At 44.7% G+C, this 72089-nt stretch overlaps 3 protein-coding genes across 3 annotated transcripts; all 3 read right to left on the reverse strand.

Moving 5' to 3' along the window:
• Nucleotides 1-12985: 12985 nt before the first annotated feature.
• On the reverse strand, nt 12986-25896 carry LOC133885134 (uncharacterized). The gene is made up of 5 exons (XM_062324787.1): nt 25391-25896; nt 25243-25306; nt 24992-25152; nt 24517-24903; nt 12986-13476 (listed from the first exon to the last, which is right to left on the reverse strand). The coding sequence occupies exons 1-5, from the start codon at nt 25601-25603 to the stop codon at nt 13234-13236; spliced, it is 1068 nt and encodes a 355-aa protein (XP_062180771.1). The 5' UTR covers nt 25604-25896; the 3' UTR covers nt 12986-13233.
• A 21078-nt stretch (nt 25897-46974) lies between these two features.
• Nucleotides 46975-47893, reverse strand: LOC133885841 (pleckstrin homology domain-containing protein 1-like). The gene has a single exon (XM_062325603.1). The coding sequence runs from the start codon at nt 47764-47766 to the stop codon at nt 47281-47283; it is 486 nt and encodes a 161-aa protein (XP_062181587.1). The 5' UTR covers nt 47767-47893; the 3' UTR covers nt 46975-47280.
• A 14041-nt stretch (nt 47894-61934) lies between these two features.
• LOC133885641 (auxin transporter-like protein 2) lies at nt 61935-66631 on the reverse strand. Its single transcript, XM_062325375.1, has 7 exons — nt 66239-66631; nt 65939-66124; nt 65395-65507; nt 65116-65299; nt 64873-64970; nt 63106-63571; nt 61935-62466 (listed from the first exon to the last, which is right to left on the reverse strand). Exons 1-7 carry the CDS (start codon nt 66425-66427, stop codon nt 62227-62229), a joined length of 1476 nt encoding a protein of 491 aa, XP_062181359.1. The 5' UTR covers nt 66428-66631; the 3' UTR covers nt 61935-62226.
• Nucleotides 66632-72089: the final 5458 nt, after the last annotated feature.

The raw sequence follows: 72089 nt of genomic DNA on the forward strand, positions 1-72089 counted from the left end.
GCCAAACAAAAAACTAAGTCCTTATCTCTCCCACCCCGAACTCTCTCTCTCTCTCTCTCTCACCCTTATCCTTTCTCTCCGCTACACACAACGCTCTCCCTTATCCTTTCTCTCTACCAACCTCTCCTCTCCGTCCTCCCTCACATTGTCCCCAAGTGCTGGAGCGGCGCTCGGCTCTCGACAGCCAGGCAATGGTGGGGGCCTTCGACGGCACCCAAGCGACAGCGGCGGGTGATGTGCTCGGGTACAGTGGGAGCATGAATCGCCTCAGCGGAGGGTGGGTGAGGGCCACGACAACGATGGGATCTCGAGCGAGTGGGCCACGATAGCGGTGGCAGCGGGATCCGCAGGAGTGAGGACTGTGGCGGCGGTGGGATCCCGGATGAGCAGGCCATGACAGTGGTGGCAGAAGGGAACTCAACCCTTGGCCTGCAACGATCTGGCTGGGGGATGGGTGGTTTCTTCGGCATCATCAACGATCTCTTCTTGTGTTCTTGTTATACTTATTATACTAGTTCTTGGATTGTGGTGGAGATTCTTGATAGGCATAGAGGAGTAGCGTCGATTACATGAAGCTGGTGTTTGTTTATTTCTTGTGAGTCGGTAGTGAGAAGAGAGTGGAATTAATTATTACAGGTTGATTCGTTCTTCATGGTGGTATCTAAGAGATCTCTGAAGACCATGGATTATAAGTTTGTCGGGGTGTTTCTATGTTGTGGCGGTGGCCTTCGTGCCATCGTGTTTCTGTGTGCAGAGCGTTGCGGTGGTGGAATCCACGGCAGCGAGCATGGCGAGGTCCTAGACGCCACGGTGACGGGATCAGGAGCAGCATGGCGAGATCTGGTGGTAGACAGCGAGATGATTTCTCTTCTTTTTCTTTTTCTTTTGTTGCTGAAAAAAGCTTCACTGCCGGTCTAAAAGACCAGCAATTATGTCAATTGGACTTTCACTACTCAAAACTCACTGCTAGTTTCAAAACCAGTAGTTATGAGAGATTTAGAACCGACAGTGATAGATGATTCTGTAGTAGTGCCGAAACATTATATTTTATTTTTTAGGAAGAGACATTATTTTCAATTATTTGTATGTGTAAATTTTTACATGTCTCAACAGCGTTGCCCGACGGGCATAGGTTTTTAGCCCCCAGACAAACTAGGCTTTTTGCCGTACCAGCTTGAATTTGGCTTGACCTGCAAAACGCTCAGGTCTCTACATGTCATGCGTGGTAAATTGGAGCCAAAAAAAAACATCTTCTTCTTCCTCCATGATGTTCATCAGTGTGTGTTGACTGTTTCTTTTACAGAGGCAACCTGAATATGAGGGTGTTGAGTGCTCTTGGGTGGGTTTGGTTTGCGATCAACTTTTGTCAATGCCTACCTACCAAAATTTGGTAGCGTTGATCAAATTCGACTAGCATTTGGTCTGCTACGATTCTCTTCTTCTATTTAACGGACCGGGCACCTTCGGAGCAGGGGCATGTGAAGTTCTATCTCGCTCCGTCCTAAGTACATGTTACATGCACATTTAGTGAATTTATTAATAATTTTATTATCTTTTTATAATAAATTTTTTATAAACTAATATATATATATAACTATTATTATATTATATTAGATTTTGTGAATCTTAGATACAATTTTTTATTAATTTATATGTTATAGTAACTATTATTTTCTAATTAATTTTGATCTAAAACTTTTAACAATTTAACTGAAACAGCGCAAGACAGATTGGATCAAAATCGAGCTCATATGACAAGACGGGACAGAAAAAATTTCACATGATCTCAAATCGGAACCAGACGAGACAGAGGGATATATGGACTGGGGCGAGTAAAGACAAAACCGATCTCTACAAGCGGGTCGCCGAGGACCGCGGGGCCCGGTCCGTTGGCGGGCAGTTGGTGCCCGCGCGCCCCTCGATAACGGCCCTTCAGGGGTCTCCGTTAGGCGTTAGCCGCCGTTTCCCCGCGCGCCAAACGGGAGAAGGGAACAACCCCACATTCCCCGACGCGCTGGCCCTCCCCATCCGACCGAGGCCCACTGTCCGTCCGATAAGCTGGCGAGCCTCTCCGTCGCTGGCGTCTCGTCGCCGGTCCCGAAGCAGGTCACGCAAGGCGACACCCATCTGCCATTCCCCAGTCAGTCCACCGCTTCTTCTGGAGGTTAGTGCATCATAATTGCGTCCTATTACTACTGGTGCCACTGTCCTTCAGCATCTCTTTCCCTTCCATCTCTCCCCAGTCCCCACCTACTCAGAATAGAACGGCACCATCTGTGATTTGTTCCATCCAGTCCTGGCGTGTGAACAGCTCTCTGACGCGTGGGCCTGATGGTGCGATAAGATTGACAGGTCATGGGCGTGCCTTGGTTCCCGACCCGAGGAGGCCCGAGGTACCGCTGAACGTGAATTCACTGACAAAGCGAGAATCTTCACGTACCGCATCAACTTCAGAAAGGTGACTAGTCTAGTACAGTACTACTAGTACTAGACTGGTACGTATATTTCACACGCTTCTGCAAAGTTGTTGACACGTGCTGCCTCGCATTTGTAGATTGCACAAATACGGCAAAAGCATCGCCTTCTATACGACAGGTCGCCAGCGAAGTGTGCTGCCTTCCCGGACTTGCGTCTGTTCACCGCACGGTGATGCCCTTCTGGGCTTTCGCTGACCGCCTGATCTGGAGCAATTTCACTGAGGCGTCGCCGACCGATCCTAATCGTGTAGCCATTACTTTGCCAAACAAGAGTCATACAGCAAACGGGCTTGCGTAGGTGACACCGGCGGACTGTAGAAGAAGTCTCTAGTTTGCACGCTGATCATGCCACGTTCCCGTCCGCGCGGTCACCGCGGTAGGCCACCAGCTGCCTTGGGCTGCCGTTTCCCCGGCCAGGGGGCACGGGGCCACGACACGAGGCATCTCGTCCTGGACTCGTGGCCAATTCACAAGCGCAACAGCGGCGGCGGCTTCTGCGTGACCGCGCGGCGGTGGCACCGCGGCAACGGCCGATGATGAACGGACCTGAAGAGTTGTCCCTGTAACACGACGCATGCAAGTTCAACAGAGGAGCCTTTCCTGCAACGTTGACGTGCCTGCTCGATTGCCGTTACAGCGCATTGAAGTGTCATTTTGAGTTTTTGATCTCAACTTCTACTGCATGGCCAAAGTAGTAGAATTACACTACAGTTGGACATCGTAGATGTCAGATTTCAGTGACAATTTTATCTTCGGTTCCACGGGTTGAAGTCCCGAGTGGCGCACTTTACTCTTCAGCGTAACCCATGGTAATCAGAAAAGAGAAGATTTTAATGACAAAAAAAAAGACTCGACCAGATAATTTGCCATGTCAGCCTCCATTCTGAGCTCTTCGGATCTTTACAACAAATCGACGAGCATAGACATGCAACAGCACCAGAGTTCAAGCTTTCGTTTGGATGAACAAGAGTTTAGCTTTCATGTGCACCTTTCATGATAGAATTGCTCCCTCGGACACAGTTGCATATCAAGTAAGGGAATAGACCATTCCATCAGATAGCTCCTTCCCTACAGCTTTGACGTATCTGCTCAATTGCCCTTCAAGTGCATTGACGTGTCTCCTCACGATTGGCCCAAACACTTGTTGAAGATCCTGAAAGGCAAAATAGGACCAATCTTTTTTAATCTAAACAACAGTAAAAAATGCCACAGATTAATGCACCCCCGAAGAATAACTTCACAGATCGGACGTATACCAACAGTGGAGCAAACGGTTTTAATCATTACGGATCATAAATAATTGCAAATTTAGGAACTAGAAAAGAGAGAGTTTTAAATACAAGTTCTATAGAATAGCCTTACGAAAAGATAGATGATTTTATAACAGAAAAGACTGATAATTTCCAAATGGATACTAAAAGGCAAAATTAATGTCTGCCTAATGATATGCCCCCATTTCAGTGCACAGATAATCTGGGATAGTATCATCCTTTAGATTGGATGTCGAATTTGAGTATATACCTTATATTTAACTCGAGAACCATTCAGGTCTAGGATGATATTTTCAATGTCACTTCTGTTGGAACTATCCTCAGTTGTATCAGCCTTTTCTGAATGAACTCTCTCTTCATCAACCATCATATCTGATTCATAGTCATTGAAATCTTCATCATCCTCATCAGTTGGAGACTCAAAGTGGTAAATTTTGGCTGAAGAGTCATTCGAAGGACCACAAATCTGTGGCTGAGGAATTTCATCTTGTACTCTAGCAAAATCTGATAGAACGGAATATAAACTCTTATCTAGTAGAGGTTTGGCTAAATCCTAGCGAACCCACCTGCAATGGTAAGAGTTAAACGTTAGAGAACTATGAAAAATTTGCAGACAATAATAACTCCTTTTGCCAGATTCCTTCAAGAAAATAGTATAGTAGCCCAATATTCTACACCTGGTGAACCTCAGCAAAACAGGGTAGCTGAGCGACGTAACCGCACGCTTATGGACATGGTGCGAAGTATGCTCAACTATTCTAGTTTACCAGTTGGACTGTGGATGGAGGCACTTAAGACAGCCACACACATTCTTAATCGGGTTCCCAGTAAATCAGTTCCAAAAACACCATATGAATTATGGACTGGAAGAAAACCCTCTTTAAAGTATTTACGCGTGTGGGGCTGTGCAGCTGAAGCTAAAGTCTTTAATCCACATATTGGGAAATTAGATCCTAAGACAGTTAGTTGTCACTTTATCGGATATCCAGAAAGATCAAAGGGATATCGTTTTTACTGTCCAGATAGGATCACTAAGTTCGTAGAAACAAGACATGCTGTGTTTCTTGAAAACGGGGATATGGAGGCAAGGGAAGTTGATCTTGAAGAAAAACGGGTTTATGTTCCTGCTCCGCTGATACAAGAGTCACACATCCCTATGCCTCAGGTGGTTGCACCTTCAGTAAAAACTAACGTCACTTCACCCCCTGTTGAGGTCTCTAAAATTCCTAATGATATACCTAACGATGAGCCTCAGCAGTCCCCTGCAGTACCCAGTCCTTGTCCTGCAGTGCATAATGAACCGATCAGGAGATCACAGCGTGACATGAGACCTGCCATCTCGAATGATTATGTTGTTTATATGAATGAGGATGTTAATGACATAGGGAAGACAGAAGATCCCAACTCATATAAAGAAGCCATGATGAGTAAGCATTCGTCTGAGTGGCTTAATGCCATGAATGACGAATTAAAATCTATGAGCAATAATGATATATGGGACCTAGTAGAAATTCCTGACGGAGCCAAAACAGTAGGCTGTAAATGGGTCTACAAAACAAAACATGACTCTAATGGGAACATCGAAAGGTTCAAAGCAAGGCTCGTAGCTAAAGGCTTCTCGCAAAGAGAAGGAATCGATTATAATGAAACTTTCTCTCCTGTATCAAGTAAAGATTCTTTCAGAATAATTATGGCGCTCACAGCACATTATGATTTAGAGCTGCATCAAATGGATGTAAAAACGGCATTCCTTAATGGTGACTTGGAAGAAAATGTTTACATGGCTCAGCCAGAAGGTTTTGTCATGAAAGACAACGAACATTTGGGATGTCGCCTTAAGAAATCAATTTATGGTCTAAAACAAACGTCTAGACAGTGGTATCTCAAGTTTGACAAAGTCATCAGAAATTTTGGCTTTAAAGAAAATGAAGTTGATAACTGCATTTATATAAAGTTTAAAGGGGGAAAATTCACCATCTTAGTTCTTTATGTGGATGATATCTTATTGGCCAGCAGTGATAAGAATATGCTGTTTGAGACCAAGAGATTTATTTCCTCTAATTTTGATATGAAGGATCTCGGTGAAGCCTCTTATGTTCTTGGCATTGAAATTCATTGAGATCAGTCCAAAGGAGCATTAGGTTTGTCTCAAAAGGCATACATTGACAGAGTACTAAAGAAATACAATATGCATAAGTGCTCTGCCACGCCTGCTCCTATTGTTAAGGGCGATAAGTTTAGGACATATCAATGTCCAAGGAACCAATATGAAATTGATCAAATGAAGACGGTTCCTTATGCTTCAGCTGTCGGAAGCATTATGTATGCTCAAGTTTGTACACGTCCTGACTTAGCTTTCGTGACCGGGATGCTTGGCAGATATCAATCAAATCCAGGACCGGACCACTGGAAAGCTGTTAAGAAAGTCCTTCGCTATTTGCAAGGCACTAAGAACCACATGCTCACATTTAGAGAATCCGACAATCTTGAAGTCATTGGTTATTCAGATGCAGACTTTGCGGGGTGTGTAGACACTAAGAAATCCACATCAGGTTATATCTTCACCCTTGCTGGAGGAGCTATCTCGTGGAAAAGCTCCAAGCAGACACTTACAGCATCTTCAACGATGCAAGCTGAGTTTGTGGCATGTTATGAGGCTACCGGGCAGGCTGTATGGCTAAAGAACTTTATCCCGGGACTAAGAGTGGTCGACAGCATTGCAAAACCACTTACATTATACTGCGATAATCAACCCGCAGTTTTCTATACGAGTAACAACAAGTCGAGTGGTGCTGCTAAACACATCGACATTAAGTATCACGTTGTGAAAGATAAAATCCAGGATCAAACAATAAGTGTCAAGCAAGCACATAAGCACTAAGTCAATGCTTGCGGATCCACTCACTAAAGGCTTACCACCTCATATTTTTTGTGATCATGTTGCCGGCATGGGGATATTAGAAAGTCTATGATTCTGGATTAAGAGGACCATTAAACAAACCAACTCCCATCAAGTATAACGAATTTCCATTTCGAGATGGAATGGTACACTATAGGTATTTGGGTTTCAGTGGCATTTTATTGACCACTGTAATACTTTGCCTTGGTATGCTGTTTCATTGAGAGTGGGCTTATGATATTAGCCTTACGATCAAGGGGAAGAATGTTGGTTTTGATCTCGGCTCCACTCTCCCTAACGTCTCCTAACTAACAAACGAAACGCATGGGAGCCGTTTCTCACATGCACCGTGATTGGGGGTGCATCCAACGTATTTGGTTGCGGTCCCACCTCGTGCAGCACTGCATATATAACAGATGTGAGGGGTTTCGGAAGACATGATCTAACTCACGAAGTCAGCCGCCTCTCCTCATATCTTAACCCTAATCCAATCCTTAGGGTGCTGTCAACGAGGTGAAGACCGCCGCTTCTTCATCTAATACGTGCTGGTGATCGACTACATCGGCCAAAGCCTCTTCATCACGCCGGCGACCACTTCACCATCATCAGATGGCGTCACCGAACTCAGGTAAACACCTCACGCTTCCGCACTTAGGGTGTTTGATCTTAGGTCTAGCTATTATGTTGATTAAGTGAAGCTTTAAGATCTAACAAACGTTTCGTAGGGTTTGCTTTGCACTGGGGACTTCCAGCCTGTGGATCAAGCTCGCCATCAAGGAACCTGCTGATGGATAAAGTGAACACACAACACAGGACATTTTTTGAGTAGTTGAGTAACTAGAAAATCAATATTATAAACTCAGTGTGACATATGTAAAAGTGGGGGAATAGACAAAATAAAAAAGGTACCTTTGCATCTTTTTAAGTACACGACCTTGCTCTTTGGAACAAATGAAATCATTTGCCTTCAAGCGTATTGTATAAGAGGGACAGCTTGTTCGTTCCATCTCAGGTTTGTAAACAAAATAGCCAGACCTCCTCCACCCACGATCAAGGAGAACTGTAAAGTTTCCATCATGGTCAAAAGTCAAAACCATGACAAAGTGCTTTTCCCTATATGAAAAAACAAGAAGCAAATATTGTAAGGAAGAGCCTAAACTAATTAAGGGATACTTATTCACCAATAAGTTAGCTAAATCCACCATGCTTTCACTGCCATTTCTATAAATTCTCTAGTTAAATAAATACTTCAGCAGCAAATGCACCCTTGTTCTGAATAAACTTGTTTTGCGGGATGCATTTTCTCCCATGTTGAAAAATGCTGCAATATAACAGGACACCTCTTTGTTTTTATAAATCTGATTTTACGTAACAGGCTGTTGTTTTACATTTTGTAGTCAGGGTACATTTGCCTTTTCCAGTAGGTGAATTGATAGTCGAAAATCAATGCAATACTTGGTTGTGCATGATTGCAGTTTACTAGTAAATCCAATTTCCTTCTACTGGGTGAATATTGTGTTGCAGGCTGCTGTGGCTTTGGATCCTGTACAGTGCAACAACCAAAACAGCAGCTCATCACATGTGTTCATCCTGCCTCCTCACACACATTCACATGTAGAGAACTTGCTTATGCATCTTCAACTAGCTACATGGCAGCCATTAGTGGACTAGATGGCAAGAACAAAACATGGTGGAACTTAGTGCTGCTTATGTTTGTATCACAGTTATCCTGACAAGATAGATTAACTTCATCTGTGAACATGCACAATCAAAGTAAATCAAATCTCAACTAAAGCATTTGCATACCTTAGATCCAGTATCAAGCAATAGCTTTGTATCCATACTCAGGTTTATAAATCCGAACTCAGAGGTATAAATCGCCCGAGAAAAGTTTGATAAAGTTGTACTATCCAATATCATTAAATTCCTTGAGCTTATCCAGGTTTCCAAATCCCAGCCCGGGAACCAGAAATCCCTGGTGGACACGAGTAGAATTATAGGCTTGTTGCACCCAGTGAGAGTATTCTATTCTGAGCTGTTTCTGGTTGTTTTGAACTCTGGGTGCAGTTAGAATTTGTTGGACACTGGAAGCTGTTGACTGTTTGAAAAAGAATGAGAGAAAAATGAAAAGATACCGGGATTGAACTGAGAACTGGCCGGTAACCACTCGGTTACCGGTTCTGGGCTAGGTCCGGCAGATCTTTTCAAACAAGTATTTTAAACCGAGCTTATCAAAGAAAACCAACTTTGTCTAAACATGCATTCCAACATCATCAATAGTCCCTTCCCCTGCCCCAATGCATACCGCCACAATGATGTTTACGAGGCTGTTTTAGGCTCCGTTTGGCACTATAGTCTATAGTAGCTTTTCAAAACTACCTATTTTCTCTAGGTTTGGATGTAACAGTTAGTTGAAACTTGAAAACAATATTTTTGAGCCATAACAGAAAAATATTACGAGGAATAGCAAATTTTCCTATAACTAACATTTGGCTATAACCAACTAAAATCTGCAGAGTAGCAAACAACCACAAATTGCCCTGAGAACACTCTACATTATGATTTATGATAGGAAACAAGGCGAGGACATGTGTCTCACTATTATTTTGAGCTACACAAGCTTTTGGTCACACTACATTACCTCATTTCCATCATACACTATAACGCAAGAAACAGATGACTACGTAACTATATCACCATTTATATTTTTAGATGCTTACAGAGAATCAATTTCCAGAACAATTTTAGCAATTACATTTATTATTTGGTGCCAAATAAGATTTCGAATACAAGAAGCATATAGGATATTTCATATTATAACCTTTATAACCCTGAACCATGTGTACATACAAAAGAAGCAGCAAACCTCAATTATCCAAATCCATGTATTATCTGATTTTACTGGAAGCGGGATAAAAAAAGTTTGGTTCCAAGTTACATACAAAAGGTAAAATTTTGAACTAAATATTTTTCTTTTGCACCTTGATAGTCATCAGCTTTCAAACTGTTGGCCCATAGACCGGCAAGATCATTAGGACAGAAGATAGCACATTAAACGATGTGATAAAGCCTTCTATAGACAAATATACGGACGACAGTTAGAATAAGAAGAGAACAAAGGTAACTAAGGAAGAAAGAAAAAAGAGTAAATTGTATAAAACTATAAGTATTGTGTATTTATAACACAAAACTACAAATATTGTAAATAGTAACACAAAACTACAAGTATTGTGTACTAATTTCATATAAAACCCGATTTTAATTAGATTTACCAAAAAATGGTCTTATATTTCTCCAAAAATCCTAGAACTTTTTGTACGTGCTCCATAATCCATGTGCAACTCATTTCAATTAAACTCATCCAAAATCCTATGTAGAATTTAAACTAAAATTCTCTAAGGCTACTTTTATAACTCCTAATAATTGTTAGAGCCTCAAATAAAATCCCAAAAATATGAGAAAATTCACTAATATTCTTCTTATATGATGGACTAATTTATAAAATTATTTTCATCACTACTTTATATGGTGAAAAAGTGAGTTACTTTATATATACTTACAAAGGAACTCACTTTTTTACCATATAAACTAGAGCTAGAAATAATTTTAGAAATCAGTACATCATATAAGAAGAATATTAGTGAATTTTCCCATATTTTGGGAGTTTATTTGAGGCCCTAATAATTGTTAGGAGTTATAAATGTAGCATTTTTGGATAATTTTAATTTAAATTCTACACAGAGTTTTTTGGTTGAATCCAATTAAAATTGGTTGCACATGAATTATAGAATTTATACAAAAAGTTATAGGATTTTTGAAGAAACATAAGACTATTTTTTGGGTGAATCTAATTAAAAAATCAGATTTTGTGTGAAACTAGTGTACAATACTTGTAGTTTTGTGTTACTAGGCACAATACTTGTAGTTTTATATTACAAATAGCATAATATTTGTAGTTTTGTGCAATTCACTCAAGAAAAAATAATGAATCTGAAGTAAATGTCAAAGAGATTCATATCTGCCTGCATCCCTTTCCATTGTAAGACTGACTAATTACATAAAATTGATTATACTCGATAACATCACTGCCAACATATATGATATCATCCACATTTATCCTTCCATTAAGAGTTAACAATAATACTAATTTGCTATTTTCCATTTCATTTTAGAGAGGTAAAACTGGATGGTTGTTGCTAGTATTACAAGCTAAGAGCAAAACTGAGGCATTCGAAGCATTCATACACTCACAAAATAGCAATCAGAAGTATGTTTGAGTTACAAAAGTAACCATTAACAGGTTCATAGACTATCTACACACCCCGCAGCTAGCAACCAGAAGCCATTTCCCTACTAGCATAAGCTGAAGCAACGACAATTCTCCATAATCCTAACTGCCAAACTATCGTGCTGTGGCACTGGCCCCTTTGGCAGCAACATTTACGCAAAAATCCTTAAATTCCATGGTGATCCGGAGCCAGACATCCTACACGTGACGCATCAACCCAAGATTATAGAACTACCAAGCGATTCCGCGTGCAACAAGGTCCGATCCAGGTCGAACCAAAGTGAATTAGTTTCATCAGAAGGGATTTCCGGAATGGTACCATGGGAGATGCTCATGTAGCTGGTGGATTGACAGTAGCCGCAGGCTGTGCGGCACTGGCCGTAGTCGATCACCACCGACTCGCCCCCGCTCCCGTGCCCACCGCTGCTGCTGGCGCCGCTAGCCATCACATCACCGGGGCGTTTCCTCGGCGCGCCGGGGTGAGGATGGGTTTGGATTTAGATGGCTCGGCGATGTGGTCAGGCGAATCAGCTGGGTCCCCGGATCCAGATCCGGGGTTAGCCACCTAGTTGTAAATATGATACGGTGTTTAGAGAAAATATTTAATTTACTGACTCAAGAAAAGTATATTTAGAATAGTTTGAGTTTTACATTGCTAAGTGTTGTGTTGCGCTCGCTCTTTAGAATAGTAATCTATCATAAAATATTTAATTTACTAATTCAATGAAGCTTTTTGAAGTTGTGATTTGAAGAAAAATCCGAACCCAACCCGCATTGAGCTGACCACGCAAGTGGTCACCTCCGTTTTCTTCTATGCATCCTGGTCTATCATTAGTCTATTATTCCTATTTGTCAATAAGTCTCGTACTACCACCTTATTTATATCTTGCTCACCACCTCTGTCTGATGGGCTCCACCAACACCACCCTCTGAATTGGTAATGTCACCATCTCCCAACCTTCTCTCACAATATGGTGTCCACCAACGTCACCATACCCTAAATTAACGATAGGTGACATAACCACCTCCCAACCTCCAGCTTTGATCTAACCTTAAATATCAAATCCTCAACCCTAAACCTAACCATGGTCATGTTTCTCACTAAGTCTTTTTGTCTTTTCAAAAGAAAAAACAAAGTTTTTTATCTAAAAGACGAAAGCAATGTTTTTGCACTCTTTTATAGTTGTAAAAAAAGCAACCCAAACGAAGCTTTTTTTTCTCTTTTCCTTTTGTTTTATTGTTACAGGTACAATAAAGATTGCAGTTGCCAACACGGCAGCACCAGCCGGAGAAGGCAAAGCAAGATTTCATTTCAACGCAAAAAGAATCCTCAGGTAGAAGCTTGGAAGCTTCTGAATAAACACTTGCCCTAAAAAAGATCTTCTGAATAAACACGTCAAGGGTGCCACAAGATCACCCCGCATGAGTCTGTACCATCTCCTGTCTTGGTCCAAATCGGCCTTGCCCTTGCCCAGGCTCTTCTATCACGGCCTAGCCGCCTAGCACCGGAAAATATACAGTAGTTGGGATCTTGCGATCAACTCAATGGCCGTCGTTAATCCGATGATGTGCGAGCTTGATATGCATTTGTGTTCCTCTTCAGATAAGAGACAGCTACAGGTATTAACGTTTAAAGCATGCTAAGCTGTTATCGGTAAGATATGTAATTCTGGACCTAACCTTGTTTAGATAGAGACCGGTTGGCCATCTTACATTTCTACTACTGTTGTGGAAGTTACGGAAGTTGAGAGCTACAATCTGGATGAGTTGGATGTTGAGAATTATTGCATGGTGGAAGTTAAGAAATATTTTATCATAATTTCACAAAGACCCACAAATATACCACGTTAGAAATTGTAGGCCAAAAAGTCAGAACTACGTCTTGGAAGCCGTGCCAATGTCCAAAACATTTGTTTGTGATTGGAGAGAATATTGCGTTCCAAAGGAAATTGGAACCAAGTTATCATACGAACCTTTCCACTTTTCTCAAAGACATCTCTCCGACCACAGGTATAGACAATGAGCAGACAACATTGCAGAGCATAACATATTCAGCGAGTTGATGGGATAAGTTTCCACAACAACTGATGCTCGATTATTGATAACTAGTTCTATCATCCAGCACTTCTGGAAAAAAGAATATATACATACAATACCAGTAGCTGCTAGAGTGCTAGCCTTTTCCATTACAGTCCAGAAAGGCAGTCTCCTCAGTGGTGAAATAGACGATCTTCCAAACAACACAGATGCATCCAAGCTGCAACACGCACATATATACAGCAGTAGGTTATGCTTCTTTCATGTAGCATCCATTTTGAAGCCCAGGCTCATCAGCAGCTGCTGCAGGGCTTTCCAACCCCAAAGCAAATTATGTTCGTAAGCACTGGTCAAACCATTCTCAACCCGAACACCATCCTCAGACAAGGTATTATCTTCTGTTTTTTCAGCATAACTCTCATCAGCACATGAAGCACTGCCGTGCTCGATATATTCTTTTTCATGAAGCTCGTCTAGAATTTTCAGTTCTTCATGGAGCATTGGCTGACCAAGAAGAAAAAAAGAAACATTATATGAGTACGATAATGACAGGAACATATCAAATGAGAAATAAGCCTTACAATGGATAACTGAACTACCAGCCATAACCAAACCCGACTTGTTGCACTTTACACTCCTTCCACCTTCTAATGAAATGAGTAAATTAAACTTGATAATTTAGTTTGTCGAATATCTAACTATAGGGTATTTACGCATAAGGTGTATAATATATATGAACAAGATATACCGTGTACATATATAACAACTTCAGATACTATGAAACTGAATCTATGATACCCGATACACCCGAAAATTTAGAAAATGTATACTAGGAAGGTTTCGATTAGTTGCTTAACTTGAGAACGACTAGTATCCAAATTGAATTCATCTGCTTTGTCGTGGTAGACAAGATGAAGAACTTTCTATCGACTACGGTTGGATAAGATACATCATATCAGCCCTATATAAAGTGGGGACCCAGACCCCAGGGAGGGAGAGGCATCTGCAACTTGACGCAAGCACCAAGACCATAGAAGATACTCGACCACATCTCCTTAGTTTAGCTTAGATCCAATCTATTCCCTGTAAGAGGTTTAGACACATTACTTATACTCGAGAGAATACATACACATCACCATCCATACATGACGTAGGATATTACTCCAACCGGGAACTCAAACCTGTCTAAATCACGTGTCTCAATTCGTGTTCAATTCGTGGTCTCAAAGGTGCCCCAGTCAATTACGGACATATTGTCAGGAACTAATCTTCAACAGTTGACACGCCAGGTGAGGGTCTTCTTCTGCTTTCCAGGATTGATCATGTCTCGAGTTTACATCCGCGCTGGTTTCTTTGATGACAGTTTCTATGACCACTTTAAGTTGGCAGAAGCCATCTACTCATCACCTCCTGTCGGATCTGAGATTCTCTTCGAAACTATGGTTTTCTGCTAGGACAATCAAGGTAGATTGATCCACACTGGTATTCTCGAGTCCAACCCATTGGAGGCATACCGTGAGATGGGACATCTCGACTAGGATCCCAAGGAGTCTAGCGTTCTCCAGTGCATAGACATTGGCAACGAGGAACTCGATCGACAGCTAGAGCAGCTGAACAAATCGATTCGTGTTCATGGCTTAAGGAGTCGGAACCCCACCTGACAACTGGATGGCGGTAGATCAAAACGCTGTAGAGAACAATGGCACCGGGATTCCTGTAGACCCAGCAGTGACAGCCGCCGCCCGCGGTACCGTCGTCATCGAAAATATACCGCCAGGAACATCTATGGCTATTGCCCAATTAGCTCCTAATACTATTGATCATCGACGGATCGCAGGAGGTTAGGTGCCCTTTGGTCTTCAACGACGACTTCAGTGGGTAACCCTCCACCATCACCAGTCCCGAGATCGAGAAACGGATACTCTCAAAACAACTGTCATGAGGCTTCATCGACTTAGCCGCAACCAAACCTTGGCAGCAGTGTCTGCAATACTCCATAGACTAACGTTCAGGGCGCTCATCTGATTCTAAGATCATTCCCCAAGTTGGATCCGGCGAATCCTTTAACCCCGATGCTCAATCAAGTGAAGACTTTACTTGATGCGGCTCAAATCCAGACTGCTCAAGTAAACAACCTTGGCAGTTCTAGACACCATAGTCGGTAAGGCGTCGGCTCGAGAAGCCACAGACGCGGACATCCCCGAGTAGAGGAATCGCAGATGGGAAGCTTGGACGGTTGGGCTATACCTATCATATTCATAGGCGCAAGAACCAGGAAGACCTGAGAAACCGCATCCCTCACGATCGACACGATCTACGGGTAGTGATATACAACTATCATGAGGAACGTTGTGAGGACGACCGACACTATAATGAGAGCAATCTTCAGGACTAGATGATCGACATGACTCCCCTATTCGAAGGAACAGGCGTGACAATCCTTCTCCTCCGCCTCCTGAAGAGTTTGATGGGGGGTTGCAAAGCCTTCACGTCTGAGCTCCGATCGATGCGATGACCTGAGAAGTTCAAAGCGGGTTCGATCCAAAAATACGATGAAAAGCTCAATCCTAATGAGTGGTTGCAGATCTATACCACTGTTATTCGAGCAACGGGCGGTGACAACAAGGTGATGGCCAACTATCTGTTGACTACGCTGGATGGGCCAACACGGTCCTGGCTGTTGAACTTGCCTCTTAACTCAATTCGATCGTGGGCTGAGCTGAAGCTCAGTTCATCACCAATTTCCAAGGCACGTTCGAGCGCCCAAGAACGGAGAACGATCTTCATCAACTGAACCAAGGCAAAGACGAATCTCTTCGAGATTTCATCCAGAGGTTCAGCGATAGGCACAACACGATCCCGGACATCTCCGACGAGTCAGTCATCATCGCCTTTAAGCGAGGTGTCAAGGACACAGATCTGGTCGGCAAGTTAGCCACTAGAAAGATCCAAACGGTCAAAGAGCTCTTCGAGTTGGCCGACAAGTCTGCAAAGCGTGCTGAGCTCAAACACATGTCAAAAATCCTCAGCCTGGCAAGGACAATCCCGAGTCTTCTAAGAACGAGGGGGGGGGGGGGGGAGGGGAAGAAAAATAAACCTGGTGACAAGCGCAAAGGTCCAGACACAACTGTAGCTGCGGTCGATAGGAGCAAGTCGCGCAACACCAGGGATAACAAAGGCCTAAGCTGAAATGGTGGAAAGTGGTGTCCCGTCCATCAGACCAACCAACATAACTTCGATGAATGTCACAACGTTAAAAAAAAGGTCGATGATAAGCTCAAGGCCGCTGTTGCTGATCATCATAGCAAACAAGCCAAGCCGGATGCTAAAGACGACGAACCCGAATTTCGCAGGGCCGATCAGAACTTGGCACACATCTTCGAAGGATTTGTCACGTATGAGTCCAAGAGATAGTACAAAGCGATCGAGAGAGAGAGACCAACCTGGCTCTAACAGGGCCTACTCGATACCTCAAGTGGTCAGAGGTCCCGATCAGCTTCAACCAAGTTCACCACCCAACTGCGGCTCCACACCTGGGTCGATATCTGGTCGTGGTCCATCCTACTATCCTTAACATCAAGATACATTGAATATTGGTTGGTGGGGGTAGTTCACTTAATCTCATCTTTGCCAAGATGTTAGACAAGATGGGAATTTTAAGGTTGGAGCTCAAGGCAGAAGCTGAGCCTTTTCATGGTACAACTCCAAATTCATCCAATATACCTCTTGGCCAGATCGAGCTACCAGTCACGTTCGGAGAGCCTAGCAACTTCCGTACAGAGAAGTTAACCTTTGATGTCGCTGACTTTGAGACAGCATACAATATGATTCTAGACCACCTAATGTTAGACAAGTTCATGACCGTAGTGTACTATGCGTATCAAACACTCAAGATCCCATGCCCCAAAGGGTTCATAACTGTCAAAGTGGATCAGCATGCAGCGGTCAAATGCGATAAGCAGAGCTTAGATATGGTCAAGCACTTCTGCCGAACGGCAACTACTTCAAAAGGTGTGGAGTCTAAGAGCCAGAAACATCACGCTGTTGTTGAGGTTGAGGATTCCAAGTTCGTAAGTCTTGCTAGCACTTTCATGTCCAACGAGGCCGCCAAAGGAGATTATAACGACGGTGTTAGGGACAAGAAGATCGATGGTGGTATATAAGGCAATACCCCTCGACTCATCTAAATCAGCCAAGACGATCAAGATAGGGGTTGACCTTAATCTCAAATAGGAACTCGTGCTCAACACTTTTCTCCGAACGAATCGAGATGTGCTTGCATAGCAACCGTCCGATAGCCTCGGATCCCTAGAGAGGTGATTGAACATCGACTAGCTGTCAAACCTGACACCAAACCTGTAGTGCAGAAACAACGAATGTTTGCAGATGATAGGAAGCAAGCTACCCAAGAGATCGTCAAACTTCTAAAAGCAGACTTCATTCGAGAGGTTTGTCATTCTATGTGGCTCGCAAATCCCGTCCTCATGAAGAAACCTAATGGCAGGTGGAGAATGTGTGTCGACTTTACTGACCTCAACAAAGCTTGTACCAAGGATCCTTTTCCTCTTCTTCGCATCGACCAGATCGCTGACTCTACGGCGGGTTGTGCCTCGTGTTCTCTAGATGGCTATTCGGGGTATCACCAAATTAGCATAGGGTGGAGGATGAAGAGAAAACTGATTTTGTTACTCTTTTTTTTGTGTATTTTGTTATGTTAAGATGTCTTTCAGTTTAAGAATACTGGTGCTACTTATCAACGGTGTATTTAAAACTGCTTATAGCCCTAGATCGTGCACAATGTTGAAGCTTATGTCAATAATATTATAGTTAAGTCTAGAACCAAAGACGTATTGATTAACGACCTCAAGGAGATATTCGACAACCTCAGGAAGTATCATATGATGCTTAATCCCGAGAATTGCTCGTTCGGCGTTTTGTCTGGCAAGCTTCTCGGCTTCCTAGTGTCAAGTCGAGGCATTAAGGCTAATCGGCGTAAAATCGAGGCACTCGACCAAATGGTCACCTCGAACATTGAAAAAAGTTCAAAAATTGACAGGATGCATAACAACCCTTAGTCAATTCATCTCCAAGATGGGCGAGCGAGAGATGTCATTCTTCAAGCTGTTAAAGAAAGACAACCAGTTCAAGTGGACAGAAGAAGCGGAGAATGTCTTCCACGATTTAAAAACGTATTTATCGTCTCCGTTAATTCTAACACTGCCTAACGAAAAAGATGAGCTATTTTTTACATTGCAGCAACCCCACAAGTTGTAACCACGGTTCTAGTGGCAAGTTGTAACCACGGTTCTAGTGGTCGAGCGGGAATGTCCCGAGAAAAAGGCCAAGGTCTAGAAACCTATGTACTACGTGAGCGAAGTCCTACACGACGCTAAGCTACGGTACCCGTAAGTGCAGAAATTGTTATATGCAGTTTTGATGTCCTTCTGGAAGCTACGACACTATTTCCAGGTGCACAAGTTCACTGTTGTGACAACGTATCCACTCAAGGATGTAATACACAACAAGGAGGCTACTGGACAAATTGCGCAATGGACGATCAAGCTCAATGAGTTTGGCGTACACTATGCACCACAAACAAGCGTTAAGTCGGAAATATTGGCGGAATTCATCGCCGAATGGACAAGCGTCGAAGAAACAAAGCCAAGTGTGGTCGAGAACCACTGGACGCAATTCTTCGATGGATCTCTCATGCTTCAGGGTTCGGGGGCTGACATTGTACTTTAATTTCCAACAGGTGACGAACTCAGGTACGTTGTTCAATTAAATTTAAAACTTCCAACAATTATGCAAAATACAAAGAACTAGTAAACAGGCTCCGCATAGCTTCATCACATGGAATTAGGCGACTTCTCGTGAAAGGGGACTCACAGCTAGTCGTAAACCAGGTGCAAAAGGAGTACCAGTGCTTGGACGACAACATTGCGGCTCTGAACGAGGTGCGAAAGCTTGAGGAAAAGTTTGAAAGATTAGAAGTAACGCATATCAGAAGGAGTGATAACTCTGGTGCGGATGAATTTGCTAGACTCGTTTCTTCTCGAGCACCAGTGCCCATGAGAGTCTTTGTTGAGAAACTCCTCAAACCATCTCTCCCGACAGTTCGACGAATGGATGCTACCCAACTTGATCAGCAGTCGGGTTAGGTCGGTGAGGCAGAACTTGCAGACACGGTAGATGCGCTACTCGAACGCGGGCCGACTTAGATGACCCCATTTTGACCCTATTTCGAAGGCCGAGAGGTCCCTGACAATGATGCATCTGCAGAGAAAATTGCTCGTAAGTCCAAGCAATACGTTTTGGTAGACGATAAGCTCTACCGAAAGGGAAGTAACAGAATCTTGATGAAGTGCATCACTCAGTAAGAGGGCAATAAAATATTACTTGATTTCCATGGAGGCACGTGTGGTAATCATGCTTACCGCACCTTGGTTGGAAAAGCTTTCCACCAGAAATTTTATTGGCCGACTGCCCTCCAAGATACTTCCAAACTGGTCAACAAGTGCGAAAGCTACCAATTTTTTGGAAGGCAGACCACTCGACCAGTCCAAGTTCTAAAAACAATCTCTTTCTTAGCCTTTCTCCGTCTGGGGCTTAGATATCCTGGGACCATTCACAAGGACCCAATGTGGTTACAAGTTACTATTCGTGGCTATTGACACGATTAATAAGTGGATTGAGGCCGAACCTATGGGGAAAATAACCACAAAAGCGGCTAAGAAGTTCATGAGAAGTATAATTACTCGATTCGGAATTCCACATCTGATAATTACACACAACGGTAACCAGTTCAAAAGCAAAACCTTTATCACGTTTTGTGAAGAATTTGGCATCAAAACTTGTTTCGCTTCAGTAACTCACCCTCAAAGTAATGGTCGGGTTGAGCGCGCCAATGGTATAGCCTTGCAGGGTATCAAAACTCAGGTTTTCAACGGACTAAATGCCTACTCGAAACGATGGATGAAAGAGTTTCCCTCGGTACTATGAGTCGTTTGCACTTCGACTAACAAGGTCACTAGTGAAACTCCTTTATTCTTAGTCTACGGAGTAGAAATAGTGCTTCCGACCGAGTTGAAGTATGGATCGCCTCAAGTGGAAAGTTACTCGAAAGAAGGGCAAGAGCAATCGCGAGCAAACAATGTCAAGTTACTTAAGGAGTATCGTGATCGAGCATCCATTCGAATAGCTAAGTATCAACAAGCGATGCATAGATATCATAGCCAAAAAGTCCAACCCAGAACACTCACAGCTGGAGACCTTGTTTTACAAAAAGTGCAGAAACAGGCTCAACGTCATAAATCATCACCTAAGTGGGAAGGGTGCTATATAGTAGTCGAAGTAACTAGACCTAGATTAGTACGGCTATCTACTCCAAACGTTGAGATACTCGAAAACTCGTGGCACATCGACCAACTCCAACAGTTCCATTCATAGATAAGGTAGGTCAAAGGTAAGTCAATTACATTTTGATTAGACTGACTATCCTATTACATATTGTTGACAAAAAGGATTTGCCTAGCCCTTGTAAATAGTAAAGATCTGCCACCTCCAAGAGTTCAGAAGTATGTGGACCCCTACTTACCTCAAACGAGTTGAGGAATCTCTTTCGTTCCTCCGCAGAGCTGCAACTGATCGTCCAAGGGATCAGCCGTCAACCAGCATAAGGGCCAGGCAAGGTGACCGAGACTAAGACCCTACTGGAGCTGCTGACCGGCGTTGACGATGCCGAGTGGCCCTCTGCAAGGTACGAAGGCGATCTATCTGTTGTCGACGGAGAAGACGACTGCACTTTCTTCACCACCAGAGGTTCGGGGGCTCCATCGCCTTGTTGGCAGCCAAGTTGATGATCTTGTTAAGATCACCACCATCTTCATTTCCCTCTTGCACAGCTCGCATCGCTAACTCATGTGTCGCTCGTTCCATGGCGTTTGTGTTGAGGAAATGCCGGAGGAGGCAAGTGAAGGGTCGATGACCTCCGATGGACATTCTATTCCTTCTCCTCTGAGGGCTTTCGATCGATTCCTCCTCATTAGTGGAAATGATGATGACACCGGGTGGAACCATGGCGAGAGGCCTTGGGGCTAGAGGTCCTACTCCTCTTGTTTCTGAATATGGCTCGGGAGATGTTGGAGTGGAAGCCATGGTTTCAAGCTATACAAGTTTCTACTGGGCGATGGGCAGGGAGAAAAGGAAGGAGACAGGGTGAAAATAGACAGCCTCGGATGTACCTATTTATAGCTGTGGAAACGGGTCATGTTGCGAAAACGGCGCTGTCAAGATCCGATAGCACCGGATGTGATGACGAGACCGCCTCGGTCACATAGCGTGTTAGGCGGAAGTAGATGCGCTGTTGAGGTGTTATGTCTTGTTTAATCTCTGCAAAGAGGGGTGTGGTGTTATTATTACACGTTAAAATCAAATGTTGTGGTGAAAACGAGCATGAGCGAGAGTGGACTTTTAATGCTCACCTACCTAATTGTTCGATTTACACTCGATGACCATAACATAATTGTTGTTGTACGCCCGGGGGCTTATACCCTCAAGCATGTGGTCGAGGAGAACAAGTCGATGCTTATGCTCTACTCTCTGATTATACTTCACTCTCTATTTAACTATCACGTTAACCAGAGACTCGGGAGTTACATTGTTTGATGACAAGGCTTATGCTCCACTTTCTACTCAAACTTAATTATTGAGCGAAAAGTTAGGGGCCACGTCAGGTATCTTATGATGCTATAGCTCTACTCTCTGTCTTGATTATCACATCAAATAGAGAGTCGGGGGCTACATCGTATACTTTCGATATTACGGTTTTACTCTCCACTGGAGTCAATCATCGAGCAGAAAGTTGAGGGCTACATCATGTATTTTCGATAGTACATGTATGTTCTTTCATACTATCTGATCGTAGAATCTTTTCCTCGACCAGAGACTCAGAGGCTACATAATAATATCATATTTACTCTGTAAGAACATACTTTTTGTAAAAGTTTGTCTGGCTTTGCGTCGACTGTTTTGGATAGAACCAGCAGAGGCATATGTTAGGTTGATAACAAACAATTACACCTAATAAAGCATAACGGTACAAGAGGTTGTCACACATCTCGTGCCTAACGGCTAACAAGGTTCTAAAATCCTAGTTGATTCTACGTGTGTCTCTATCAAGTTCATGTTCACGCAATGATCAAAACGCAAGCCGGTGAAAATTTGCAAAAGATTATCATGTTATTCTTGATTCTAGTTTTATACTAGTCTTTTTCTCGTTATTATGGTTGCTTCAAGTGGTTACTCGAAGGCCAACGCATCTAATTGTCTGTCTAGTTGAGTTTTCAGGCATTAATGGATATTCGATTAGCAAGTCTCGAGAATGGTCATAGCATGTATTAATCGACAGGCAAAATGCCAGCAACATTCTTACAACTATCAGACAAAAGATTATCAAGAAGCATAATACTCGAATAAGGGGAAAGCTTTGGTAAAATCCATCTACAAGAACGCCACTTAAAATTCTCCTCGAGGAATTTTATGGTTTTGAAATTTTCGTCATGGTAGGAAACAAGCACATCATAATCATCCCGATGAAAGCTAAGAATTCGATCTGGGTTGGTAACTCCGAGGACTGATGGTACAGCTTCAGATGTCATGCTCAACAGAATTGATGTTTCCTTCAGCCAAGGGGTAGCCTCCCATTCTAGTGGTTCCGAAATGTTATCACTGAATGCGTGAAGGGAAACCGGCATCAATGCATTGTGTTCAGTTGGATCGTTAATCTGGTCGCCAGTCTTCAAGAAAAACGCGCGAATCTCGACCAAAAGAAGTCGAGAACCCCCCAGACCAGGTTGCCAAATGTCGAACTCGGGCATCGACTGCTCCAATACTGCTATGGCTCCCGACATATCTCCTGAGACAATTCCACCCAGAAAATCCACAATGCGCCACCAGAACTTGTTACTAGAAATCTAAAACCACTGTGAAGGTCCATTGATGAGACAAACATGCACTCCCTTTATCATTTAAAGATGAAAGCACGGCATCCTTGAAACAACAATGGTGAGCAACTTCTCGTCCCTCTCTACCACACATCCTTCCAGATTTACCCAGAACACGTCATAGGAAAGCGGAGGAAGATCAGAGAACCATCCCGTGACTGGATTGATCATTCTGGCTGTAATTTGATGCCCTCTTTCAACAACGACCAAGAGTCCGCTCGAGGCCCCAATCATCTCCCAGTAGTCGCCAATTAAACCTCAAAAGCGAAGGTTGAAAACCACTTCATCCCCTAGGCGATGTACTTCCACCATACCATCCTCGTGCACGAACAGCCCTTTCAGAATCCAAGGTGCGAATTCCGCCGTCCTACGCACTTCACACCATGAAGTGCAGACGCAGCGAAAGAGGGCGAAATCCTTTAGATGCACCAGCTTGTTGGAGATGATGTCAAGCACCCCCAAAGGCAAAGTTGCCCAATCGGAAGTTTCCACCATGAGATTTAAGGGGAAGACGATGTTTTTCAAGTAGAACTCTAACAATGCCGTTGGAAGAAAGTCATGGTGGATAGATTCGAAGGGCAAGTTTACAGTGGAGGCAATGAGGACAGGACAATGGAGTTCTCCCCTCGGATGAATAAATAGGTCTTACCTCAAAATAAAGCTCAAAAATCGTTTCCACTTCGGATACAAATTGTGGTGCCTCGTTCGGCGTAAAAGACAGGATGATGGCATCACACGAATTTCTGCATGCCCATTCAAGAGCATTAAATGCACATATACCCAACGTTTCAAATTTCGGAAATATTTTTAACTCTACTCTTTAACGGATGTCAAGAAGTCGAATTGTCCAAACCTTTCTTGAGTCTCGAGTGCGGATGACAGCAGAGCGCTTAACCCAAAAGCGTTTCTACTCGACGCAAGCACTAAGACCATAGAAGATACTCGGCGACATCATCCTTAGTTTAGTTTAAATCCAATGTATTCCTTGTAATAGATTTAGACACGTTGCTTGTACTCGAGAGAATACATACACATCACCATCCATACAGGATATAGAGTATTACTCCAACCAGATGCCCGAACCTGTCTAAATCGTGTCTCATTTTGTGTTCAATCCTTATCTCGAAGGTACCCCAGTCAATTACGGATATATTGTCAGAAACTAATCTTCGACATAGTTCCTACTAATCCACTACTTTTTAAGGTTGGTTTCTATAAATTATCTTCCCTGATAATAGGAACTGGAAAACCTACCATGCTCGGGTAAATTAAACTAGAGCAGAATTGTTAATCCTTCTCATCTATAATTTACTTACAGGTTGCATCATTACTCTCTATGTCTTGAAGTTATCGAGCTATTATCTTCCTACCAGAATATAAAGTGATTAATGAGATCGAAAGAGGCCACAATTTAGACAGTATGATAGAATGTACACTGAACTACTTATTTGCAGCAAAACAGAACGACAGATATACAAACAAACTATGTTTACTGTATGCCATATGAAGAAGGTGATGATGAACTTCAGTAAATAGGTACCTCTTGTGGCTTAGCTTCATTTTCCTTCACCGATTCCCCTTGAACAAAAGCGTCTGTGGCAACGGCTGACTTCTCGTCATCCACGCCTACAATGGATTCATCTTCATTGACCACCTGATTATCATCCATTTGGAGCGCATCTTCTAAAACAATATCCTTTCTGCTTTCACTGTCATCTGAAATAACTGCTTCCTCCATCCCAATCAACGCCTCTCCCTCCTCTGCTATTTTCTGTTTCTTCACGTCACCCCAATCTTCATAGACGACCAATGTGTTTGCAGTCTCACTTGTTTGTAACCTTCTATTAGACCCATTCTGCCAGTGCAACTTTCCCGATGAATCTTGCAGCAAGAACTTGAACTCAATCAGCTTGTTGGCTGGCACATCCTAGTGAAAACAGGAAAATAAAAAAAGGCGACGAGATCACTTAAGAAGAAAGGAAGACATTAAACGATGCGCACAACCCGAGGCTCACTTTCTCTACGATCCAGTCGTGGCCATCCGCCCACTGCAAAGCAACCGCCTTTGAAGGATCCCAGAGGCCGAGCGCCGGGTCGTCGCCCACGAGGTGGAAGCTCTGGCCGAACGGACACTGCTTCTTTAGCACAAATCTGACACGCACTGTCTTACCAGCACCTGGGAGGAAGAACAGAAAAAAGCACGGTAAAAACGAAAGATCCATCACGATCAAACAGATTTAGCCATTTTTCGACATGGTGGACTTACCAACTTCGGGAGACGAGGTTTCAGTAGCAGCAGCCTCACCCCCATGGACCTCATCATCATCAGCCTGAAAAAAAAATCACTAAGCATCAGTCCATCACAGCGCGCCTAAAGGAACACCCGCACTCGATTTCGGTCTGACGCAACTCACCTGTGGCGCCCCTGCCACGGCGCCCTCCTGCGCGCGCGACAGGAGCGGCTCCGGTATCGAGGCCACGGCGACGAGCGCCCTCCGGCGGCCGGCCGCGGCGAGGCCAGCGCCCACGACGCCCTGCTGCCCCCGCGCCCTGTGACCAAGCGAGACCCGGGATCGCACGAGCGACCCGCCACGGACGGCCGCCGCCACCGCCGCGGCAGCTTCCATGGGTGGCGATCCCCTTCGCCCCTGCCTCAAACCCTGCGTCCCTACGTGCACCAGAGGACGGGCGGTGCTTCACGGGGCGAGGTACTCCGACGAATGACGGTGCGCGCGTTGGTGGTCCTGGCCGTGCTGCCTGGCTGCCTGCGATGCGAGGAGCGGATGGTGGTTTCGCTAGCCGGGTTGGGTTGGTCGGGTCCCGTGGCCGTGGGGCTTTGGTGCCCTTCGGCTGCCAGGGCCAGTGGGGCACGGCACGGGGGTCTCGTGGAGGGGAGAACCGGGGAAGGCGAGTGGCAACGAGAGAGAAGGGGACAAGTGCGGTGCAGAGCCTGTGAGCCGGGCGGGCCCTCGTCAGTCGCGCACCGTTGGATCTCGCGCGTCGGCAGGAGGGCGTTTCGCTTCTCGGGAGAGTTCCGCTCCTGCCGTTACGTCGCCCTCGCCGCACGGAACGCGCGAATTTTTTATTTTTATTTTTTAAATAGAAAATTGCAATGTCGCTCCTTGCAACAGCGAGACCTCACAAGTCTACATCTGCCATTTTATTGTTAGAAATTAACTGATCTTCACCTAACCGTCGGACAGTTGCTGACAGTTGATTGATCGACTATGTGTTTATTTAGAAAGGATGACTCTTACATGGACACCTTATCAACATATATATATATTTGTAACAATCATCAATGAAAGAAGGAGTTCTAACCATTTGCTCACTATCTGTTTTGCAATCCAAATCAACTTATAACACATTATGTTGGTGTAGGAAGTATAGTGGACTAGTGGTACTTTAAGTAAAAGGGTCCCCAAGGAATATAAGAACCAAAGATACGTATTTCCTAAAAGCTAGTTGGTCGCACGATCAGAGTAGGAAATTCCGCAACCAGTACGAGTCTTACGCGACCAGTCTCATTGGGACCTCCTCTGAACCCGCGACTAGCCCCACTGATCGTAGGACCGGACCTGACACAAACTGTCTAATCATATTTATTGATATCTACTCGAGTATTTTTTTCCTTCCACAAGTGCATTCCCCTACGAACAAAGTCATATATGATATAGAAGGGTAGCGTCTCATCCCATAACATTAAATTCTACAGGGTGGGGCAGTGCAGACCAGCACTGCGCCACACAACGAATGGAACGGTGCTAGCAGGCCGGTCAAGCAAGTTGATAACTCCACATACAAGCGGCAATCAGAGCACTCGAACGAGACGACATGACAACTAAAGATCTACGACGCACGACGAGGGGATGTATCAAACCCTTAGGGAAAGTGGGTACACTCTATCTTCTGTAATGATGGCTTAGGTTAGATATTAGGATGAGCAGGATTCCTCTGTTTGGACCCACGTATAAGTTCTCATCCTTCCTCCTATATAAAAGGATGAGGAGCTCGTTTGTAAAGCAGAAGAAAAAAGAAGTCTGGCAACCAGCTAGAACACCCTCTGTAACCCACTCAGATCCTCCATAAACACAACACACAGGACATAGGGTTATTATCCTTCGAGAGGCTCGAACCTGTATAACTCCTCGCGTCTCAGAGTTCGTCACAGACACAATTCATCATGTGCTTCATCGAACATCGACTCATCAACTCCCTATGTTCCCGAAACGATGTTCATGCACCCACTGTCCAACATACTCCGAAATCACTGTCAGGGATTCACCTTGACATTTGGCGCGCCAGGTAGGGGGTGCGTTTCGTCGTTTCAACAAGTTCAAATAAAATCAATCAGGCTACCCATGGCCGAATCCATGGCAACCGTAGAGTCCCGTTCTGAGGACCCTGGCCGCCGTGAGGTATTCATCATGGGGTACCATTCGGATGAACCCGGTGTGCTCCACGCATGGGACACTGAGCCAGAATCAGAGAGCTCCGAGACCCAACGCGAGATATGCATGGCGAAACATGCAGCAGGGGACGCCGGAGGCCCTTCTATCCCAAACGTCGGTGGTGAACCCCCGGCTATACGCCCAGAGGGAAACCAGCCCAGCGCCGGATAGGCAGGCTCCTCAGGACAGCCTCCTGCATCCCTAACACTGTCCTGAGGAATCCTGCATACCGGTACATGTATTGGAGGGCTCGTCGGTGGCTCCATGGCTGCGTGATTTTGCCCTCCTGGCCAAGACAAGGCCCATAGTGGTATAAATCCTTTGTTCCCTCAATCACTGGGAGTACTCAAGGACCATGCCTTGTCGGGACAGCAAACCCTCCGACTTGTGTGACTCCCTGCACCAACGTGACCTCCGTGGCGTGATCCGGAGCCAGATGGCCACTAGAAAGCAGGAGGACAGGGCTCGGCGGGAGCAGGAAAGGGACAAGCAGCCCTACCGCATGCCTTCCCTCAGTAGGGAGGCATCAGATGGCTCCACCTGACAACGCAGCCCGCCACCCAACAACGAGTGGCCCCCCACTACGGGACAGGGTGTAATGCCCTATCCGTCCAGTTACAAGAGGTACGCTAGCCAGACAAGTTCCTATCAGTCCTAGCCAAGAAGTACGATGGCTCGACCAACCCATAGGAGTTCCTGCAGATCTACACCACTATGGTGCAGGCTGCGGGAGGCCATGAGAAGGTCATGGCCAACTATTTCCCTACCGCCTTGACTGATTCAGCCCGGTCTTGACTGATGAACCTCCCCCGCAGGTCGGTTCACTCCTGGGAAGACCTGTGGGACTAGTTCGTCGCCAACTTCCAAGGGACATACGCCCGACCTGGGGTCAAGGACGATTTGTATCAAGTTCGACAACGACAAGGAGAGTTGCTGCGAGACTTTATCCGGTGTTTCACTGAGCATCGAAACACCATCCCAAGGATCACGGGAGAATCCATGATCATAGCGTTCAAACGAGGAGTCAAAGACCAGAAAATGGTCGAGAAGCTAGCCATCCAAGTATACAAAGCACCACCGAGCTCTTTGAGCTCACGGACAAGTGCGCACAGGCCGTCGAGGCCTGGGAGTGACAAATCAACATCAGGCCACGTCTTGCCTCCAACCAGCCCGCCTCTTCCAAAGGGGTCGACCGGAAGGACAAGAAAAGCAAGCGCAAGGCCAGACCACCCGAGGTCCTGGCGGTCGAGTAGACCGGCCCAACACGTTGTCGCTTCGAAAAGAAAGAAGGGAAAAAGGGTCGGGGCTACTGCTCGATCCATCGAACAGACGCCCACGACCTGACCGAGTGCAAGGTAGTGTGAGGCATCATCGACCAGGAGCTCGAGGAGCGCAAGCACAAGCGCGACAATGAGAATGAGGATGGGACCGCTCCTGACCAGTCGGCACTAGGCTACCAGCAAGCCGATCACATGGTCCGCCACATTTTTGGAGGCGCTGCAACATATTCCTCTAACAGTGAATATAAGTTGGTGGTCCGGGAGGTATGGATGACCGTATTAGACCCGAGCCCACGCCTAAGGTGGTCGGAGGTCCCGCTCACATTCATCCAGGCCGACCACCCCGTGTGCATCAGATGCCTTGGTCGCTACCCCATCATGGTCGAGACCACGGTGCAGAACATCCGGTTAGGCCGCGTACTAGTCGATGGTGGGAGCTCGATCAACCTCCTCTTCGCCGACGTGCTTGACACCCTACAAATTCCAAGGAGCTCGTTGAAGCCATCTCCACCTTTCTTCGGAATCACCCCAGGCTCCTCGGCTAAACTGCTAGGGCAAATCAAGCTTCCCGTCACTTTCAGCTCGCTAGATAACTTCAGAACCGAAAGGGTCCTATTTGATGTGGCTGACTTTGGGACCACGTACAATGCGATCCTCGGGCCCACGTACAATGCGATCCTCGGGCGACCAGTGATGGCCCAGTTCATGGCCATAGCCCACAACGCATACCAAGCGATGAAACTCCCTGGACCAGTAGGGGCCATCACCATTATGGGCAACGCAAAAACGGCCCTGTACTGCGACAAGAGGAGCCTTGACATGGTCGAGCTAACTCCCGGGTCGTAGCCTGTAACTACCGAACCCAGCGGGCGACCAATGAAGGTTCACGTAGTTGCCAGCCCAGATGATCGGTTCAAGGCGGTAAGCCTGGATGACACCGACCCGTCCAAGATGGTCCAGATTGGGGCCGTGCTGGACACCAAATAGGAACTTACGTTTATCGCCTTCCTCCGGGCAAACGCGGACGTTTTCTCATGGAATCCGTCCTATATGCCCAGAGTCCCCAGGGATGTGATTGAGCACAAATTGTCTATGCGACCAGATGTGTGACTAGTGAAGTCGACCGAAAGGAAGCACTTCATCAGGAGATCGACAAGCTCTTAGAAGCAGACTTCATTCGGGAGGTGCAGTACCCAGAGTGGCTGGCTAACCCAATCATGGTCCGGAAGCACAATGGTAGTGGAGAATGTGCATCAACTTCACCGACTTCAACAAGGCATGCCTGAAAGACCTTTTTCCTCTTCCGTGCATCGACTAGCTAGTTGACTCCACCGCCGGCAGCGACCTGTTATGTTTCTTAGATGCTCGATCGGGGTACCATCAAATTAGCATGTTTAGGGAAGATGAAGAAAAGACGGCTTTTGTTACCCCCTTTGGGGTCTTTTGCTATGTAAAAATGCCTTTTGGTTTAAAAAGCGTTGTTGCCACGTACCATCAATGTATTCAACTCGTTCTCCAACCACAACTCGAAAGAAATGTTGAGGCATACGTAGACGATGTGGTCGTCAAAAGTAGGACCGGGGCAGACCTGGTCGCAGACCTTCAAAAGACTTTCGACAACCTCTGGATGTACCGCATGAAGCTAAACTCGGAGAAGTGTACATTCGGGGTACAGTCAGGGAAGTTGCTCGAATTCCTCGTATCTCATCGAGGAATAGAAGCGAACCCTGGGAAGATCAGGGTCATCGACCAAATGAGATCCCCGACCAGGTTAAAAGAGGTTCAGAATCTAACAAGATGCATTGCTGCTTTGAGAAGGTCCATCTCGAGGCTAGGGGAGAAGGGACTGTCGCTCTTCAATCTCTTGAAGAAGAACGACCACTTCCAGTGGACGCTAGAGGTAGAGGTAGCATTTAAAGAGCTCAGAAGGTACCTCTCCTCCCCTCCCATACTAACCGTGCCTCGATCCAATGAGAAGCTTTTGCTATATATTTCTTCAACGCCACACGTCGCTAGCGTAGTACTGCTCATCGAGTGGGAAGGCCTCCAGCAACTAGTATATTACGTCAGTGAGGTCCTGCACGGCGTAAAGGCTCGATACCCATAGGCTCAGAAACTTCTATATGCCATCCTAATGGCCTCTCGCAAGCTCAGACACTACTTTCAGGCTCACAAATTAAGCTAATTTTCTCATTTCCAATTAGAGAAATTCTCCATAATAGAGATAAGACGGAAAGCACAGCAAAGTGGGCAGCAGAGCTCGGGGGATTCAATCTCCAATTCATCCCCCGAACGTCTATCAATTCCTAGGCACTGGCCGACTTTGTGGCCGAGTGGTCATCCTTCGAGCCCGAGCAGGTACAGCGACCAGAGGCAGGCGAGCACTAGACCATGCACTTCAACGGATTGTTCACACTAAAGGGAGCCACGGCTGGAGTGGTTCTGACCTCGCCTACCAGTGACATCCTCAGCTACATAGTTCAATTATATTTTCCAGCCACTAATAACACTGCTGAGTATGAGGGCCTCTTATCCGGAATGCAAGCAGCCTCCACACTTAGGATTAAACGACAACTGGTGATAGGGGACTCGCTACTAGTCGTGAACCAAGTGCAAAAGGAGTTTCAATGCTCTGACCCAACAATAGCGGTATACCTCGTGGAAGTGAGAAGACTAGAGCGATGCCTCATCTTGAGGTAAAACACATCCCTCGCAAGCACAACTTTCTAGTCGATGAGCTGGCCCGTCTAGCTTCTTCTCAAGAACCCGTGCCAGTCAGAATCTTTGAAGAAAGACTCTCTTGACCATCCACCATGACCTCGGGATGTTCCGCTCAGAAACAGAGTACCCGAGGCAACACCTTTTGAGGCAACGCCTCTTTCAGTGCTGTCGACCTCGGGTGGCCATCAAGTGGTCGCCCTGCTTGATTCGGGTACGACCTGGATGGATTAGATCTTGGATTACCTTTAGAATTGAGCAGTGCCTGATGATGATGCATCAGCAGAAAAGGTCTCGCGACAAGCCAGCAAATACTCCCTGATAGAGGGACGCCTCTACCGCCGAGGGAGCAATAGCCTTTTACTGAAATGCATTGCTCAGGAAGAGGGGAGAACAATGCTCTTTGATATCCACGAAGGCATATGTGGTAGCCACGCTTCATACCGCACCCTGGTCAAAAAAACGTTCCAGCAAGGATTCTATTGGCCTACTGCCCTCCAGGATGCTACAAGCTGGTGAAACGGTGCGAGTCGTGTCAGTACCACAGCCGAAACACCAACCTACCGGCCCAGGCATTGCAAACCATACCACTCTCTTGGCCTTTCGCTGTCTAGAGGCTTGATACCGTGGGAGCATTCCCAAAGGCCCCAGACGGTTTTGAATTCCTGTTCGTGGCGATCAACAAATTCACTAAGGGGATCGAGGCCGAGCCTGTTAGGAAGATCACCGCCACAGCAGCGATTAAGTTCATACGAGGGCTGGTAATCCAGTTTGGCAGCCCAAACAGCATAATCACGGACAACGAAACTCAATTCACCAGTAGTGCTTTCCAAGACTACTGCGAAGATAACGAGACCAAGGTTTGCTACGCCTTTGTGGCTCACCCACAAAGCATCGGACAAGTCGAAAGGGTGAATGGAATGATACTACAAGGGATCAAAACTCGGGTCTTCGACCAGCTTAAAAGCTATTTGGGACACTGGGTGGACGAACTACCCACAGTACTCTGCTCGCTATGAACGACCCCTAACCATGTCATGGTCGAAACCCCTTTCTTCCTGGTTTTTGGCATCAAAGCAATGCTCCCCTGCAAAATCGCCTTTCAGTTGCCCCGAGTCAGCAACTACTCAGACAACGACCAGGTGGCACGGCAGGAGGATAACATAAACCTGATTGAAGAGTTCTGTGATCGCGTTCTAATTCGATCCACCTGTTATTAGTAGAGCCTCGGACGCTACCACGACCAAAAGGTGTGGAAGCGAACATTGGTCGTAGGTGACCTCACCCTTACGGAAATCTAGAATAAGGCAAGCTGAAATAAGCTCTCTCCCAAATGAAGGGACCCTAGAAAGTGGTCGCCATTACTCGGCCTGGTGCGGTCAAGCTAGCCTTGGAGGATGACCATGAATTACACAACTCCTGGAACATCGCCCTGTTACGCATGTTCTATGTGTATGGTCGCTCGAAGATGGGCCTGTTTGTTTATTTTGCAGGACCTTCCGAACGAGCGTGGAATACAACTTGTAAGTTCTTAAAATTCAAGAAAGAAAAACCAGACTCTCTGTTTTGCAGGACCTCAAGACCAGCCATGGACTCCAAACATCTGGGTTCTTCGACCACAGCACGCGACCACGCTCGGCGACCACTATGGGGGTTGGCGACCAAGATGCTGAACAACCAAGTAGCCGAAGATAAAGACCGCAAAGCCACAAGTCCCCGCTAGGGCCGAGCGTGGCCCGCCCCTAATGAACTTGCTAAGTCGTGGCTTGTTCTACGCACTAAGAGCTCGACTAGCATGAGGAATACAACAAGAACAGGCGTCCAACCCCCCCCCCCCCCCACCACCACGCTTTTTTTCTTATTCATAAAAGTCAGTACAAAGTTGATGGAAAGGATCCACCAGACTCATGAAATAAGGGTGGATCCATCACCTTTAGAAACTCAAAAGCGTGTGATCCCCATTTACCCTAGAAAGAGTCAAGAAACCCAGAAGCAGCAGCTTACCACTCCGGGGATCGAGCGACGGCCGACGTAAGGACCCTGCTGGAGCTACTGACCAACACCAACGCACCTAGCAGACCCTCCTTCCACTTCATCTCCAATTTCTCCTCTTCGTCAACCTCTTCCTCCAGAAGGTCCCAATCGATCTTCCCCTCATCATCGGAGACTTCGATGACCTTGGCCGGGGGATCCGCTCGGACTGGAGACAAAAACGAACCAGCAGAATACAATCCACGATGAAAGAGCAAGAAATGATGGTCGCCAGATCCAACTTGGCAAGCACCATCTTCAACCTTGCAAGCATACCCGCAACGTCGATTGACTTTGGAGGCACCACGGCGAGCAAGACCAGCACCGGAGGCGACTTGGCCCTCACTAAGCCTTCCGAAGTCGTCAAGCTCTCCTGCGAAGAAGGAAAGGAGCACGCCATGACCCCAGGGCTTGCCAACACTACTAAGCAGAACGTGAGACGTGAAGGAAGATGTGAGGGCAGTCCAAAAGATCGTCAAACACTCCTTTTTTTTAAAAGATCCCCAGCAACACCCCAACAGGCGCAGCGGTCAAGCCACTCGAAATCCGAGGGGGCACACTACAGGAACCAAAGAGTCCTTTAGGGCCAGTAGGAATCAATGTCTCTCTCTCAGGACGATTAAAAGCTCCCCCTGTGACACAAAAACTCAGACTTAAACTCGGAAGACTAACGACGTCAAAACGACCACTCTCCAGACAGATTACGTTTGTTAGGGGCCTAAGTTGTACGACCAGGATAGACCACGATCATGGGGAAGTTTGGGGGCTACTGTCGATGTATGGAGTATAGGGGTACCCTGGCAAAAGGGTCCCCCAAGGAATATAAGAACCGGGGATGCGTATTTCCTAAAAGCTAGTCAGTCGCATGACCAGGGTAGGAAGTCCCGTGACCAGTACGAGGCTTACACGACCAACTTCATTGGGAACTCACCTGAACCCACTACCAGCCCCACTGGTCGTAGGGCCGGACCTAACATAAACTGTCTAATCACATTTATTGATATCTACTCAAGTATTTTTCCTTCCCCAGGCGTTTTCCCCTACGAACAAAGTCATGGGCAATGTAGAAGGGTAGCGTCCCATCCCATGGTATTAAATGCTATGAGGTGGGGCAGTGCAGACCAACATGGCGCCTCACAATGGATGGGACGATGTTAGTAGGCCGGTTAGGCAAGTTGATAACTCCACACACAAGCGGTGGGCAGAGCATCCGAACGAGATGACGTGACAGCCAAAGATCTACGACGCACGATGAGGGGATGTATCAAACCCTCAGGGCAAGTGGACACGCTCTGTCCTATGTAATGATGGCTTGGGTTAGATATTAGGATGAGCAGGAGTCCTCTGTTTGAACCCACGTGTAAGTTCTCTTCCTCCCTCCTATATAAAGGGATGAGGACCCCGTTTGTAAAGCAAAAGAAAAAAGAAGCCTAGCAACTAGCTAGAATACCCTCTATAACCCACTCAGATCCTCCATAAACACAACACAAAAGACGTAGAGTTATTATCCTCTAGGAGGCCCGAACCTGTATAACTCCATGCATCTCAGAGTTCGTCACACACAAAATTCATCTTGTGCTTCACTGAACGTCGGCTCATCAGCTCCCTATGTTCCCGAAACGTCGTTCACACACCCACTATCCAACATACTCCGGAATCAATGTCATTGATTAACCCTTGACACATTATTAGTCATGTGAATCTCCACTGAGCAATCAACACAAGAACAAGAGGCACGAAGGCTTCCATCGATCATAGAAGGTGAGAAATGCCATGGATAAAGTTATCTTCGATTGCCGCCATTCTTCTTCGTGTCTTACGCCAAGCAGGCCGTCATCGTCATGGTCTTCATCAAAATGATAGTTGACGTCGCCACCACGCCCCTATGGATCACGGCCACCATGGCCGCTGCTCCCACGGATGTGGTGGCCGTGACCCACACATGCCTCGTCGTCCTCCGGTGGTGAGGCACCACGCCGGCCCAAGCCACCCACCTCCAACCCCGACCGCGCTTGCGAACAATGCCCCTCTACGCACACAAGTCCATGCCTACTATCCCGTGCACGACTTCGCGCTGTTCACATACACGCTGAATCGACGCTCCCTTCCCTGAGACCTACATCGACCGCTTCGACGGCGCCTGGACTGAGCCGCCCTAGCCGACTTGCCGCCATAGCCGTGCGCTGCATTAGCAGCGGCGCACCTGCTTCGATGCGAGTCCCATCGGCGACCTGTGAAGTCACGCCAACACTCTTGGTTAACCTGGGTGACACTATGGCGGCTCGCCGTGGGTTACCCCCCTTCTTCAATGACCCGGTGACCGGATCCACCTTGGGCAGCTCCTCTCCTCCACATGGTGCAGGCCCCGTCCTCACCACTCCCGCAGGCGAAGGGACCTCGATGACACCCTATACTCTGGTTGGCCATGTCCTCCGTCGATTCACCCCTGCAATGATGAACTGTCGTCCCGGCTTACGCCCAGGCTCTTTGTCCCCAACGGCCACAGGCCTTCGCTTTGAGGCCCCACGTGGCGGCACGATAGGCTTCCTCTCCCCCTCGTCAGATGAGGAGTACACCCCACTCTAAAGCACATAGGTGCGACAGCGGCAGAGTAGGCGTGGTGGCAAAGTGGCACGACGACGACGACGCGTACGAGTGTTGGTGTCATGTCCAAGAACTATAATCATGTCATTAAGCATAATCATGCATCATAAGTATTATGTTTAATTGTTAAGTGCTTGTTAAATTCTTTTGATGGCTTAATTTTTGCGAAGTGTTGTGAAAATACCCAGTGTTAAAATTTTCTCCTTTTGTTTTATATCCATGTAAGCATTGTGATTCAATCCATTTTTAAATGAGTTCATCTCATTTTTCAATGTGGCACAAAAATTCGTAGAATTTTTGAGGCACTAGAATACCTTGTTTTGGGTTAGTAAAATGAGGAGAGAGAAAATATTTTGTAGCTAAAAATATCTTGTCTCTAGCATGTGGGCCACATGAGCTAGCCGGTCCCACCGCCTCATTGCCTCTCTTTTGGCTGTAGTAGCCCCATTCCCTGCTCCCTCTCCTCACGCCTCTCACTCTCACTCTCTCTTGCTCTCTCAACCAGCCAAAGAGAGACAACACCAACCATCTCCCTCTCTCTCAAGCTCTATCTCATTTCTTCCTCAAAATCCCACCTAAGGAGCAAGAAGCAAGGTTGCATATGTTACCATTGTTTTCCTCTCATCCCAAGTTCTCCATCCATCCTAGATTCAATTGCATGCATGAGGTTTTGAAGGATTTGCAATCCAATTTCATCACCGCCTTTGCACTAAAATTTTCAGCAAGCTTGGACCTCTTCTCTAAGCCCTTTTTCCTCTGATTTCTCCCCCAACCGAAGGTCACCAACCTCCATAAGGATGTGGGTATGTCTCCTAGGATTTTTTTTGGTGAGGATGCACGTTTTAGTTGGTTTTTTGATAGATCTTGGAGGTGTGTTTGCGAGGTTGCGTAGCACCATTTCATTCTTGATGAAATGGAGCTATTATGAGAAGTTTTGAAGAAATTAGAGCTAGTGATTTGAGCTTGTAAAGTGGGTAAATTAGGTCTAGAATCTATGCATTAGTGTCAAACATGTTTATCCTCGATTTAGAGAGACATGCAAGTTGAATTGGTCGAAAAAATGTCACAAAACATGTATTCTGCAGGAATCCAAAGATTCATGATCACAACCCAGAGGTTTCGGATGATCCTAACCAAAAATATCCGAGGACCCCCACCCGGAGGTTCACTTGGGACTCCGGAATCCGAAGGGTCCGAGTTCAACTCGGAGGTTTCAGATGATCCAAACAAAAATACCCAAGTACCCCACCCGGAGGTTCACCTGGAGACTCCAAAACCCGGAGGGTCTGAGTTCAACCCGAAGCATCCGGATTATACTGTTGATCAGGCGTCTTTTCTTTTTTTTTTTACTTTGCTGATAGCTTGTAAATTTCATAATTAATTCATACGAACTCCAAAAATCATTAAACCAGTTGCGTTAGCTACATATGAGTATAACTACATGTTAAAAATGTTAGAACTTAAATAAAAGACTTTTTGATAATTATTTAATTAATTAAATGTGTTTCAGCTTAATTAAATCAGGTTAATTAATAGCATATCCTAAAATTATAAAATCACTTGGACAATTCATGTTTTGATCAGTGCTATTTAGAAAAAAAATGTTGGTATGAAATTAAAGTATTGAAGTTCATTTAATCTTAATGTCTAGTTTAATTAGAGTCCTTTTTGATAGACCTTAAATAAATCATTTATACCATGAGCCTATGTGATTAAATTCTAATGTTTCTTGCTGCATTATATTTATTACCCAGTACCATATTCCCATTAAAATTTTATAGCATTTTCATAATATCTCTTTCATGCTCATCATTGCATACGTTCTTCTTAGTGACCGAGGACGATTTGGAAGTTATTTCCCTTGATTATGAAGCTGATTAGCAAGGCAAGAATCTAAGCATTTTTATCCAATTACTTTGAATCATATATTATGTCAATTGATAAGTTATGCTTTATGTATGTTTGTATGTCAACGAGTCTTATGTCGGATTTTGGGTTAGATCCTATTTATTGCATTACCCTCCCTTTATATTGTTTATCACTTGATCCTTTGTAACATGGGTTGTTCATGTTACATAATAGTCTAACGTAAAAAGAATGCATTATGCTTAGCATAGCATAGGTCCTAGGTAGAAGTCGAGCGGTGGTTTGATCATCGTTCGCGAGCTTAGTGCTTATTTTATATCATAAAGATAATAATGATGGAGGATGATGTAAGTTAATGAGGATGAGTCAAGATTTAGATGGGCAATAAGAATGGCTCGAGAAGGGAGTCTCGGATGCTATAGACCCGCTTGAATCGATTAAGCACCATCCGTTATTGCAGTTGGTTTTAGTACTTGTCTGTACTTACCATGTATCCATATATGGGACAGATGAGCCGAATACCTTATGTAGCTGTGATTTTTTGCGTGCTAGTCTCGGGTGTTGTCGGCATAATAGGCTTGGAAGGAGTATCTAGTTTGCTCTGAGTAGTAGTTCTAGATGACCCCCGCATGCCGAGGCGTATGTTCAAACGATTGAGCTTATTTGGGAAAGATTGACATGAGTACATGTCGGTGTATCAGGAACCAGGGGTCCCTGAGTCCCGAGACCGGGCCGGCCATCCGCCACGCGTCACCATCCCGCGAGGTCCGCCCTGCGAGATAAGAAGAGGCTAAGTCCCGGGAGAAGGTGCTCGGGGCCGCCGCCTCTGGTTCCCGAGCACCCCAGTTCCCCGATGATCCGCGGAGTCCAAGTACCGGGAAGGAAGTGCTCGGGAGAGAGTGCTCGGGGCTGCACGTGGCAGCCCCCGAGGACTCGGTTCCCCGAAGGTTTCCCCCAGTGCTCGGGAGAGAGTGCTCGGGGCTGCACGTGGCAGCCCCCGAGGACTCGGTTCCCCGAAAGTTTCCCCCAGTGCTCGGGAGAGAGTGCTCGGGGCTGCACGTGGCAGCCCCCGAGGACTCGGTTCCCCGAAGGTCTCACCGGAGTGCTCGGGAGAGGGTGCTCGGGGCTGCACGTGGCAGCCCCCGAGGACTCGGTTCCCCGAAGGTTCGCGCAAGATCGTTCGACGACCCAAAGGGTCCCCTTGCCGGGGTGTCAGCCAGTCAAAGACACGAATGCCGCATTTAATAGGCACGCGCGGCCTGACATCCTGACATCCTGACATTCTCAGCTGCCCACGCCCTAGTGTCAGACCCTGCCATGCTCTGGCAGGGGGGCGTGGGTCCATTAAATGCACGGGTCCCGTCCCGTTTCACCCTGGTGCCTCGGGATAATGTTGCCAGAATCGAAGCGCTCCGCCTGCCACCCTGCCCTGGCAGAAGGACAAGACAGGGTGGGCGCACCGGGCACCTCTGCGGCTGCCCGGTGGGCCCTCTTAATGGCGCCGAGGGACCTCCACAGTGGCGGGTGGTCGGATGCACGCCGCAATTTTCCACCGCCCCTGTCACTTCGCCAAGACGGAATGATGACGCCTTTCTCCGTGGCACCTTGGCACGTGCGCCCCCTCTTTCCCATTCAGGATAAGTCGAGGTTGGCGCGCCTATAAAAGGAAAGGATGGAGAATACACAGCCAACGCTCACAGCTCACAGCTCACGACACACAACACACGACTCACGACTCATCCTTGAAGAATTCCGCCTCAGATCCGGAAGCCCTCAAAAAAGACCCCGAAGCTCAGATCAAAAGACGAAGAACATCACAAACAAGCTCGAGCCAAGCTAGAACATGAGAGTCTCAAGCTCTCTGTAGACAGCTCACCCCTGTAACCAGATACATCCTTGAAGAATTCCCTTCAAGGAAAGGTATAGCACTCACACAGGAGTAGGGTGTTACGCCTCCGTGCGGCCCGAACCTGTCTAAACCCCGGTGCACCCATCTTTCTTGCACTAGGACGATCATCTCCCACCACCAGCCACTGCATTTATTTCCGCTCCCATCTATTTCCCAGACAAGCTCGTTCAGGATCATCCCCCCGGCCGAATCTTTAAAAAAGGGGTCTCTCGGGATCCCTGAGACAGGAGTTCATCCTCCGACAGTACCCCTTGTGTGGACCTGTGTGGTCACGCAAGCCGTATGGTCTTCAAATCGTATGGGTAATGGAGTACCCCTGCAGGGTAAAAAATCAATTCGAATTGCCGTGCTCTCGGTCATGAATATGTTTTTGTCTATTTACATCAATCGTAGAGTTCCGAATATGGTTGTGAGAGTATGATGGGAAGTGCATACAGATGGTGGTCGATGAGTTGAGATGTTTCAAGTTACAGACATGTTATGTTGATGATCTCAGTATAGAAAGGTATAATTGCTAGGTTGTAGCTGCTCACACTTGAGTTGAAATTGCTTTTGCATTACAAATTCATTTAACCTTTATGGTCGATTCCTTGATACGCATCCACAAATGCATTTTCCTTAGAGTCGGATTATTATATGTACCCACTATGGATTAAGTCTTACGAGTACCTTCATACTCACGCTGCTTGTTTTCTTTCCAGGTACAGATGGGTGTCGGCTGCTCGAATCCCACCAAGAGCTGTGTGATGGCGAGTAGTCGATATACAACTACTAACCCCAGCCGGTTGCCTTGTGGGTTAATGGCGTCATGGGCCTTCATTTTATTTCTAGATGTTTTTCTTCTGCTGTGATTTATGCTAGAAAACATTTGTCCTTGTTATTTCGTTCAGCTTGTAATCACTTGTAATCTTGTTTAACTTGATGTTGTGATATTCATATTGTAAAGGTATGTGTGGGTAGTATCTCTTGTACGAGTTACCAAAGCACACATATAGGGACTACTAGAGTTAGATTCGCTTTAGTCATTCATGGCTATGATTGTTGTGGTGAGATATGGGTTAGCACATGGTGTGTCAAGAGACGGATGTGGGCCAGCTCTCATCTTATTAAAATGATCGTCCTAATGGTTAACTCGAATTTAATTTAGACGGGTCCTCACAATGGCGGCCGGGCCTGGGGAATCCCTAACCCTAATCACCGGCCATCGCCCCTTTTATCAGCCGTCGTGTGAGCTCTCACCTGGGCCAGCCTAAAGACTGCCAAGGCCCAAGCCCAGGTCAAGTTGACCTGATCCTTCCCATGCCCGACCGCACGAGCCGAAAGGCCATTCAGGCTTCGGCCCATGTCGCTTAGCACCATGCGCCAGCCCAAGCAATAGAGGCCATAGGCCATTTTGCAAAAACCCTGGGTTTCTCACAAATTGCAAGATGATCCAACTGGTAGTACTGTGTATTAAGTACTTTTCATGTTTAAGCCCTCAGTGTTTACTATAATTACATTCAGTACTATTTACTGTTGTAATGTAACATTCTAGATCTTTTTTCTAGAATATTATGCACTGTCCAGTATGTTTGCTTCATGCAATCCCTATAACATGCAATGATGTTTACGACCACTTTAATTTTGCAATTGAGATTTATTTTTCTTGCAAGATTATACTATAATTCATCTCAGTTAAGCCCAAAGAGATTTTATGCCTAAAAGTGCTTAATTCAAGCAAAATTACAATGCAAAATCAAATTAAGTGATTACCGTGGTTTCATATTTGAGAAACACAAGATAATGAAGATATGAATCTACTGCATATTTACAGATTATCCATCATTTCTGTAAGATCTATATTTTGTCATCTTGATAAAATAACTACCTTTAATGTGCTCTTCTAAATATTATACTTAGCATAATACAAGACAATAGGAACATAGACATCTAGACATCTACTGACAATTGTCATATTATGCCTCCTACTATTACGAGATCTACATCATATTTTGTGATGATCTTCAACGTATTAGCTACATAATTTGAGATCTACACTATGTAATTCAAGTCTCAACTTGATTTTACATATTTTGCATCATTATTACAACAATATCATGATAATTTTTAATTTACCAATAGTAAATTAATCAAATCTATGGTTTAAATCCATGTAGGTTAAAATGACCAACAAAGAGTTCGATATACTCACACTCGATGGTCATAATTACCCGACATGAGCAATGGATGTCAATGTGAACTTTGCGTCATACGGAATGGTAGCAGCACTCCAACCTCTCCAAAAAGGGAGATCCACTGCTCACAAATCAAGTTAAATATGGTGCATTATACATAATAAGGTATCATATACATCTGGATTTTAAATCTGAGTATCTGATAGAAGAAAATCCGAAAACATTGTGGCTAGCTGTCAAAACAAGATATGAACAGTAAAAGACAATCATTCTGCCTGATTCAAGTTATAGATGAACACATGTCTAACTCTATAATTTCAAATCCGTCGAATATTACAATCATATTATTCATAAAATGTATTTTAAGTTATGTTTTTTGCGAAAAGAGCCTACTAAAGCGGAAAATATAGAGAAAATTTTATCTACTATGCTTCCCGCTGATAGGATCTTACAGCAACAATATCATGCAAGAGAATACCAAGTTTATTCTGACTTAATACATATTTTACTTCAGGCTTAAAAGCATAATAAACTCCTTCTAAGAAATCATCATCAACATCCAATAGATGCTACTCCTTTACTTAAAGTACATTCTAATATCCAAAATAACAATAAGTTTGATAGCTCTTCTAGAAGACAACCAACAAACTTTAAAGGTTAACACATACACAACAAGAAGCAAAAACCACGTGCACCAGAAAAAGGGAAAGGCATATCTAAACCTAAATTTTACAAATCTAATGTTTGCTGCAAGTGTAGCCGCTACAAGCACACTACTAAGAAATGTGGAACCTCGAGATATTTAATTTATCTCTACTTACAATCCATGGGTCGTACCCGACATGCTCAAGGACAAAGTTATGAAGCACACTTCAATCTTCAAACTAACACCACCAAGGAGGTTAGTTATTCACAACAAGTTCCATAAGAACCAAGTAAAAACCAAACTCTTCTGCTGCCAGAAGATCCCATGAGCATGAAAAATATGATCGTTGATTTTGCGTCGCATGACATGTTTGGAGACCTTATTTAGTTTTCCAATTCCGAAGATACTATGTTATCTACGTTTATTAGTTGTAAAAACAAGTTGTCATCATTATGTATTGTATGTCACAATATTATATCGGTACTTATGATACTAAATAAAATTTGTATCTATTCTATATATCTGATAAAAATATTTCATATTAAATTCTTCAATTCTATATATAGATTTCTACGGGAGTCAATCCAACGAAGGAGGAAATATACCTTGTGGAAAGTTGCACCATAAATTTTATACTTAGGAAAATAAAATATTTCCAAACTCTTACTAAAAGACAAGGAAATGTTTGATAATCATTGAACACGATGAAAAAATTGTTGACTTCGATCGTAACATAATTACTCTTCATATGGGTACTCAAGTTATAATCGAGAATGGTTTATTATATCCTAATTCAACTTGTACCTTACTAAGTTATAGAGATATCCGTCAGAATATTTTTCATATTGAAACTCATGATGACAAAAAAAAGAATGTCTCTTCTTAACGAAAAACAATGGATATAGCAAACAAATACTGGAGAAAATTCCCTCTTTATCATCTGGATTATACTACGCATACATCAAACCTATAGCAAATATTGTATACAAGGTAATTTTTCAAAATGTCAATACATTCCAAACTTGACATGATCGCCTTGGTCATCCCGGTATAAGGATGATGTGAAAAATTATCAGCAATTTTATTGGTCATGATTTAAATGATGCTAAATTTCCTCAATGTTCAGATTTTATGTGCATTGTATGCGCTACATGGAAGCTAATTCTAAGGCCATCTTACCTTAAAATTCAAGCAAAATCACTCAAATTCCTTGAGCATATTCAAGGTGATATCTGTGATCCTATCCAACCATTAACTGATTCATTCAGGTATTTCATGGTTCTAATAGATGCATCTACACAATGGTCTCACATGTCTCTTGTCCACACGAAACCATGCATTCACAAAAATAATGGTTCAAATTATTAAATTACGAGCACATTATCCTGAACATCGAATTCAATCAATTCGAATGGACAATATTGCATAATTCCCCTCACGTGCTTTCCATGACTATTGTCTAATCCCAGGAATTCAAGTTTAGCATTATGTCCCATATGTCGATACTCAAAATAGTTTAGCAAAATCCCTTATCAAAAAAATTAAGCTCATTGCATGACCCTTATTACAGAATTGCAACTTACTAGTTTCATATTAGGGTCATACAGTTTTACACGCCGATGACTTAATTTAATTGCCACCTACTGCATATCATAGTACTTCTCCTCTACAATTAGTACATGAAAATCCACTAAGTATTTCCTATCTATGTAAATTCGGTTGCGCTACATACATACCAATCTCACCACCACAGCGTATATCCATAGACCCACATAGGAAATTAGGGATCTACATGGGGTATCAATCCCCGTCGATCATTAAATACCTCGAGCCCCTCACATGTGACCTATTCACGACCTGGTATGCTAATTGTATATTCAATAAGGAACATTTCCCGGCATTAGAGAATTTCAAGTACCAAAAAGAATGCTAGAAAATCAGTTAGAATGTCCAAGGCATTTCCGCCTTCACGTACTTAAGAATCTGAACTTCAAGTTCAAAACATCATCAATTTGTAACATATTGCAAATAACTTGCTAAATGCATTTTACTGACTACTAAGGTATCACAAAATCCTGTAGTTCTGCCAAAAATGTGCCCGAAAGAGTAGAGGTACCAATAAAAACCACTCAACTTCCTGTTCAAAATAAAAGGGGGAGAAATACGGCTACAAAAGAGGATATAGCTTCTTGCAAGCGCTAAAGGAAACAGAGGAAGAAACCCTATGAAACAGTAAGTGGATGAGCAACATCTACAACCCAGCTCAATAGTACACTCAATTAAAGATACCGGGACATCAAAATACCTCGACTCAATCGTATTAGTAAATCACGAACAATCATCAAGGGTACAAGAGATTTTCACTAACTATCTAGATTTTAGAGAATCATATGACCAAAAGACTAGAATTATCGACATATACTTCTCTACTATAATTGCAAACAACCTCCAAAATAATCCAGATCCTAAGACCATGGCAGAGTGTAAACAATGCTCTGACTGGACTCCATGGAAGGATGTAATCCAAACATTGATAGTCTCGCTCACAAAAAGATAGGTATTCATAAAAATAATACCTACACCTCCAAATGTCTTCCCTGTGGGAATCAAATGGGTTTTCGTCCAAAAATGAAATGAGAACACCGAGGTGGTAAGATACAAAGTAAGGCTTATAGCACAAGAGTTCATGCAGAGACCCGATATTGATTTCAATGAAACATATTCTCCAGTCATGAGTGAAATCACATGCTGATATATTATCTCATTGGCAGTCCAAAATCATCTATCTATGCAGTTAATGAATGTAGTGACTGTATATCTATATGGATCACTTGATTCGGATAAATACAGGAAGGTCACTTGAAGCTAGGATCAACAGAAGGGTAAAAAATTTCTCCTTCGAAATATGAAAAGAAAAAAACAAGTAGCTTTGCTGCATCAAACATCACTAAAAAGCTAGGCACCTGAACATACTGCGGTCAAGATGAGCTGAACTAGGTCAAGTAGTTGAACTGAACTAGGTCAAGATGAGCATAAAAAAGAACCTGATACGTAACGCCAGTTGTACTAGCCATCTGATGTCTCAACTACTCGAGATTTCAGGTGCCATTACGAGAAAAAAAAATTAAATAGATTAGCATGACCTGCAGCTCTAAACTGTACATAACATAGATGTACTATACAATTTACAGGGACACAAACTGATTGAACCAGGGAAGAGTTTGCTATAAGGAGACAATCTGATTCCTATGTACTATACAAACTTTCCTCTTCACTCTTCAGATCACAACGTTTGGCATTTATATATGGTCGTTCGACTTGACCGCTAACAAACATACTGCTGCACACACATCAGTATTTCTACTTCCATTGGAGCTGTTCTCATTTCTCAGTTTCTCATAAATGTTAATAGCTTATATAGGACACAAAACTTCATAGGAACATAACAGGGGAGCTATCGTATTAGGAAAAGACCCAAGTTATGCCATAATATACAGCAAATAAAGCAGAGAAAATTCAGGCACAATCTTCTGGAACTCCATGCAAACACATTTAAATCTAACAAACTTTAAGAAAAAAACAAAGACAGAATTGGATGACTAAACTTTGCTGTCTTCTGAAATGTGAGTCAATAACTTCAAACAGTACAACCGCACAAAACTAACCTAATATCAACCAGTTGGTAAACTATGCTATTGCAAGGCCAATAGGTATAATAAAACAAGTTAACATCTATACACAAATGCCGAAGTTGTTATCATACAGCAACCATTAATATACATATAATCAAGAGACAGGAAAAAAAGGAGTGTGGCCACAAGTTCACAATCACGTGAAAATTGAAATACATAGACTACAATTGAGAGCCATATAGAGAGTCACAGGGATCACCACAATCTTACTGCAATCTTAGCATCAGATGGCATTTAAAAATAATTGACTAAGGATGGAGAATCCATCCTCTTACTGTAGTAACTAATAATACAGAATGTCCATGAGTGCAGAACAGAACAGAACACATTGGTGGTTAGGAAGTACTCCATACTCCAATGCGCTATACAAAACTTCCGCTTTAGAATTCAGATCATAGCATTAGGCATCTAGATATATAGTTGTTTTGACTTAATGATTAATAAACATACTGCTGCACATACATCAGTGTTTATACTTCTAGGGAACATACTTCAATGGGGGAAAGACTCTAGTTATGCCAAGTACCAAATAAAGTAGAGGTAATTTGCGAACAATCTTCTACGACTCAATACAAATGCATTTCAATCAAACAAGCCAAACTCGACAAAAGGAACAGGGGCATTGGATGGTTAAGATTAGTTGCAATTTCCGAAATTCGAGCCAATGACTTCAAACGTCATGACTGCAAAAAACTAACCAAATATCAACCAGTTGATAAATTATGCTGTTGCAAGACCAACACGCAACACGTAATATATTAAAAGAACTAGCTATACACAGAAATACCGAACTTATTACGAGACAGCAGTAATTAATATACATATAATCAAGAGACAAGAGGCAACGGAACATGGCCACAAGCTCACAACCACCTGGAAGTAAATATACTACAATTGAGAGCCATCGAGAGAGTCACAGGGATCACCGCGATCTTACGTTGACGGCTCGCTCGTGTCGCTCTCCTTGGGCTGCGGTGGGGCCTGGGGGCGGCTGTTGTAGTCGACAACTTCGGCGTCGGTGACAGATCGGGAGTGCTGGACGATGGACCGGCCTATGGAGTTGATCCACTCCTCTTTCTCCTTCTCGGAGTCGGCGATGAAGTACATGGTCTCGGCGGGAGTGGAAAGCTCGAAGGCGAACTGGCGGTTGAGCACGTCCTCGGCGCCCTTGACGGTGAGGCAGGAGGCGACGGGGATGACGCCGCGGGGCACCGAGGCCCGCGTCACGGCGGGGTCCTTAAACCAGAAGAGCCGCCCCTGCTTGAGCACGAACCACCGCCGCCGCCACGTCTTGATGTACTCGCCCTGCTTGTTCAGCCACCCCGTGCGCTCCGCCCCGTGCCAGAACTCGACGCCGCCAGGCGGCGACGAGGAGGAACCGCTCGTGCCCATGACGGCGCGCCACAGGCTGGCCGCCATCGCGCCGGGGGATTTGGGGATCGGGTGGGGGCTTGCGCCGGGGGCGGGGAATCAAAGTGGGTTCTCGCTGATGGATTCGCTCGGACGGGCGTGTGAGGCGTGATCAGATCGGAAAAGGGGAGGCATTTCCCAGATGGCCAAATCGCGTTGCTCATTCACCAGATGCCCACGAAATCCTAACGGTTCCTTTTTTTTTAACCCACATCTTACGGTGCTGTTTGGTTCATGTCTTTTGCTCTCTTCATTGTTGTTTATAGAAGGCTTGCAGTATGTTGTTAACTCTGTCTCCATATACCGGGATCACTTTAGCGGATTATTTTCATCATCATAAGTAAAGACACCAATTGTATTGCATCGGGAAGTCCACAAAACCTTAGACTGTTAGCAAACTCAACAGTGACCCTTGTGGCCTCCGATATGATATGGATGTTTGGTTTGTTGCACATATAACCCTGCTAAAATTTGGTAATACTAAAACACAGGTGTTACCAAAACATAGACAACAATATAACGTCTGGATTGCAACTTTGCCAATTCGTGAGCAATGCCAAAATACGAGAAGAAAATGTGGTGTTTGGATTACAACTATATCAAAATCTAATAAAATTGTAAGTATGGCATGTGGGACTTATATGTAATTAATTTTTTTCTTGTTAAAATATAGTCAATGTGGGTTTTTTTATAATAAAATCATAAGGAACACAGTAGTGAAAACGGATTGTAAACAGGACAAACGGTTTAGGAAATATTTTTGTTTAAGTTTGCTAACCCAAAAGTATTGGACTTCCTGCAACGTGTGGCCTGCTGCCAGTCTGCCACATCAGTGCTTGCTCTGTTGGCAGCGATGCGGTGGGTAGTTTACTGTTTGTTGGGTTGCCGAATTTTTATGGCCATGCTAAATGTTTGGTAGAGAACCCAAGGTAACCAAACTTGCGGGCATGTTAAAATTCGGTAAGGCTTTCGTAGGTAACAACTAAATAACCTCTAGTCTTCTAGATGTGGCATCCCAACATAGATATGAATATACTTAACCAACCTCACACATCTATCTGTAGTACAAAGCTTGCAAAAATTGAGTTGCATCCCGCATGACTTCAAATTCGGGGCATTGATGGCAACAACAACGAGGCTTGTGTTCTTAAAGCACAAGAACATTGCTTTCATACATGATGCATAGACTTTTTGCAGTACAAATCCACATATTTCACTCCATTGTGGTGACACACTTGATAAAGTTGCAAAATTTTAACACAACAAATCAAAGGGGAATTTCAAAAAATGAATTTGGTTTCGCCATTAAACCGTTCCTACATTTGACCCACTATGGACTAGGTTGAACCGCTCGATTTTGCGTAAAACCACTAAAAAACTAGCGTGGTCCAACCGGTGGGAAGGGCACCCCAGGGGCATAGGCGGAGCTATAGGGTAGTCCGGTCCAGACTACCTTGTAGTTCGAACTATTTTTTTAGTACCTCGCGGTCTAGCTTGATCGGCAGCCAAAAAAAGATCCACAAAAACACAGCCCGAGCAATCCCCATCCCCTGATCCAATGATCCCCATTCGGCCATCCGCATCATGACGCCGAGTCGCTGAACCCTCCGCCATGCCGGACTGCCGTGCCGACCCTCCATTGCACTGGACTAGCGCACCGACCACCGCGCGGGCATCCGCGCTGAGCTGTTGATCGCCTGACCCAACGCGCTAAGCTGCCGACCGACCAACCCGACGCGTCGAGCCACCGACCCCCTACCGCGCCAAGTCGCCAACTAGTCGACTCGCTGCGCTGACCTCTCACCACGCGGTCGCGCCGAACATCGCCCGCCGACCCACCGCGTGGTCAAGCTGAGCCGCTGCCCGTCGACCCCCACCAGCCGCTGCGTCGAGCCGCCGATCGCCCGACCCACCTCGTCTCACGGTCTCACCCCCGGGCTCCGACCCCACCGCATCCGCCTTGGCCGATTGGCCCAATGACCCTGTGTCATATCCCAAAATGCTAATTACGTAATTAAGCATGTATGATCATCATTACATGTAATTATACGTATTTATTTATCGAGTTGAATCGAAATGTGTTTCAAGTACTTTAGAGATGGTTTTAAACACTTTGGAGAAGCCTCAAATACTTAGAAAAAGGTGGAGAGTGAAGATAAGGGGACACCACCATCGCGGGTCTAATCGAGCTTACCCGCGGTCTAACCACCATGTATGCAGCCATGTGAGTTTACCATGTGGACTTACCGTGGTTTGATCGGGAGCATTGGCGGTATGACCGCAACAGCACAAAGGCTCGACTTAATTGAATTAATCACTATCTCTTGCTCTCTCTCTCACTCACTCACTCTCTCACTCTCTTCCTCACTCCACCTTAGAGAGAGAAAGAAAGCTCCACCTCGATGTCCACGACAACAGTAGATCGACGGTGGGAACCTTCCTAAGCTTCCAAAGGACTTTCCTGAGTTCCTCCCCTCTTCTCCCTTGCCGGAGGCACGCTCATCCAACCTCAAGCTCGCATGCCACCCCAGAGCCAGATCTCCTAACTGGAGCTTCTCTAGAGTGGATTGATCCGCAATCGTTTTCCTATTGTTTCTAAGCTCAATTAAACCCTCATGTCGTTTAGACCCAAGTTCAACCTAGTATAGATCCAATCCATGGGGTATTTAAGTTTAGCTTGGTGAATTTGTCCAATCACTTTAAAGCACTCCATTAGCCCCATAGAGCATTTTGGTACCCTTTGTCGTCGAAGGTTTAACCGGAGTCCTCGCCTGTGACCCCGCAAAGGTGCTGCCAGCAAGGTCTGGTAGTCTTACCGCCGATAGGGCTGGTCTGATCTCTAGTTAGGGCTAGAGAATCCGAGTTGAAAACCCTATACAGGGGTCTGACCGCTAGCATGTCTGCGGTCTGGCCGCGAGAGGCTGAAACTCCCTGCAAGCCGATGGTCTGACTGCCACCTCTACGTCAATATGACCGCCAACCATGCAAGGCTATGTGCACTTAGGTTAGCTTATTCGGAGTTTCAATCTTCGAAACCCTAGTCACGTAGTGATCTTTTGCAAATGTTTTCAAAGCACGACGCTCTAATATTATTCAAGCATGCATCATGTGCACACTTTTTCATTGTTTATTATTTATGCAATGCATTCTTATTCCGTTTAGAGAGTGTTGCACCGACAATCCAAGCAAGTGAAGGCGACACCAACCTCCCAAAGTTTTGCGAGTGTTGTGCAGGAAGTATCAGGCAAATTCCAGAGCAGCAAGGTGAGCATCTAATCATATTACACCCTTTGATTGAATTGTGAAGTCTAAATTGATAAGTTATACTTTATGTAAGTTTGTATGTTCAGTGAGTTGATGTCGGGCGTCTATGGGTAGAACCTATGTTGATGCATTACCTCCATCTTATGTTGTTAATTATCCATATCCTTGTAGCCTTAATAACATTATCGATATCTAACTTAAGAGTCGTTCGAAATGCTTAGCGATGCATAGGTCCTCGGTAGAAGCCCACACGCCTACCAAGGAGGGGCTGGAGCTCATGTGCGCCATCATGCCCGAGGACGCAAAGTTTGTGCCACCGCGCCTGCGCATCGAAGAAGAAGAAGAGGCTCGTCTTCCCTTGTCGTGGAGAGTCGTGCGAAACGCCGGAGCTGGCACCACCTCCACTGGGGAATGGCTCTGGCACCCCTAACCCTAGTTTTTCTAAAAAACGAGCAATAGTTCATCCGTTGTTCGCAAGCTTAGGGGTTACTTATTGTTCACAAACATTGATTATGATATTGATTAACAGGGTAGCTTGATGATTAACATGAGGCGAGATGTAGGCGGTGCTAGGGGTGTCTTTTGCTCTGAAGGAGTTTCTCGGGATAGTTCGGGAGAGGAGCCTGGGCACCATAGACCGCTTGCATCGTTTAAGCACTGTTCGTCGGTGCAGTTGGTTTTAGCACTTCCCGTACTAACCACATGCTGATCTAATAGCAAGGTAAGCCGAATATCATATGCCATGCCGACACTTATCTTGTGACCCTATGACGCATAAGAGAAAAAGAAAAGGATAAGCAAGGTGGCGGGGAGCCAGAGGTGTCTGGGACATGCTCGTGGTAACCTCGGTGTCATAAGGGCATTGCAAGCGGGTGGTTTCAGGTATGAGAAAGGTTGACATGGATACCCTCTTGGGTGGGTCTGTGTTGTCACTCAAGTTGTATGGTCCTTGTGTCGTGTGGGTAAAATTATACCCTCCTGCAGGGTGTAAAAATAATTTGAATTGCTATGCTCTCGGTCATGAGCATGCTTCTGTCCATTTGCATCGATCGTAGAGTCACGAATGTACGATGATTGGTATGGTTTTGTTGGGTATGGTTGTCTATGGTCGTTGATTATATGAGATGGTTCCATTTACATTTATATTCATGTTGTTTATAGGTTTGGAGAAGTATGTTTGGTTAAGTATATGTGCTCACAAATATATCTCTAGGTTTCTTACGCATATGAATTTACATAACCCTGTGACCTTCTCCTTACTAATAGCTCAATGCATAATCCTTAGAGTCAGGTTATCTATATGTACCTTATATGGATTAAATCTTACGAGTAACTTCATACTCACGCTGCTCTTTTAGGTACTTATAGTGAATAGGAGTTTGTTTTTGGCTACTTCATGTCCATCGATGTTGGTGGCAGGCCTAAGTAGGCAACTACTCTCGAGTGGCGAAACTTTTAGGGTGAAGCCTAAGGGCATGTGGCTCCACTCTTCTTTTGTTGTCTATAGTTTTATTTTCGCTGCGTAGTTGATCTAATCTTTTGTGTAAATTGTTGTAAATAGTTGAATGCTTAAGAACTTGTAATTTAATGTTAATTACTCGCTCTTTCTTAAACTTTGTTGTGATGTTATATATTGAAAAGGTATGTGTTATGATCTTAGACACAAAACACATGTCAGGACTACAGGTATCCTATTTTGATTAATCATTGAGGTTGTGATTACTAATAATGATCATCCTAATAATTAATTAGAATACTATTTGGACGGTTCCTCACACCGTGGCATCGGAGCTTGGTTTAATGAAGTAGCCTAAACATGCTTAGGACATGGGTTAGTAAATGTGTCAATATCACTAAGCAACCCACTAAAGCTCTTTTTGTGCCCCTCTTGCTAATATGTATGAAATTGCTATATTATGTCCCTAAGTGTAATGAGTTGTGTGTGACACTTATGTCATTTAGTTTTGCATTGTGATGTTCCTTTTCATGAATCATGTTGCATCAGCGAAAAAGGTAAGGAACACATCCCCTTGGCGGTAAATCTCGGGAGCTCAACTAGTGAGAGGCAGGGGCCTAGTGTGTCTCATACGACGATAGTACGGAAAGTGAATACGTTAGCAATAACATATGAATATCCATCATATGATGGTAAATATAGTCGTCTACCCATGTGGCGATTACATGGGGTATCTCGTAAGGCGACGGTACGAGAAGTGAATACGTTGGCAACAACGTATGAAATGTCGCTTGTGTGGTGAGATGCATAAGCACTGTTCACACAAGAAATAATAGGTAGCATGAAGGGTGATATTTGGTAATTATTGTATATATGAATGCCTGTGATCTTGATGTTTGTTGCGGAGAGATGCGTTCCAGAAAGAAACGCGAGCTTGCCTTCATTTTTCTATCACCCATATGCACGTGTTTTTCCAAATATACGATATTATGGGATCCAATCAAATGATATCCGGCTATGCTACTATGCTATGTCAGAGTTTGACCTTTTACCTTTTCATCTTATCGTCATAACAGGATGAGGACCCTGAATCTCTGGGATGATCTTCTTGATGGTTCCAATGAGAACAACACAACATCACCTCCACCGAGGATGTGCTTATGCGAATTGCATAGAACCATCAATCTCAGATGATGCTCCTCGAAGCTCTCGTGCGTAACACGACCCCTCATGGAGGAGGTGGGGCCGAACGCCGTGATGACTTCTTGGATTTTCTCTGGACTCAGCCGCCCACCTTCACGCGTGCTGAAGATCCTCTTGACGCTGATCATTGGCTACGGACTATTGAGCAAAAGCTCGCTCCCCTTCGGTGTGGGGACCACGAGAAGGCGCTCTTTGCTATCCATCAGCTCCAAGGCACAACTGGTGCATGGTGGACCAACTATTTGGCCATGCACGCTGCCAATCACCACGTCTCTTGGGTGGAGTTCCATCAAGCATTCAGTGATTTTCACATCCCCAAGGGGATCATGGAGATCAAGATGCGACAGTTCCTAGACCTCAAGCAAGGAGGTAGATTGGCGATAGAGTATGTGCAAGTGTTCAACCACCTTGCACAATATGCTCAGAATGAGGTCAACACCGACGAGCAGAAGCAATACTGCTTTTTGAACGGCCTCAATTCAAAGATGCAAGACCGGCTATCGGCGCATGAGTTCGCTAGCTGCAACAAGCTAGTGAGTACCTCTCTCATGGTGAAGTTCAAACTGAAGAACCACCAAGAGGAGAAGAAGCACAAGAGGGTTCTGTCGCCTTCCATAGGCGGGATATCTCAACGTGCATGGACGGAGAGTCAGCCTCCTCCATCTCACATGTCAGCCTTAACTACTCCACGACCAATGTGGATGGTGCGACGCCCAACTTTCTCCCCTCCGCAAGGACATACTCCAAGATCTAATGATTCTCAGGAAGTGTGACAGGTGGCCCCGACGGCCCGTGTTACAATTGTGAGCGCATCGGCCTCTTTGCATGGGATTTCTCTTATTCGAAGCCGGGAGCTATGGTGACTGCTCTAAGGCCACCACCTGCTCGACCCACTCCTTAAGCCTCCTAGGCTACGCACGTCCCAAAATGTGTCCGAGTGCGTCATATCTCCAACGAAGAGGCTCGAGAGGACGACAGCGTGCTCATTGGTACGCTACTTGTGAACTCTCATTCCGCAGTTGTTCCTTTTGATTCAGGAGCATCTTATTCTTTTATCAAGGGTAGTTATGTTTTGAGTTATAATTTAGTCACCGAGACCCTACCCTCTGCCTATCACATTGATGCACCTGGTACTAAGTTGACAACCAACCGAATTGTCCCTAAGGCTAAGATCCTAATTGAGGGAGTTCAGTTTCCTGCAAATTTGATCCTGCTGGATACTAGAGGAATGGATATCATATTAGAAATGAATTGGTTAGCCAAGTATGAGGCTCGGCTTGATTGTGCTAGGAGAGTCGTTTCTCTCAAGAATCCCAAGGGTGATCGAGTTTCTCTTCATCTTGGGGAGGGTGGTCTCCACTTATACACTAAGAAGGATGTCATAGCCACCCCGCGACCCCGCAAAGGCGCTGCTGGCAAGGTTTGGTGGTCTGACCGCCGATAGGGCCGGTTTGACCACCAGTTAGGGCTAGAGAATCCGAGTTGAAAACACTATAGTTTTGTTTTCGCCACGTAGTTGATCTAATTTTTTGTATAAATTGTTGTAAATGGTTGAATGCTTAATAACTTGTAATCTAATATTAATTAGTCACTCTTTCTTAAGCTTTATTATGATGTTATATGTTCGAAAGACATATGTTTTGATCTTGGGCACAAAAGATGTGCCGAGACTACCGGGATGATATTTTGATAAATCATTGAGGTTGTGATTACTGATAATGATCCTCCTGATGATTAATTAGAATACTATTTGGATAGTTCCATACACCCTGGGTGGCTGGGTCTGTGATGTGTCGTTGGTCTGACGCTTGACTTTGTGAATTGTGATGGACTGAATAACTAATGGTGAGGTTCGGTGGTTCACTTCACACAACTAAACAAGAGAGAGTCAGAGAGTTGTAGTGGAAACTCTGCAGGGGACGTTTTAAAGCACAAAGGCGGGCGTGCCGTAAGTACAAACATTCACATTTCATGCATGGCTCCATTTGCCCTCCGAGATGCCGTCCTAGAGGCAGTTAGTTGTTGTAATAAAATTAGTGCTTGCAAGGTCGCCTACCACTAGATCCATCATCCATTAACATCTGACTTGCCAGCACAAGTTCTGAAAAATGCAACTTTGATTGATTTTATCTTCTCTCTAATTTAGCCCTTACCAAAGATGTCATTCATTCAATATGCTACTTCATCGATATTATATATTCAGTCAAACCTTTCTGTATTTGATGCCAAGAATTTTCCCATGACATTAAAGTTTTAATTGAAACAATGCATAAGCATGCACACATTTTGTATCTTATTTGTAACTCACTTAGTTTTAGTTTTGAATTGCAAATGTAGAATTGTGAAGACATGAAGAGAAATAGTGACATTGCGTCACTTTTTTAGAAACATGAAGCAAAGACAAAAAAAAAAGACTATGAATGAAGAATCATCTCTGGATCCGGTTGTGGCTCAGTGCAAACTCAATAACAAGAATCACCTCCGGTTCCGGTTGTGGCTCAAGGGCAAATTCAACAACAAGGACCTCCAATTCCGGTTGTGGCTCAATGGGAAACTCAAGAATAAGAACCACATCCCTATTTATGATGTTAATCATTTCCAACTTGATCCGGGCTTAAGGGTGTCTATTGCAATTTATCATGTCAATGATCAAGATGTAATTTGAAGAGGATATATTCTAAAACGTCCATGCCAACATTATGCTCATGAGTACAAAACCAGAAAAATATAGGGGCAATTTGCTGGGTACCATCGCAAAAGTTGCAAAAGTTAGAAAATACCATCAGCTGTGAGGATGACATATGGACAACCCAATATGAGCACTTTTGCGATGGTATCCACCTAATTTTGCCAAAAATATACAGTAAAGGTCGACGCTTCAGTCTTATTTGGTTTCATAAATACACTTGGCTTGAATATAGTATTGAGAATGATGCAGTATTTTGCATGGTTTGTTTCTTGTTTGGCAAGGAAAGTGGTAATTTTGTTAAGAATGTTTGGAGAAATTGGAACAAAAGTGATGCATTAGACAAATATGTAGGGGATTTATGTAGTGCTCACAATATAGCTCAAGAGAAATACAACTCATCTGTGCAAGGTAAACCAATTGATAATGTTCTTGTGAAGGTGTCACAAGAGAATCTATCTCTTTACAAGGCTAGGTTGACTTATTCACTTAGATGTTTAAGGTTTCTTTTGCATCAAGGATTGGCATGCCGTAGACATGATCAGGGTGAAAAATCTAGCAATCGAGGCAACTTTCTTGAACTTTTGAAATGGCTTGTAGAAAATAATGAAGAAGTTAAAAAGTTGGTTCTGAAAAATGCTCCGAGAAATTGCATTTTGACTTCTCCTCCCATACAAAAGCAAGGTATTCATTATTGTGCCGAGGAAACTACCAGACACATAATTGAAAAACTTGGTGATAATCATTATGCAATTCTAGCTTATGAGTCTAGTGATGTATCACATAAAGAACGGCTAGCTCTTTGCTTGCGTTATGTTGATAAACTTGAAAGGGTATGTAAAAGGTTTCTTGGAGTAGTTCATGTAGCTGGTACCACTTCTTTGTCACTTAAGGCGGCAATTCAATCTTTACTTATTGGTCACCACTTGACTCTTACTCAAATTTATGGACAAGGATATGATGGAGCTAGTAACATGAAAGGAGAGATTAATGGCCTAAAAACATTGATCATGAAAGAGTCTTTTTCTGCTTATTACATCTATTATTTTGCACATCAACTCTAGTTGGTTCTTGTTACTTTTGCCAAGGGAAATGATGGTTGTGTATGGTTTTTTGCTCAACTTTCTCGCTTGTTGAATATTATTGGAGTTTCTTGTAAGTGTCATGACATGCTTCGAGATGTTATAGCTCAAAAGCTAAAGATGGCACTTGAATTGGGTGAAATAGAAAGTGGGAGTGGATTAAATCAAGAGATAAGCTTATCTAGGCCCAGAGACACTTAGTGGGGCTCTCATTACAAAACTATTTTGCACATTATTGATATGTATTCCACAATCTGAGAAGTACTTATAACTCTTGGAAAAGATCCCACAAAAAGGGGTGATTGACCGAACATACGTGATATGTTTGATGTCTTTGAGTCATTTGAGTTTGTTTTCAGTGTTCACTTGATGCTTGTTATTCTTGAATACACAAATGAGTTATGTCTATCTTTACACAGGAGAGACCAAAATATTGTTAATGCAATATCATTTGTGAGTTTGGCAAAGGAAAGAATGCAACAAATGAGGTCTCACGGGTGGGAAGAATTCTTTAAAGGAAGGGTTACATCATTTTGTGTAAAATATAGCATCCAAATTCCTTCATTGAATGGTAATTATGTGCCTCATGGAAGATCCTCACGGTTTTACCCCAAACAAAAAATTGATGATCATTATAGAAGAGATGTATATCTTGATGTCATTGATAAAATTTGGCAAGAGCTTGACAATCGGTTTGATGAGATTAATATGGAGTTGCTTCTTTGCATGTCAGCCTTGAATCTGTTCAATTCATTTGCTTCTTATGATGCACACTAGGTATTTAGCCTTGTCAAGTTTTATCCCAATGACATATTAAGCATGGATTTGATAAGACTTGAAATTCAACTTAATAACTTTATTGACAATATGAGAAAAGATGATACATTTAAATGCCTAAACAATCTTGGGAGCTCTCTATTAGGCTTGTTAAAACAAATAAGCATGTTCTTTATGATTTGGTGTACTAGCTTCTTAAATTGGTATAGATCCTACCGGTGACGACAACAAATATTGAAAGAGTATTTTTAGCATTGAGTCTAGTGAAGAATAAGTTGACAAATAATATGGGCGATGAGTTATTGAACTATTGTTTAGTCATATTTATTGAGTGTGATATTTTCTGCAAGTTAAGTGAGGATGATATAATCGAGACTTTCATGACCATGAGAAAGCGTAAAGTAGAGTTCTAGAGTGAGTATTGTAATTATATATCTATGTAAGATTTTATTTCATATTTGGACTATTTATATTGTACTTTTTGCAAATTTCAAACATATTTATTGAATTTGCGATGTTGAGAACATTTAATATTATTATATTATAATTTTAGCAAATTTTATACTTATATATTGGATTTGAAATTTCCGTCGGGCACACCCAATGATCAAATCGTGGCTCTGCCATGGCCCATGTGTAGAGGGCATGTGTGGTGGGCTAAAATGCAATTAAAAGAGGGGGTGGAGATTCAAACCCCAAACCCCATACCAGGAGTTTTGAGCACCACATGCTGACCACTACACCCCTTTCTTTATATATGTTATGGTAGTGAACTTATATAACTTTATACTCTCATGTCTTTTATTTGAACTAGTGGTCTAACCAGTAAACCAGTGGTTGGACCATCCAAATCGCAAACCAGATGCCCAACTGGTTCAATGTGCAGTCCGATCTTTAAAACTCTGTAGTTGCTCATAGTAAGTCTTGGTATTCGTTGTAGATCTCATCCTTGTTGTCTTACTCTTCTTTCTCCTCATCATGTTATTGAGATTTGGAATTGGAAGGCTTATTCGATGTCTTCATTCCGAAGATATTTTCACCTGTTTAATCACAACTCGACTATTGGACATGTCATGTGAATCAATCTTGTGGATAGGGCACCACAGTCTCATTGTGCCTTTTTCCAATAAGGGCTTCTTGCCCTTGTCAGGAAAACAATGAGATTTTGAATCTTGATCCTTACACACGACCATCAAATCCGTATTTTCAACCTTTGTCTTATTTCTTGTCTTGATTACCCTTCCTATTAGGTTTGCACTTCTCGGTGGTTTTGGAGCTTTTGGCTTCCATGCCAGGTTGAGGAAGCATGTCCTTATCGCGAGACTATCTCCACTTGAGCACATTTGCTACCACAACACATTGATTTGCCATATCAAAAAGCCTCTTGATAGTCTTAGTTAGATGCATGGACATATATTCTATTAATATGTTATCCCATACATCTTATCAGAAGGTGCAAATTACTGAATAATCATCAATCTCAAGAATCATGTTCCTGGTATTATTGTATCTCTTGATAAATTCCTATAGAGTCTCATTGGTTCCTTAGCCAACTCGGAATAAATCACCTTCTTTCCCATGATACTCAAAAGTCCCTAGAAAGTTGGATACGAAGATATTGCACAAGTGTTCCTGCGAGTAGACTGAATTTGGCGGTAAGTTGGCTAGCCAGGATCGAGCAAACCTTTCAAGTGTTGTTGGGAGATAATTAGCCATCACCTTCTCATCTCCTCTAGCAGCCTGGATAGAAGTTGTGTAGATCTAGAGGACCTCCATGGGATTTGTACTCCCATCGTACTTCTCCAAAGACCCGGGCCGGAATTTGTTTGGCCAGTGTACTGCTCAGAGGGTTGATGTGAAGGCCTAGCACCCGGTAACTACCGAGGTCCTCCTCGAGGAGTCGGAGTTATAACCTTGGTCTCGGGAATCGATTCAAGATTCCTGGAACTTGATCTTGCCCTCCTGGGCGATTGCAATGAGTGTCAAGCTTGTGGCGTAGATCATGACTAGAACATTCTCTAGAAGGAGTTGAATAGACATTTCATTGACACTGATTAGTGGACTTTGCACGATCCTCTTTCCATCGATCACGGGAACCCTGGTTGGAACTGCTAACATGTGATTTATCTAGCCGAGTAGTAGTCTTAACTAAATTAGAAGCTTTTGGGCCCTGTTGAGCGGAAGTGGCGATCTTGTTTGCTTCCTCTAATCGCTTTTCGCCTTATGGGGGTGTCTATTCATGTTCCAGGTGGACTGGAGAGTAGATTCTTCAAATTCTAAACATATCAGGAAGCCCCAAGGTAAACTGTCCATTGCCTCGTTGGCCTGATTGGGAGGCGTGTCTTTTGTTGATCGTGATTATGTTCTGGACTCTTCGATCCTATCTTGGCTGCATCTTGAGAGATTGTGGAGGCACCATAAGGGTTTCTAGGATAGGATTTAGGAAGCAATTCATTTAAAGGATCCACGAAAAGAACATGGACACCATAATCTGATAACCTTTCATCTTCATAAGATGCATCAAACTCCATGAACCGGGGCTTGTCTTCCGGATATTATGATCCATAGTATCAATATCTCGATAGTGAGAACTATCAGAAGATGAGTCTATAGATCTAGCCATGTAATTGCTTTGATGACCGCTTTGGTCATCGTACCCTGAGGCTTGATGATCGAAATCCATTGCTGGATCTTGCGAAGCCTTGTCGGATGTTACGTAAATCTCGTGTCCGAAATCATCATATAACCTTTCATTGGAAAAGCCTATTGTCGAAGACAAGATGCGCCTAGTTGATGAAGAACAACATTGCCATATCCCCATAGACGACACCAACTGTCGACGATTTGCAAGTCGATATGCAAATGCTTATATATAATAGGGATAGCTGGTCGTCAATTGGGTGTATCGCATGTGTATACATGAATATTTATACATGTTGAGGCCTTTCTTAGGATAAAAACTCTACGTCCTATGTAGTCTTGATTATATGAATAACAAAGAATTATAATCTGGGAGCGTATCTAGATCTATTCTTGCAATCTCAGTGAGTTATTCGGGTGTCTAGTTTGGAAAACCTAGTCAGAGCGATCCTGGTGTGGCTTGTGGATCTTCAATGGGTTGAACCTGCTTCCCTCTTGGCTTGTAGTTGTCAACTTGAGATTTGATGCCCTACCTATCCCTCTACCCCGCCTTATATAGACGGGTTGGGGGAGGTGTATCCTACTCGTAGTCCCGATCATAACCTTCTGAATAACGTATCTTTTGAATATCTTTTTTTTTTCATTTCCAATTATAGGTTCCATATGAGTTACGATAATGTACCAGGAAATTGTGCACATGCCTTATATGTTATGGCAGTTTCTAGAAACTATTGGGTTAAGGATATGTGTACCATAGATACTTACATGTGGGGTATTATTATTATTATTAAACCCTTCTCACGAGCCTCACGGGAGCTTTTCCCCAGTAGTTAGAGGTATGCACACGCATGCGTATTTAGCGAGTATGTATCTGTACCATGTGCTTAGGGTACACATGCATGTGCGTGCGTTGGGTGTGAGTGTATTTCTCTCAAAAAAAATAGTAGGAGTAATTGTCGGTTATGAATTTAAATTGAAGTAAACTATAGGAGTAAGATTTTGGAACCAAATCCCCTTTCTAAATTGCCGTCCTAGCACACGCGATCTTGATTAACCAGGAGAAAAAAAAATAGAAAAGCGGTCCTATTTCACATCCATTCCTTTTTCTCTCTCTGAGAACTTGCATATGTCATTCTTGTATCACATGGCATGTAACATGAACCGAAAAACCTACAACCATGTTCACAACCCAAACAAATAAAGCGACACAAACGGATGTATCAAAGCCGCGCAACAAACCCAAGTCGAGGGTTGTATGTTACATGGCGGCCAGAAACTAGCAATCCAGAGACTTGTTTGGCACCGAGACACTCCTTGTTTCCGTCCGCCATCGGCATGCCAATCTTCTGTCAGTCCTCCAGCTAGTGATGCGGCGGCACCGGCATCGGCGACCCCGCCACGGCAGGGGCGTGCGTCTTCGGTGGGCACTGGTAGCACTTTGCGAAGAGCCCGAACGTGTCGATCTGCTTGACGAAGTTGGACACGCTGGCCCATCCGCCGAGCCCGAAGCCGACCACCAGCACCCACGTCACCACGAATGCGTTCACCACGAACATCCCCGACCAGCTCGGCAGGAAGATTGGCGGCTTCTCCGCCGCATTCTGCAAAAGCACCAAAAATGTTAGCAGCCTGCTGGCGAAATCAACGTGATGAGCAATGAGCAGATCGGTACGGGCGGCTCTGTAGGACGTGACGTTTCGCTTGTGCGTTCGCAGTTTCGCACTGTGCTGATGCGGTTGTGCGGATAAGGTCCCCGGCCACCGCGAGGCCTAGGAAAGCAGGGGCAGCAGCGTCCCACCCATCAGCCTGGCCGCCCGTGCCACTGGGTTCCTGTCGCGATCCCGCCCGGTCGATCGAGCGGACGCACCCGTCCGACGTCCATCCGCGTGGCCGCGCTGTCGCCGTCCGGAGCGCACCGGGCCGGCACCGTGATGGCGCTCTCGGCATCAGCGTCCCTGTGCGTGTGGCACTAGCTTGATGTGTGCACGTCTTTCCTTTCTTCTAGTGCCAGCATGGCGCGCACGCCTCAGCATCAGCAAGCGGCATATCTTCATGGGAGCATCAGGGAACAGCGTGGATGAACGCACTGACTCGTGACGTAGATGTGCTAGCGTTGTGTTGTGCATTTGGAGGTAGCTAGAAAACTGATGATACTTTGACTTATGTGCTAACGTTGTGCTATGCATCAGGGAACTGAGTGCATGCGCGTATGGAAATCGAAGGAGGAGCACCATGCTTACCAATCTGGCCGACGCCGAGCTGTACGTGAGCATGTGGGCGAGGGCGGGGATGATGTAGACGGTGAAGCTGACGAGGAGCGCGCCGACAGCAGAGTTGATGGGCCCGAAGAAGGGGAAGATGACGGCGAGGAGCCATATGGGCACGACGATGGGGAGCCGCGCCAGCGCGCGCAGGCAGACGCTCCTGGTGTCGTGCATGCCGACCACCTTCTCCCACACGAAGTAGAGCGGGGTGCACGCGAACCCGAACGTGATGAACTGGTGGATCAGCATCAGGATCACCGCCGCGTCGCGCCACCCGGTCCGCGGCAGCAGAGAGAAGGCGTTCGAGTGCGTCAGCAGCTGGTCACCGAACGCCCGGTACATGGCCGCCGCCGACGGCAGCGTCAGCGTGAACACGTACAGCGTCGCCACCAGGTAGATGTACTTGAACTTCCGCGGCTTCCACATCGCGTGCATGATCTCTCTGTGCCCCAAATCACATTAAAAAAAGAAACTACTCAGTGGGTTCTTACATGAACCAATATCAGAAAGCAACAAACATTTATGCTCTGCGGAAAAACAGTTTTCTGAAAGCAGCATGTACTTCATTCATTATACAAAGATATCAGAAAAATGATCTGCTAACATATAAAGCGAGAATCAAAGCTAGGAATTAACGTACAAGACACCCTTTCCCACACATGCGTGCAAATAATTTATGAACTTTTACGTTGATTGAACGATAAGCCATCAAGGGAGAAAAGATAGTGCTTCTCCTAGTCAGTAGATCTACAAAGATTGGGATATGAGGAATCTCTCCAGCTGTAACAACATCATTCAGCTAGATACGAGCGCCTCCGGTCAAATTAGCAGCGGGGGCCGACAAGTACGGCCAAATTAAGCAATAATCGATTAGATTAAGCACCTAACACTCACAAGTGATGCTATCATAGTAGCATCTAATGGCAACTGTCATGTCACTCAAAAAGCAGCAGAGATATAGTCTTGAATTGCTTCAGGCAAAGGATGGTGACAGCCTCACAGGGGCATTGTAGAATTGGCAGACAGGAAGGCCTTCACCTTCTAAGTTTGGGATGAAATTGTCAGAGTAGACCTTTGATACTTTCTCGCCACTAACCAAAAGTTATCACCAAACGATAAATCAGGATCATGAAATGATCGGGTACCGTATTGTCACAATCCGATATATATCTTATCACCCCCGCACGGGGGCAATAGGACGGAATTGGTTCACTTTGATGTAGTCATCATCCAACCTCTGCAAAGAACATTTTTTCTTTTACCACTACAGAAAGCAGCTGAATTTTTAAGATAAAGTACTCCCTGACAACCAGGCGTTTGAACAGCGCGTGAACGCTGATTACCCCTCAAATTTTGCTATAATCACCACGGAGCAAAGATCATCATAGCAGGTGTTATACTAAGCACAGGTAATGTAGCAATGGGAATAAAGGATTGTTCAGTGAGAATATTGAAATGCATAGTGGGAGGCTAGCATAGATAGACCTTCAGTAGGGGAATGTAGGGGTTGATCACCAGAGCGTAGTGGCTATGCTACATTTCTGTCTAACCAATGGTTCAAAGATAACAAAGCCGGTCTCCACCAACCACGAATCATTTTCTACTCCTTGGGATCTGTTTTGCCTCATCTAAAAACATGTTTTTAACCACTAACCGCCCTGAATTTTCAAACCTGGCCTTGTCCTCGCCGGCACTAGGCAAAGGCTGCAAGCGGTGAAAGGGTAGAGTTCTTTCAGTACTTACACAGTGACCGCGTGGCCGCCGAAAGTGTAGAGGATGTTGGTGGCGCCGGTGAAGTACAGCACCAGTTTGTTCGGACCCGAGTGAGTCACGCCGTCGACCTGTGACATCCATTTCGGTCCGTGCCGCCGACGTGCGCGGGGACAATCACAGTTAGCCCATCAATGTGATCGTCTTGACAAGAACCAGATCAAGCGAAGCGATGACTGGCACAATCAATGGGCGACAGGGATCGATAGGGTTCACCTGGCCGTGGACGACGGCGGCGATAGTGAGGTACCAGGCGGTGTAGGTGGTCATGCCGAGGCCGAGGAAGGACCAAACGCGGTAGTTGTGGAAGGAGGGGATGAACACTGTGGTGGCGCAACACGCGCCAAAGATGTACGTCCACGTCCGCTTGTCCAGCCGGTCGTTGATGTAGTAGATGTTACTGCCAGGAATTCCATGGAGCTCAGTTCATCTCTCATAGACAATGACTGCCACTGACAGAGGTAGAAGAATGATGTTTTTCTTCAGGAATCTCACCTTGCACAGGCGATCAGCTGGATGACAGAGCCGAAGAGCAGGAACGTGCAGTTGAACGCGAGCCCCGCGGCCTTCCAGTACGGGCCCAGGAGCCCATCGAGAACTTCGAACCACTGGTCAACGGCAGGAAAAAAAAATTAAATTCTAATTTTTATTCCAGTTTGATGCGTGTGCTAGAGTAAACAGGCGCATGCCGATTGTGTTGTCGTTTTGCTTAGTGTTCAGGAAATGGCACAGAAAAGCGCCTTTCCACTGAACAAGCAACACTACTCTACTCATTACTCACTGCCCCAAATTCCAGAGCACACCACACGGCATGATCGGATTCCGGCGTGATCGATCATGGCCAGGGGATCCAATTCCGATGCTCCCCACCCGCGGAAAAGCGGCAGATGGACGCACAGAAACCGTGTGCCCGGGAAGCCGGAGAGAAACGAAGTTGAAACTGGCGCGGAGATGCAAGAACAAGCACTCAAGATGCTAGATGCAGAGTGGAGTGCGGCGTGCACGTGCGCTGGGCGGCGAGCGAGAGAGAGCGACCGACCTGGATGACGTGATTCTTGAAGCTGACGCCTTCCTTCTCCTTGCGGGCGCGGTACTCGACGTAGAGGACGCTGATGAGGTAGGCGGTCCAGCTGCCCATGAGGCCGTAGAACACCTGCAGCAGCACGCCGGAGAGCATGCCCAGCTGCGAGAACGAGTACGGCAGCGTCAGCAGCACCTGCGCCACCTGCAAATCAGAACGCACCATTTGATTTCAATGTTCCAGCCGCCACGGGCGGTCATGAAACGCATCGTGCATATCTTGGCAAACGGCAGCGACAGCTCTCGTGAACGCACATACCTGGTTGGAGGCGCAGCTGAACCAGGCGTCCCAGACGGAGCCGCCGTGCCAGAGCAGGTTCTTCATGCTGAACTTGCCGTCGTGCTGCTGCTCGGGATCATCCTCGATGCCCATCGCTCGCACCTCCCCCTCCTTGACGTTGCCGACGTCCGCCACGATGGCGTCCTCCGCCTGCTCGCCCGGCACCATCCTCCCGGCCTCTCCCCGTCCCCAGCTAACAACGCACTCACGTTCCCTCTACACGCCGCGCACAACAGAACCCGGAGCGCCGCCGGAAGCGCACTTGCTGCAGGAAACAGAGGGAGCAAAGACCAAGAGGTCTATAAGTAACGACACGTCGACACCCAAGTCCCAACCTGTCGCAGAAGAGGGTAGTAAATAGCGGATGGTTGGCGACTGCGCAACGCGCCGAGGGAATTTACTGTGTTATGGATGGAAAAAGGCAGGTACTTTCTTGCAGGCAGGCCGGCAGGCAGGCGTACCCCTCGGACTCCTTTCTCCTCTGCTCTGCTCAGAGCAACAGCGAGGCCGAGTCGACGTGAGACGGCGGAAGGAAGATGGTGAGTACAGCAGAGTGTGTTTAGGATGATCTGACGAGAGAATCCGGATGCGAGAGAGGGGGATTGTGAGGGGGGAACTCGCATGCCTCTTTTATAATGCTGCAGACCCGTCTCCGTCTCTCGTGGACTCATCCTGCGGCCTACGCGTCCGTTCCCTGCTGCTGTCTCTTTCGTCTTGTTCATTCTCTCTGGGTCGCCACGCCTTCCTCAACGGCTACTGAAGTGACATCAACGTTCGCCAGATGTTCCTTGGACGGCTTTCGTTTATGAGTTGCTTTGCTGGTTCTGTTCGGATGAGTCTTCCCTGCTTCAGTCATGAGCTGTGATCTAATCATTTCCAAGCCAAAATTTTGGAAACTGAAAAGAATTAATAGAGTACTACAGATGAAATGTGGCTGAGTCATTGTTTAATGTCTAGCCAAGAATGAACTCGTCACCTACTAGTATCAATAATTGTTTGTTTCTTTTTTTGAGGACTGCAATAATTCTTTCTTTGAAAAAGGATGGCCAAACTGTTGATGAACTCAATGCGCTCATTCATTTTTGGCAGAAATCAATGTATTCATTCATGACTACTTGAAAATATGCAACGATGAGCTGCTCTTTGTGTACCATTTTCTAGAGTCACAAATAATTATTGTTTGGATATCAATATGGTCCAAAAACACATCTTTGATATCTCACTTAGAGATTGTTTTAGCCATAGGCACATACAATAATATTACAATAAATACTTTCATTTATGATAAGTTTACTTCTCTCGATTTACTCCACATTCAATCTATAACACCTAAGTCATCGATTCATCACATTTATTCAACTGAGATTATACTTTCCAATAAGTTCTTTAATATAGACACTTTAGTAAAATATAGAATATCATCTTAAAAAATAAAAAAAGATATTTATTTGAGAATAAAATCAATTTCTAAAATAATATCTATTCGAGAATAGAGATAGTAACAAAGTTATATTATTATAAATTTTTTTTAAAATAAATCTAGCTGTATCATTTTTAAATATCTAAATTTAATATATAAAAAGTAATTTGTAGTTAAAATTTAAAAATATTGACTATACGCAGCTTATAACAATAATTATTTGTGACCGGACAGACTATAAAGTTATCTTCGTCTCCGAAAAGGAGTAACTTACGCGCGAAGGTGTTGTGTACGTTGAAAATGGAAGGTGTCATATAGTAGTACGTTAAATGTGTCATCAGCTCATCACTAGACTGTGTCCAGATATTCTTGTTTCTTCCGTCAGCAGTCAGCATGCTGTCCCTATTGAATGATTTACAAATGAGAACTTAACCACACCGGTCTTGAAGGCTAGCGGAGTGATAGTATCTTTTATTCATTACGGATTAAATTTCAAATTTGCTCTTTATATGTGTTATTAAGGTAAAAACTTTTAGTGGTATGCGGTGGGTCTGTCGACAACGAGATATATATGGTGATTTCGTTAATCTTCAAACTTTATATCTTCAATCTTCGTTAGATATTGTATGAGTACGTACGTATGGTAATATAAATATGTGTATTTATTTATAAGATATAGTGGTGTTTTTAAAAAGAATGATCTACAAGTATTCTGGTCTTAAAAAAACGAAGTGTACAACTAAAGCACATTGTATATGTGTTCGAAGATTAGTTTTTGATAATATGTCTGTAAATTGATTGGATAACTTTGAGTGCATGGATTAATCACGAAATGAGACATACTATGTATATAGGTTCGGGCATCCGATTGGAGTAATACGCTACGTCTTGTGGGGGTGTTGCTGATGTATGTTGATGATCTCGAGTGCAAGCGATGTGGCTTAAACTATTATAAGGAGTAGATCGAATCTAATCTAACTTAAGGCCAAAGTTGCTGAGTATCTCCTCTGCTAGGGTTTTGATGCTTGCCTCTCCTCCTTTCTCTCCCAGCCTTTCTGCCTTATATAGGGGTGAGGTACCGACATCTATCCAGCTGTAGTCGATAGGGAGTTATCTTCCTAGACGTCCAAATAAATAGATCTGCTTTGGACACTGATCATTTCAAGTTAGATAACCAATCTAGATCTTCCTAGTATGTACTTTCTTGATTCCGGGTGTATCAAGTACTACTGATTCGGTTCCAAAATATCTGGAGCTACCTAATATATGTTGTATATACCCTGTCTATGTATAATATACTCTTTATGAGCATATACCGTATAGTTAGATATTCGATAATATCAAACCATCAGCAAAATCGAAATACCACTAGCGTGCAAATCACATGTGTGACCATGCAACTAGTGGTTGTCCATGTTGTGTTTTTCAAATTGAGCTGTATTACGCATGGTGCGACGGCATGACCGAAATCACCTTAATAATAATGTGAGAGCAACTCCAACTGACTCGGTATCCCACTCGGCATCGCCAGATAATGGACTCCAACCAGCTCCCTACACCCACTTGCCATTCTCTCCCCATCGCTCACCACTTCTGTTGACTCAGCAAACGAGCTCATCATCTCCTCCCCATCCTAACTGTACCATTGGAGCCTCGCGGAAGTGTCCGCGCTCCACCCGCTAGCATCGCCACCGCGCTCTCCTATTGCATCGCCTGCTGGGCCTCCGCGCCTCCCACTAGGGCCATTGCGCTCGCTCGCCACCCACTCGCCTCCGCGCTTGGCTGCCACGCCACCCGCTCGAGCCTCCGCGCTTGGCTGCCACCCACCACGCTGCTCGCTCGACCGCCCGCTTGCCAAATGCTCAGTAGAGAGAGGGAGGAATGGATAGTGGAGATAAGTGGATAAGGAAGAGAGAGATAAGGGAGGGAGAGAAGAGAGATATAGCAGAGGGGTTCGAAGGGGCAGGATATCGATCTAGGCATAGCTGGCCAAAGCCCTACCACTGTCATGCTCAATCTATCGCCGCCATCCAACACCGCTGTTATGCAAGTTCGGAGGTGGTGTTTTATTCCAATCTTCCCCAACTCCTTCTCTCTGATTGGGTGACTGTTACTTCGGCTGGTCATGTGTCGTCGCCGTCGAGACGCTCCCACCAGTCGACTGAGCTATGCTAGTCGAGACGCTCCCACCGGTCACCATGTCGGGCTGGTCATGGTGCTCTCGCTAGTCGTCGTGCCGTGTCGGATTTCATCCAAGGTAAAGTATAAACCAGGTGTTGTTTGTGTAGAGCTTTTCTCCTTTCCCCTTCCCGGTCTTATATTCCTCCAGGTCAATTTGTGGGTGGTTGGGCTGAGGGCACCTCGCGATGCAGCACACGGTGACCTGGTGCCGCGACTAGCCAGTGTGAGCTCTCATGTTTGCTGTGGCCTTTTTGCGGTTGATCGATTTGAGCTCTGTCCGACGCTTGCGCCATGGCTGTGGGAGCGTGTCTGCATCGGCATGTACATGTGCGTGTTTGTTGCTGTGGAAACGTGTCGGCGCTCTAGCGAGCTCTGCTATCGAGTTTGTGCACACTGCTGCGGCCTGTGTTTGTGCCCAACCACCTTTATAGCTGTTGCATATATTTTTTGATACTAATAAAATATATGTGAGTGAAATTTAGAGATCAAGATTTAGAAAGTTGGTTGTAGTGCAGAGAAATAATGAAGAAATCTTTTAGAGATGCTCTCTGTACTCTGACAAACTTTTGTACTTCATGTCTCAAATCCAGGGACATGTATCTTTCATTATACATTAACAGTCACCTTGTATGGTGTAGCGCACCATGGACCTGCACGGCTGCACAATGAGCCACGAAGTTCTCAGTGTGGTGCGGCGGCCTCAGGTCTTCCACATTTGAGTGTGATGCTTCCCATGGGCCACGAGAAGGTAAAAAGACTCGAAGAGCCTGCTCCGGTGGAGAGCACTGAGCACACTCGACGACCAGATCGAGGTCTTCTTTAGATTCGAATTTCCGAAAGGCTACGCAGATAGATTAGACGGATAGATACCGGCGAACATCATGATAAAAATGCGTGATTAGAAATGTAGCTAAGATCTGTCCTTCTGTAATATCCTCCGTGCACAGCTAGCGCAACCAAGGGCCAGGGTGCACTATAAAAAAATGCAGCCATATTCAGGCATATCATGATGAAAGCACTGAAAATTTGTTCCTTTTTGGCATTCCGTCTGAGAATACGAACGTTCCGGATCTTTTTATGCTCTGGTAAACAATCAGAAAGGGTTTTGATCCTGTGGTTATGCATATGTTATATATGCTCCTATGATTTTATATTTGAGGGAATACTCATGGTCCAGATCTTGATCTTTTTATGCGAGGATATTTTACAAATAAAAGCATTGGCTACGCCTAACATATATGGTCCAGATCCTAACTAAATTCCACTCAGGCTAGCTTCTCACACCCTTTCGATGGAATCGGTTCGTGGATAGGAGCAGTAGATATCTACCTGCTTTCCCCAGCCTCCTGACGGAAAGGGACGTGCATATATCAGCAGCATGCAATGGCTATGTGTTCTTCTATAGGCATGTAGAGAATAATGTCCATGACAAGCTAGCACTACTGTAGAAACAACTTACGGTGGCTTAGCTAGAATCAGCAGTGATAAAGTATTACTGTCGGTTCAAAGCTCTAACAGTCGGTTTAATCATTGATTCCTTATGAACCGACAATTATCCTTTTTATCACCATCGATGCTTATTAACAACCGATAGTGATAAGAAGAGTATCCCTGCTGGTTTGTTTAAAGAATTGTGTCGGAGGATGATCCCTGATAATAAATCTAAGGTATATTGGATGACATGCGTGTTGATCTATGTTTCTACTGGATATATCTCGAACTGGATTAAAAAAATATAAGGATTTATTTAGGTTTAGGCCTCTCAGGGGATAATAGTTCTACGTCTTATGTATTATCTTGCGGGTTGGGTGAACTTATTACAAAATGTGTTTTCGTGTCCTTACAAGCAGAGTCTTCACCCTTTTATATACTAGGAAAAAAGATGCACAAACAAACGGATCATATCAAACCCAGCGGCAGACCTACTCCTGATGGAGCCAACTACCCTTAGCCCATCATGACGTTGGATAGGCTTGTGTGCTCTTCTTTGGTCATTCTGCATGTCCTGTACCATCACCGAATGCCGTCACGCTCACTTGACAGACCATCCTATGACATTAAATGCTATATGACGGGTCACTGCAACTCCACACTACTTCACAACCTTGCCTTGCCGAAAAATAGTCTGGGGAAAGAAAATACTCGAGTAGGCAGCATTAAATGAGACTTGACTGATTTGGTGAGGACCTGCTCTACGTAGGATCTTGCTTTATGACCAGGGGTTGGTCT

This window comes from Phragmites australis, chromosome 11 (assembly GCF_958298935.1).
Source record: "Phragmites australis chromosome 11, lpPhrAust1.1, whole genome shotgun sequence".
In the NCBI taxonomy this organism is placed as follows: Eukaryota; Viridiplantae; Streptophyta; class Magnoliopsida; order Poales; family Poaceae; genus Phragmites; species Phragmites australis.

Excerpts from the sequence above, each read along its gene's own strand:
- LOC133885134 (XM_062324787.1), bottom strand. The coding sequence starts at position 25,603 with ATGGAAGCTGCCGCGGCGGTGGCGGCGGCCGTCCGTGGCGGGTCGCTC. Across the intron at positions 25,307-25,390 it reads CCGTGGCAGGGGCGCCACAG|GCTGATGATGATGAGGTCCA; the intron begins GTGAGTTGCGTC and ends TTTTTTTTTCAG. Across the intron at positions 24,904-24,991 it reads ACGACTGGATCGTAGAGAAA|GATGTGCCAGCCAACAAGCT; the intron begins GTGAGCCTCGGG and ends TGTTTTCACTAG.
- LOC133885641 (XM_062325375.1), bottom strand. The coding sequence starts at position 66,427 with ATGGTGCCGGGCGAGCAGGCGGAGGACGCCATCGTGGCGGACGTCGGC. Across the intron at positions 63,572-64,872 it reads GGCGGCCACGCGGTCACTGT|AGAGATCATGCACGCGATGT; the intron begins GTAAGTACTGAA and ends TTTGGGGCACAG. Across the intron at positions 62,467-63,105 it reads GCTCGGCGTCGGCCAGATTG|AATGCGGCGGAGAAGCCGCC; the intron begins GTAAGCATGGTG and ends GTGCTTTTGCAG.
- LOC133885841 (XM_062325603.1), bottom strand. The coding sequence starts at position 47,766 with ATGGCGGCCAGCCTGTGGCGCGCCGTCATGGGCACGAGCGGTTCCTCC.